This window comes from Nicotiana tabacum, chromosome 17 (genome assembly GCF_000715075.1).
Source record: "Nicotiana tabacum cultivar K326 chromosome 17, ASM71507v2, whole genome shotgun sequence".
In the NCBI taxonomy this organism is placed as follows: Eukaryota; Viridiplantae; Streptophyta; class Magnoliopsida; order Solanales; family Solanaceae; genus Nicotiana; species Nicotiana tabacum.
In genome coordinates, this window is record NC_134096.1 from 121,322,079 (window position 1) to 121,394,167 (window position 72,089).

The 72,089-nt window shown below is 35.5% G+C and overlaps 3 protein-coding genes, 1 long non-coding RNA gene and 1 other non-coding gene across 6 annotated transcripts; 2 read left to right on the top strand and 3 right to left on the bottom strand.

Moving 5' to 3' along the window:
* The first annotated feature begins 1,977 nt into the window (after window positions 1-1,977).
* LOC107786039 (uncharacterized) lies at window positions 1,978-2,986 on the top strand. The gene is made up of 2 exons (XR_001648043.2): window positions 1,978-2,529; window positions 2,738-2,986. It is a non-coding gene; the product is annotated as an uncharacterized LOC107786039 (long non-coding RNA).
* Window positions 2,987-13,842: 10,856 nt separating this feature from the next.
* LOC107815232 (uncharacterized) lies at window positions 13,843-14,907 on the bottom strand. The gene has a single exon (XM_016640786.2). It carries the CDS (start codon window positions 14,628-14,630, stop codon window positions 14,082-14,084), a length of 549 nt encoding a protein of 182 aa, XP_016496272.1. The 5' UTR covers window positions 14,631-14,907; the 3' UTR covers window positions 13,843-14,081.
* Window positions 14,908-18,632: 3,725 nt separating this feature from the next.
* Window positions 18,633-36,592, bottom strand: LOC107815239 (uncharacterized). Of its 2 annotated transcripts, none has more exons than XM_016640808.2 (15): window positions 36,308-36,592; window positions 33,237-33,601; window positions 32,762-32,965; window positions 31,575-31,766; window positions 31,100-31,353; window positions 29,570-29,665; window positions 27,232-27,318; window positions 26,437-26,542; window positions 22,725-23,013; window positions 21,423-21,546; window positions 21,256-21,275; window positions 20,870-21,026; window positions 19,269-19,557; window positions 19,084-19,156; window positions 18,633-18,882 (listed from the first exon to the last, which is right to left on the bottom strand). In XM_016640808.2, the coding sequence occupies exons 2-15, from the start codon at window positions 33,483-33,485 to the stop codon at window positions 18,800-18,802; spliced, it is 2,223 nt and encodes a 740-aa protein (XP_016496294.1). In that variant the 5' UTR covers window positions 33,486-33,601; window positions 36,308-36,592; the 3' UTR covers window positions 18,633-18,799. The 2 variants fall into 2 exon arrangements, with proteins under 2 accessions (XP_016496294.1, XP_016496285.1); XM_016640799.2 differs by having other exon boundaries at window positions 29,570-29,680.
* A 4,769-nt stretch (window positions 36,593-41,361) lies between these two features.
* LOC142172218 (small nucleolar RNA R71) lies at window positions 41,362-41,468 on the bottom strand. The gene has a single exon (XR_012701593.1). It is a non-coding gene; the product is annotated as a small nucleolar RNA R71 (small nucleolar RNA).
* A 28,355-nt stretch (window positions 41,469-69,823) lies between these two features.
* Window positions 69,824-70,387, top strand: LOC107815226 (abscisic acid receptor PYL11-like). Its single transcript, XM_016640773.1, has one exon. The coding sequence runs from the start codon at window positions 69,824-69,826 to the stop codon at window positions 70,385-70,387; it is 564 nt and encodes a 187-aa protein (XP_016496259.1).
* The last annotated feature ends 1,702 nt before the right edge of the window (window positions 70,388-72,089 follow it).

Genomic DNA, 72,089 nt, shown 5'->3' on the forward strand with positions numbered 1-72,089 from the left:
ACTCCCCAAAGCACCGAGGCATATTCCTCGGTTGGTGTAACTAACTCAACAAGATTGAGTAGTCTGTTGAGTTGAGGAAGGTCGTCATTTTTTATGTAGAAAACCTCCTTCCTCGCTAGCTTCTCTGTCATCATCAATCATCACGTTATCTATGGCCAGCCCGGGCGGAGGCTCATCACCACGACTTCTGGAGACAACTCGAGGGAAGCATCCTTCGCCCTCTTATTGTTTCCCCCGGACGCAGAGGAACGCCTTCTTTTTTGTTTCTTGTTCTCCGGATGGGGACTCTGAGAAGAAACACTCGCACCAGAAGCAGGTCCGAAGACGCCTGTCTGTGAAAAAGCCTTCTGCAGTAGCCTCGCTACATTATCAAGATCAACCAAAATGTCCTCCTCGGGGATGACAACCGAACTCGGGGGTAGACCTATATTCGACAAGAGAGAAGAATCATATAACTTTCTTATAAGAAAAGGTAAAAACAATATGAGTTCAACTTACCATGATTTTTGGTCTTCCACCCATATTTCAGGGACAGCTCTTTCCACGTGCAGGTTTCGGGCGTACCAACGTCCATAATTTTCTTAACCCATTGGTCCAAACCCTCAACCCTAGGGGGAACTCACAGAGTCGCTAAGACATGTAAAGGAGGAAAAGTCAATAATGACGAGAAATGATCTTTAGCAGAAGCAGAAGCAAACTATATACTTACGAGTACGGTTCCATAATTCCGGGAAAGACGGAACCGAGGCCGGGATGATGTCACTGGAGGCAACTAAAACAAATTATTTCATCCACCCACGGTCATTATCATAGTCCATGCTAGATATCCGTGCATGGTGGCCTTGCTTGATGAAGTTAATCATCCCCCCCACGGAAGATCTTGCGGGAATAAATATTCATCACGTGAGCTAAGGTTAGTTCCTCCCCCTTTTCTTGGCACAGGCGCCGAAGACAAGCAATCGTCCTCCACAAGGAGGGACTCACCTGTGCCAAACATACCTGATAGCAGAGGCAGAGCTCCACAATAATGGAGTCAAGTTCTCCGCTTAGAGAAAACGTCCCCAAAGTGAAGGAATACGTATAAAGTATGTAAAATCCTTCTTGAGTAGGGTTATTCGCTCCGCCAGATCAGGAGCGATAATGTCTAAGTCCTGGCAATGACAATCTTCCTTCACAACAGGAATACTGGAAGGACGAATAAAAAAAGGATATTTGCCAACGGCCCATGTACGATAGTTAGCATAAGAAAATTTCTCTTCAAAGTCTTTAGTTGTAACAAGACTTCTAGGGATGATGGTACTCATGGTAGGAGGAGTGGCTTCATCGGATTTACTTTTGTTCTTTGAGGAACTTAGATTTTTGGAAAAAGAAGCCATTATTTGTTAGAGAAGAAGGAAAAACTTTTTGGTTATGAAGAGAATTAAAGAAAGGTTGAAGAACAAAGTACAAGTTGCATGAAGAGAGTTTGAGAGAGTTTGGACAATTATGGGGTATGAATAAATGATGTTGATGCGTATAAGTAAAGGTTTAGGCTGTGAGCACCGAATTTTTGCCCTAATATAAAATTACTCCTAAAAAAATCCAAAATATATATATATATATAGCTTTAAATTATTTTTCTATATTTTTATTTAGTTTGCTTTGTACGTATTCATATTTGATGCATTTTTAAGTTGCATTTTAAATCCTAAAGAAAATACAAAAATATATTTTATTTTTATATTTTTTAAATTTTAATTGCATAATCAATTGCATTTGTAAAACACTAAAATATCAAAAAAATACATTAGTAACTCTACATGCATTCTTAGGTTAGTTAATTAATTAGGTCATTAGTCAATTAGTGAGTAAAATATATATAATAGTTTAGCCACACAAATTGGTTTTAATTAAAATTTGAGTCCGAAGTGACTAATTTTGTAATTGTTTCAAGCCCATACCTGTAGAAGCTCAATCCACCCCATCGTCTAGCCCATACTCTTCTCCCCCACTCTATTAGAGGAGACCCTAATTTCACTCTCTGCTTAGAGGCAAAAAACCACAACAGAGACGGACGAAAACTCTCCCCCATTTTCTAAAAACCTAGCGTTGCCAATCTTTTTCTTCACTCCCGGATATTGCAGCTACCCCCATCTCTGATTTCAGAGCCCTCACTCTAACAACGAAGAACAGATCTCCCCCTCTCTTAGAAAACCTATCTTCCCCTTTACAAAAAAAAAGGACTTAGCAGCCACCCCCACCTCTCGGATTCTCACGCAATAGGAGGGACCTCACTCTCATTTGGATTCATGGATACACACACATAGATACACATAGAAAACTGCGATTTCGAACAAGATTTGGGAAGTAATTGATTGCTGAATTTTCAAAGTTCTAATTCCTTTTCCTTGGATCTATAAAAGATTCACTTTCGTCTTAAGCTAGTGTAAGCTGTGATTTTGCTGTTTCTGCCGTAATAAGTTGCTCAGCTTCATCTTCATTTTTCTGGCCTTTATTTGATCCAAATCGCTTATCCTTGTCCTTTTTGAGGTAATCCATTTACTTCTTCGATAATCCCTTAATGTATTTGAGTTTATGATGGTGTAGCTTATTTTAATGAGGAAATTGAAATGCCTTCTTTGAATTCTGTTGATGAGACTTAATTAGTTTTATGATTTTGTGTTATAATTAGATCCAGGAGAATTATTGATGTTTTTTTTAATGATTTGGAAACCAAATGATGTGTTCCTCTGTAAAGATGATCGCGGAACAGGAATGCAGACCAACTGTTTGATCATGTCTAGGCAAGCTTATATTTAGGAGCAGTAGTAAATAGGGAGTATTGTTAGTATCCAAGTTGCTCGTGCTTAATATTGAAATGAGTGGCAATGTTACATTTGTATATACAGATCCTTCCTTATATATCCACTATGTGATATGATTGAGTGTCCTCAAGTTTCTCTGAAATTGAAATGTATCCTTGAATGCGTTGATTCGCTTTGTTATACCTGTGCTTGTTCACATTGCTGTAGATTAATATAGAAAATATGGATAAATGGGATGATTTATTAGTGAATATGAGGTTGGTGTTATCTTGTGCAATGTAATCTCAACTGATGTGATATTAATGTCATTTCTACCTTAATTCAGATGCATCCATAATAAAGTTTTTCCTGAACACTTAATCTCCTCAATAATTAAAATTGAGTATCCTCGAATATAGTAGCTTGCATTAGGCGCGATTTATAATAAATTATCGTGACTATGGGTACGGTTTCCGTGACATGGTCACGATACATAATCCCAATTCGAGTGTGCGTTTCACGTGACTCTATCATAACTTCAAATATTAATTAAAATAAACATGTTGTGAGTCGCGGGTGCGTTTCACGTGACGCGATTCACAATGTGTACAAAAATAATAAGTGCACGACATCGCGACTTATTTAAATAATTTTCATAAACATTAAAAGCGGTTAAAAAGTAAAATGCACAATAGGTTTAAAAGAGGTAATAAATCAGATAATTAAGCCAAATATTAATAGTTAAGCAACCGTGCTAAAACCACGGAACTCGGGAGTGCTTCACACCTTCTCCCGGGTTAACAGAATTCCTTACCCGGTCTTCTGTGTTCGCAGACCATAAATAAGAGTCAATTTCCTCGATTTGGGATTTAAAATAAACCGGTGACTTGGGACACCATAAATTATTCCAAGTGGCGACTCTGAAATAAATAAACAATCCCATTTCGATTAATGTCACTTTAATTGGAAAAACTCCATATCCTTCCATCGGGAAAAAGGAGGTGTGACATAGGCGGCTAAATTCGTGGCCATAATTACCTCGATAGCCGGCGAAAGTTATGCTAAATTGTGGGATGACGCGTGTTTGGGGCATTAAATACAGAGAGACGTGCGTCTAATCAACCGTCAGAAGCTTTTCAGAGGGGGTTAGTGAAATTCCCGCCAAAAGAATATTTCTACCAACTTCCCGATGACACAAAGTTATGTCACCGAAAAGCAGAGGGATTATCTGTATAGGATAAAATATGCTATGTTAAGTGATTACATGAGGGAGCGACACGCGGAGCCAAAGATAGCGGATAGCTAAAATCGAAGACAGTTGTTCTATCTGTTACCGGAAAGAATGATGCTCATAAAGATGCTATAAATTTCTACCACCCGGTAGCATTTAATGGATAATATTCTACATCGTTTAGTACATTGCCCGTTATAAAGAATTTGTTATTCATGCCCATCGTTACACATTCTTCAATGACCCTCATAATTGAAATTAAAGAAGGGCATGATCCTATGACCTTGTTCCCTAGGTGCAACTATAAATAGTGAGCTTCGTTATCATTGTAAAGGACACGAATTTTCTGGTAAACTCACGCTATAATCTATTCAAAGTTTTATACAATTTTAACTTCTTACTTTTTGATTTCACTATTGTTGTGCCCGGAAGCCCTGCTCCCGGAACTACTGTTTCTGCTATTTCATCTTCATCTCAAGGCTAAATATTGCATATTTATTCAATTCTCCTATTATTTCAGGATCAAATTAATTCACTTGTCTAAAAATCACGTATAAATTCAACTGTACCGTTTTACGGGTAAACAATTTGTTAAGCTTTTCTTTGGCAGATAAAACATTTGTCTCTACATGTTACTTAAAACTGCTGAGTAGTACTTTCCAATTGTACTGTTTATTGGAATTTTTTTCAAATATCAACTAGAAAGTGAAATAATAGCTTGTGGATCTCAACCCTTTAAGGTATTTCGTGAAGCCTATTATGTCCTTGTTTTAAACCTTTTGTTATTTGTTATTTGTTATAGACACTGTTTACTGTAATTTAAAACATTATGGATTTAGATTCTTCAAACAGATATTTAGCTAATAACCTCTCCGTCAGTTTTGAAACTAGTAAAGGTCATATGACTCCAGAAAAGAGAAAAAAAGGTTATATGGTGGGCATACCACCCCCACTATTTTCATATTCCTCGAACCCAAACAGAACTCTTAAAGACTTTGTGGGCTAGACCCCAACCAAAGCCCACTTTCCATTGGGCGTCACATGTTTTCAAAAAGGGGAGAAAAATCAGAAATAGCCAGATTTACAACTGGTAACTAAAAAATAGTTACAATTTCAAAAGTATTCGAAATTTAGCCACTTTTTCATTTAAAGATAAAATCTGAACAAAAACACCCTTAAAATCCAAAAATATTCCAGCATAATATCAGTGTTTTAAAAGGCGTGGGCGTAAAGCGAGGCGTTTTACATGTGCCTCAGCGGGGCGTAAGCCCCGAGGCACGAGACGTAAGCTCCATAGGTATTTAATTTTTAATATTTTATAAAATAATATAATGACAGTAAATATTTATAAACAGGTAAAATTGCATAAAAATTGAAGAAAACTATATATATGTGTGCTCCATCCCCACAAAAAACTAATCAAAACAATCTATTATACGTTACTTACAAGCACAAGTAATTTGAGTCTAAAAGAATAAAATTTTCTATATGGAGGAACAAAAAGGATGATTAACCTGTAATTTGAACTTTGAATTTGTTGCTATGAAGAAGAATGTAGTTCTTTTTGTATTTGTAAAAAAAAAAAATATTCGTTGCTTTTGGGAGATATTAGCAGACTAGCGGACAAGTGGGAGATATTAGCAGACTAGCGGACAAGTTAAAAATTTGAAAAAATCAAGAATTAGGGCTTAAATCAATAAAAAAGGTCTTTACTTTTAAATTTAATACTTTTGAGTTCCTTTTTAAACCTTTTGAGTAATTACCAAACTGACTTTTGAGAATTTGGGTATTATATGAAGGACTAATTCAACAAATTTTGTTTTAATTTGAAAAAGTCTCTGGGCGTACACCCCGAACGCTCGGGCGTACGCCCCAAATTGCGGGGAGTACGCCTCTTGAGACTTTCGCCCCACACCATCGCCCCGGGGCATTTTTGGTACGCCTCGCCCCGGGGCTCGCCCCAAAAACGTCTTTTAAAACAGAGATGTTGAAGTTTGAATTTTTTTATATATAACATTCTAGTACAATGTGCTGGATTTTCATAATGTGTTGCAGTTCCAATATAATATGCTGGAAGTATATACAGGAGCTCCACAATCCAACATATTATACTAGAACTTTCCTTGTGCTGGAGTTCTAACATATATACTATACTGGAAGTTTATACGCTTGAGCTTTATAATCCAGCATATTATGCTGGAACTTTTCATGTTTCAGCAAAATAGTGGCTATTTTTCAATGACTTTATAAACGCTGGTTATTTTTCTATTACCGGTCCTAAAACTGGCTAACCTATTTTCACCGCAAAAACAAGTTTTACTTTCAAAAGTTACACGAGCTAATTCTCACTGGCAAATTGAACGTTAAATTGCAAAGTGTGAAACATTGGTTATGATGGAATAGTAAATACATGTTCCGACACAATTGGCCATTCGGCACTAACTTAAACAACCGCTAGCCCATTATATTTGATTACAAATTATAGCAAAAACTTATTGCATTGGCTATAACAAATATTCACTAACCCACCTTATCTTTTTCATTCTGCCTCTTTGCTACGCCCAGCTGTACCATCCAAACAATTATCATAACCCATCATAAATATCAGTCTTTACTTTATCAATTTGATAGTTCCTGTAGTAAGATTGATATTACATGCACTTAATAGATTTTATTTTTAGTCAAGATATGGTTACACAGAAAAAAATGCTATACATGGTGTGGCGGGGGTATTGAAGTCTTTTCGGGTTAAGACTAAACATGTATTGCAATCGATTTTATTTTTAATCAAGATATGGTTACACAGGGAAAAAAATGCTATACATGGTGGGGCGGGGGTATTGAAGTCTTTTCGGGTTAAGACTAAACATGTATTGCAATCGCGTCGCTGCCATCTCTAAATTAGTTATCAAGTTTGAGAAAATTCTGTCTTCAGTTCGCCCTCTTTCTTTTAGTCCCATGACGTTGGTGCGAAGGGATGCTCGAGTTGCCATCTCGTGACTATTTTAGAGGTAAAGTAATTGCTATATAACTAAAGTTCTCTTTAATGATAAATTTGAATTAATTTATTCTAATTGGAATTATCTTTTTGAATTATCGGAGTTTTATGATTGTTCTTTTTCAGATAACTATGCATAAAGTTGAAATATATGCTAAATAGACTGTCACTATACAAAATATATACAAAAAGACTGTCATTATACAAAAAAAATATACTAAATAGACTGTCACTATACAAAATATATACAAAATAGATTGTCATTATACAAAAACAATATACTAAATAGACTGTCACTATACAAAATATATACAGAATAGACTGTTACTATACAAAATATATACAAAATTGATTGTCACTATATAAAAAATATACTAAATAGACTGTCACTATACAATTTATATACAAAATAGACTGCCACTGTGCAATTTATATACAATAACTGTCACTATACAAAAAATATACTAAATAAACTGTCACTATACAAAATAGATATTTCGGGCTATTAGATGTAATATATTTGGGCCGAAGAGACATTTCGGGTTAATGGAGGAAAAACATGAACTATTAAAATTTTGAGGGGTCATAGAGAATTATTTTCTCTTCTTAATAGCGTGCAGTTGGTTTGTGACTTTGGTTAGTAACTATCTATTGCATTATTTGCATCCATCAATGAACTATATGTTCCCATAGAGGAGAAAATGTGATTTTGAAGTACAGCCTCAAATAAACAATTAAAGCCAAAATAAATGAATAAAAACCTCTTTATATTTTGATAGTATAAAAAAGAAAAAGGAAACTGTTTAGTGGGAAAATATGTGTAAAAGGATCATACCAAAGAGAAAAATAAATTGAGGGGAAGTATTTGGTCTGTTTCATGGGAGAACGTGGAGAAGGTGCCATACACTCTTCAACTTTTATCCCACCAAGAGAACATACTAACTAAATTATAATAAAAAGAAAAAGTAAGGCATTTTTAGTAGTTAGAGGAATTTTTTTCCCGAGGTAGTTAGAAGAATTCAATGAAGCTCAAAACAATTAAATTAGTCATTCTTGTATAGCACCTATGCTTTTCCTTTCTGAATAAAGGTCAATTATCCAATATGTTTCGTTTTTTCTTCCAAGTTCATTGCCTGTGGCTGCGGTATGTTGGAGCTATACCTGGAACTAACTCAAGTTTTGTCTTCTCAAAAAGAATATTTCAAGTTATGATATGTAAATTACTCCTTAATTAGGAGTCCAATATATGGTGGAGTAGGTGAAGGATTCAAAATTCGTATTCCAAATTAAATAAGCCCGTCATCGTATAGTCATATTGCAGCTAAATATGTTGACAAGTTTTTAAATATGCATCTTTTGGCACTTAATTTAGTCGTGTACCCTGTCTTTTGATGTCTTTTGATTCAATACCTTAAATCCTTAACCCTATAATCCTAAATCAGTGTCTTTATGGGGGCATATCATTAAATTTTTAGGTATTTACCGACAAACTAACGAAAGAAGTACTATTAGAATTATTCAAGGGGGAACAAAGGGGAAAATTAGAAGGAAAAAGAAAAACAAAAGAGGCCGGAAGTTGAAGGAAGAAAATGCATTCCATAAAATTCTATACATAAAATCATAAAGTTCAGAAAGAAAAAAATCATACTTAAAAGAAGAATAAAGTTAGAATTTCTCGAGCCCGTTTATGAGCTGCCGCGTTTTATAAGTACCAGTGTTTTAAAAGGCGGGAGCGTGAGGCGGGGCGTTTTACTTAATACGGGGCGAGGCGAAAGTCTCGAGACACGGGGCGTAAGCCCCACGGATCTTTAATTTTTTTAAATTTATGAATTAATAATATAGCATTATAATAAAATAAAAATATAAAAGATACATTAAAAGTTCAAAAAACTAAAAACAATTAAAGAAACTCATATAAAATAAAATATTTAGCATATTTTACAAGTATAATTAATATAATATTGTTAAAGTTACTATGAAATATGAATTAACTATAACCTCTTAACTTTCAAACAATTAAAAATTATAATTTCTTAAAAAATATTATCAAACTGCATATTTTACCTCTTTAAAAGTAAATTCTCAATAAATTTTATCAACACTGTAATTTAAAATATTACTCCTTCTTGCGTAAATATAAAATTATTTTTAAATATTTAGTAAAAGAAGAAATGTATGATAATTTTGAGAGACATAAAACTAAGACATGAAGATTTGTTAAGTAAAGATATAAATTTTAGTCATCTATTTTTAAAAGAAATATTTAAATGATATTCACCCTCACGATATTTTCAATTAGTAAATATGCAATACACTATGGTTTGTTATTTGAGTTATTTACAATTTTTATATTCCTATAGATAAAAAGAACTTTAATCATTCATTTGTTAAAGAATTTAAGAGTCAACGGTGCAAATTAATGAATTCAACACATGATTTGCATAGGAACTATAGGGCGAGTCCCGAGCGTTGAGCGTTAGGTGTGTTTAGGGCGTACAGTCGGACACTTGGGGGCGTAAGCCTCACAGAACTAAACCCCACACATGAATTTCAAGGCGTTTTGATAGTGCCCGTCCCGGGACGGATCTCAAAAAAGCCTTTTAAAACACTCATAAGTATTGATGACAACATGACAAATTTATCTTCGAAAATAAAATCATTACTAAACCACCATTATAGTAAAAGGTGTAGAGACACCGACTTCCTCACAGCCTACGCAGTAACGCAGCAGGTAGAGGCTCTGATTTAATTTCTTATTATTAAATTATCTTCTTGTCCTTTGTTCTTACTTTTTGTTTTGTACTTCTCTTCTCTATATGCCGTATAGAAAAAGAGAAAAATAGATAGACTTATTACTAGAGCCGAAAAGACAGAAGAGAAGATGGGCAAGTTGATACTTTGATCCATGATACTTGTCTTAGTGGACATATCTTGTGATTTTCTTCTTTATTGTTTTTTCATCGCGTTCCGTATTTGTTTTAGGGTCCGGATAATTCATATTCGCATCGAAAATTTCAATTTGATGTAATGTTCTCCCTATCAAAGATGACTCTAATTTTAAGGTTCAAATTCGAAATCTCTGATTAAAAAATATATACGTACCTATCACCCACCCACTGCAACCTTCAGTAGTATATATGTAGTTAAGATTTTCATTGTTGTTATACTATTTCCAAAAAAAAAAAAAAGGAGTTTTCAAGAGATTTCGTTATATAATTCGTCATATTCTACCTTGACGAGTTGACCATATCCAATTGGAGATCGCATGACATAATATCCATGTTATTGTCGCAGGGATTAATATAAACAATGAACATGGAAAATTTACGAGTGTTAGACCAAAAGGTCTTTTCACATAGCTACATAAAATGAATGTATTTTTTGTTGAACTCGAGCCACTTCATAAAACATTTTTTTTGATAAGAAAAATAAAGAAATGATAACAATTTTCATTGTTCGAGAAATATCACACAATGAACTTATAGTTTGAATCACGATACACATAGTTATTGGCTAATTCAATCGCATTTCCCCCTTGCTTATTATATATCAACTAATTAATCACCATTCAATATTAAGTTAGTCGGGGTCAATAATAAGAATCATCTACACTTATCTAATATTTTCATGGATCATTAAGTTATGTAACTTTTTTATTTTATCCAGATTTGAAACCAACACTCTTGAATTTTTTGTTGGCGGGTTCCAAACCTTTAAAAGAGGAAAACCTGAAAACTGGATGGGAATTGACAAAATTCGGCATTCTGATATTCTTTCTTCTCTCACAAGATATCTAATCAATGAATCCAATGGATTAAATTCCAAATAATTATCATGCCAGCTTTTTGCTGGCCCCCAATTTAGTGGAAGAGAGTTTCAGAAACTGAAACGAATCCGAATATATTGGGATCACGAACCATTTTCATAACCCCCCCCCCCCTCCCCCAAAGAACAATAATTAAGTGAATAATTAAAGAGTTCAATTAACTTTATGTAATTGTGTATAGAAAGTACTAGTTTCTCGGCACGTGCGTTGGATGTGTATGCCGAATCATGTAGTTAATATTAACTAAATAATCATACTTGAAGAAATAAAGTACATGTGAAGATTAATATGAATTGTCTCATCGTGACTAGTCTATTGAGGGTCAAAGTGACTGTATATCGTTTGAATCTACAAAAATGAACAATCAAAATATAATTAGATAAAAAAATTACTTATTTTTTAATTTTATGAGGTATAAAATTGTAATAAAGCGTGTTTCACCTAATAGTTCCTTATAGTTGATATTCCGAGGACATAGAGTTAAAATTATTGATGTTCGTAGCTCGATAGCATTAATTTGACACATATATTTTTAACCAACATAAATGATAAAATTGTAACGACATGCTATTTATTTATTTTAAACTCACATTAGGAGTGTACATAAGTCGGGTGGGTTCGAATTTTTCAATTATCAAACCAAACCAATGGTGTCAGGTTTTTAAATTTATAAACCAAACCAAACCAACAAAGTTGGGTTTTTCAATCTCGATTTTTCTTAGGTTTTTCGGATTTTCGGAATTTTTTTTCCGGTAAAGTTTTCATAGCATAAAATATGTAACTTGTGCTCCAACTATATAATGTATTTTCCAAGAAAATAACACAATAATATGAGATAAGTCATAGCATTATACTAAAATATTCAATAACAATGATAAAATAATAAAATTACATAAAATAAATATTGCTAATTAATAAGCCATAATAAAAATTAACATAATCTAAAAATACTATATAGGTCATGCTAAAATAAGTATAGCTAATAAGTACTAATATTAATTACATAACTAAACACTAAAGAAAAAGATAAACTAAGTTATGCATTTTCATTATAAACCAATGTAAAACTAAAATAATTATCCAACACTATCGTCATTCCTAGTATTGAATTGAACTTTTGTTAGCATTAGTATTGATTTGAACTTTGTTTGAGTTACTATATTTATGGGCTTTAAAATTTATTTACCATTCAAGAATGTTAAATCTAAACTTGAAATAATACGTTAAAAGATAAAAATGTGAAAAAGTTTAAGAAATATTTATAAATTACATTACAATAAATATTTATATGTATAAAATATTTTTAAAAATTATATAAATGTACTATCGGGTTGGTTTGGTTTCGGTTTGACTTTTTTTAGTTAAAACCAAACCAAACCAATTATGGTCGGGTTTTATTTTCTAATACCAAACCACATCGGATTTTTTTTTCGGTTTGACTCGATTTATCGGTTTGGTACGATTTATCGAATTTTTTGTACACCCCTAACTCATTATTTACAGTACTATTATAATGGTTAGTTATTCCTAGTTGACGTTCCTTGAGCTTTCCTTTCACACGTTTAGTAATTGAATTAGGTCTACATTTATTATCTAATGCAACTCTTCATAATTTTATGATAGTTAATAGCAACGAGGAAGCTGTCTAATGTAAGCCAGGTTCTTGTATTGATTTAAGGAGGAATTTATTAATTTTCTTAAGGGTATTATAGTCTCTTAGTTTTATAGGGTCATTTAGGTCTTTTAACTTTCACTTTAGGCCTTCACACTTATAATATAGTATGATATGATGATATGATATGATGATTTATATAATTAAATTAATTATAAGTTAAATACACATAAATTTTGTGATAACATTGTTGAGTGTCACATCAGTTGGAAATTAACTGATGTGTTTACTTATGTGATCTTTTTAAAGTTGAGTTTGACTAAGGTCCATTTTTTTTTAATCAAACACTAATTGTTGACGTATTAAAATGATAATTAATATGCCATACAAGCTAAATTCACTGATACTGCAAATAATCATTATGTCAATACATATAATAAGAATGGATGAATCTGACCCTGCAGGAAATGAAAGGGTCTAAGCATTGGTAAGGAAGCTTTTTAAGGATGCCAGCTTAGCTATTGGCATAAAATAGATTTAATTATAGTCTCATCACTCTAGTTTTTCACTTAGGCATAATGCAAACTAAAAGTGCATTATTCTATGCTTGGGGAAAAGCAGTGTGGGAACAATTGTTTCGTCAAACTTAACTTAAAGCACCCTCTGATTATCTTAATATATATAGTTTATTGTCAAACATTTGTATAAAGAATAGAAAGTATATTTTTCTTAGAGGGAAAAGTTCATGATAGTCTAGCTCATAATCTAGTTGTTGATAGGCTTTTGGACCATATGCAAATCTTCGTCTCAAGCAATGATCCAAAGAAGAATCCCTTTCTCTTTTAGTTTCAAATTCCAAATCTATATTTAGTCCCACATGAGTCATGATTTTATTTCTTTTAACTACTTTAATTAGATCTAATGATGCGCTGATCCTCAAATTAAATTTCATAACATGGCCTACTATGTTTAAGAACGTAATTTAAGTAAATATTTAATTGGATGATGAATAATTTAGTCACGGAGCGGCTTGTGTATTTTGTATAATTAAGGTGGGTGATATTTTTATTTTAAAAATGCACTTAGAAATCTTCTTTCTTAATTGCATAAATTAGTATAAGTTTCTTTTTTTTCCTGATAAAAATTACAGTATAAATTACTCTGCAAAATAAGAAGAAAAAAAAAATAGTAATGCCAACCGTCTCTTAATTTTTTAGAAGAAATTCACTCGGACATTTAACATGAGCTTTGCGTCAATGCCGACACATGAGGGGAACCAAAACCAGGAAACAAGCAGAACGATATAGCTGATATTAATGTGTTCTTAAAAGAAACGAAATTCCAAATAAATTACACCTTAGGACAAATCTAGTTTGCTCTGATCGCCGTAGATTTTCTGATAAAACAGGTAGTAAATGATTTAATACAAAATTCAAACATTAATACAATTTTTTTTTTTTGGGGGGGGGGGGGGAGGGATATTATTGTTTTCTTTCTTCTATACTTATTTACAAAAAAAAAAAAAAAAAAACTAAAAGAAAGGGTTCAAACTTTCCTTGAGAAACCTTAGTGAAGAAATTCTTGAAAAATGAATATCAAGAAAAAATAGTAGTAATAACCTTGCATTTAATTTATGGTTGATCACTTGAAGTCTCAGAAATGCTCTCTAAATGAGGTCTCCATACACCAACTCTTCCTCTTCTTCTATCTCTTTGTGTTGAGATTTTCTCCGACAAAATTTCACTCAAATATTGATCATTAGAAACCATCAAATTATTGCTATTACTATTACTATTACCATTATTTCGGCCAATATTCCCATGATCATGAGCTTGTGGTAATGAAGATCTTGTCTTCTTTTTCTTTGTTGTAGTTGATGATCTTGAACGAGTTTTCTCAGTTGAAGAAGGGATTGGCATAAGGAAATAAATCTTGCCACGTTGAAGTTCAGCATCAGGAGGAACTACAACGATCTTGGGACAAATTACCCCTTCTTCTGAGGAATAAGATGTTGATGGCTTCTTTAGTACATGTTTAGGGTAAAGCTTCATAATCTCAGCTGCTTTTACATGAGTTTCACTTATCTCTTCAACTTTTCCATTAGCATGAACTATTCTAATCACATCAAGTGCCCCACACGGTAGTATGCAAGATATGCAACATCTTATTGCGTTTTTCATTGCTATTTTTATCTTGCTCTCTCACAGAGGGATTTTCCAAAAGAAGAAGAAGAAGAAAGAAAGAAGAGAAGAAGGGGGAGATATAGAGGGAGAGATGAGTAAAAAGGAAATAGAAAGAGAAGTATTCTCTTTTCCTTTGTTTATGTCAATGAAAGTAGCAAAATAAAAAGTGAAGAGGGGGAGGGATATAAGATATTGGTATCAATATCAATCAACTTGGTATAGTTTTTGTTACTAGAAATGATAGAGTTTATTATATGCTTTTGGGGCTTACTTTTTTTTTTTCCTTTTCTTTTTGTGTATACTTTTTCTTTTTCCTCTTTTCCTTACTTTTTAAAAATTTAAAATACTTGTTTGGGGGAGTTGAATTCTATGGCATGAATAATTGCACCTCATTTTTGTACTTTGGTTTTTGGATCCATCATTCAGGGCCCTTTGCCATTCAATTCCATTCCCCCATAGCCCTTAATTTTCTGAGTTCAATAATGGGAGTTTGGCTGCGTATGCATGAAAGCTTAGGGTCTTGGATGACCCCCATGTTTGTCCATGATTGGAATTGCCAAGTCAGCACAAGTGGGGGCCAGCATTTGCTTGAAGCTCAGACACGTGTCAGGATTAGAATTTGACACCTGTCAACATTTGGTTGAATTCTCCTGGTTTAGAGAGTAGGTGAAGAGGCTAATTAGTGTAGGGTCCTTGTTCAAGATAGAGCCAAATAGAAATATGAGAAGAGAATAGTGTTTTAGAATAGACAGGGTATTAGAGGATGGAGAAGGTTTCATTTGGTCCGTAGCTCATTAGGTTTAATTAAGAGTGAAAAGGAAATGGGGTTTTAATTTTTGCTATTTGTTGGAGTGGGTGGAGGGAGAAGGAGATATGGGGGCATAAAGAGATATTCTTTTGAGAGGAGTTTTTTGTGATCTTTCAATATCCCAAAACAAATCATGTGGGTTTGTGGTTTTCATTGGGAAAGTGAGGTGTTGATAGACTCCTTTTACTCATCTTAAGTATAGAATGGATTTTGGTTTTGGATAGTGCTTTGACTAATGTGGAGTTGCTTGTCCTATTTACCCTAGAAAACATGAACTTCTAGCCACAAATTAAATTAAACTGTGCTTTTTTTTCTTCTTTTATCATTACCCAATATCAATATTCAAGAGATAAAAAATATACACTATCAATCTCTAATAATTTAGTTGGACTTTCAAGATTTCCTTTTTGAATTTGAAGAGGTGGGATTCCAATTCCAAGTACTCTTCTTTCCCTTAAATAAGTAGTAGTAGTATTCAAATCCAACATCATAACACAAAAGAAAATGGTTCATTCTGATCTGCATATCACAAAGTAAAAAAGTTGTAACATGATTGATTTGATGTGCATTACATTGTTATAGAATAATGCACCATACATTTACTTAGCGGGCCAACAAATGAAGCTTTGCTTAGAGCAGCAAGGTAAAAAAATACAAAGAAAGTTTAAAACTGTAGGTATAGTTAAACCTTATAAAGACATTGAGTTTTGCTTGGTTAATTTTGGTTGTCCCATCCAAGCTGTGGCCCAGTCATTAAATGGTTCAGATATGGATGATAGTGGGCAACATGTGAGGGCATGGAGAGAAGGGTCCATATGGGTTTGGAGAATGCAAGGGGGTTGAGAGGGGGGGGGGGAGGGGTTCTTATTTTAAGACAGATACAAACCTTATGATAAAATCTAGGATTGATTAGTTGGATTTATGGTTGATTAAGTGACTAAAAGTTTGAGATTAACCTTTATATATAGTTTATACATTTTATATCTACGAATATAATTTACCTATTATAACATATCAATTTTTATGTTTGTTTTATAGGTTATCAATTCATGATTGTCATAAAAGTTCCCTTTTTACATGATTTGATAGTGTAAATAAATTTATAGTGTTAGTGTATACTAATTAAACTCGTAATCTATTATGAGAGGTCAATTTGGAGTGATAAAAAGAAGAAAAGGGAAAATATGAGATGGATCATGGGCTGTCGGATAGCTTTAAATAATTGACAATAGGACAGTAGTGATAGGAACTCTTCTCTACCATAATTCTTTTGCCAATCATCTTCTTTGAAGAAGTTACAAAAAGAGAATTTTATTACCTTCTGACATATTTATCAATATATATATATATATATATATATATATATATATATATATATATATATATATATATATATATATATATATATATATATATATATATATATATATATATATATATATATATATATATATATATATATATATATATATATATATATATATATATATATATATATATATATATATATATATATATATATATATATATATATATATATATATATATATATATATATATATGTAAGAAGATCAAAGGTTTGGCTTCATCTTAGAATTGTTTTCTATATTAACCATGATGCAATTTCCTATATATTGTTCCAGCTCATGACTAGCTAGCATTTTGAGACTTCCTCTTTCTGGAACTGCTAGATAAAAGAAAGACTTTATGTTTTGTACGCGCTGATAATGTCAAGAATTTTAATATTATCGGATTAAGTTGACTTATGAAACTCTCGATCTCAACTATCAATTCTAACATGGTAATTTGAAAAATATAGTAGTAACATGTGGTACTTGAACATATTAAGGTTGGTACAACTTTGTATTTCGTTAGGTGACAGAGAGAAGAAAGAATGAAAAATGCCACATGTAAACAAACTTGATAATAGAGTCAATCAAGAAGAAATACTGCCTATACTCGAATTAAGAAGGAAAAAGTACATATAGCATGTGAAAAACATAGATGATAATCTGAATTGATTTGTACTTCAACAACTCTTGATGCTATTGATGAAGAGGACTGATCCTCAACTTGTGTGTAGTACCTATCAAACATATCTCTTTAATTAATGGGTGAAGAATGAAGGAGAACTTTTTGAGAATTTTGAGACTCAAAATACCTTTTTAAGGCCGACCAACGCTCATTACGATATACATTTGATAATGAAGTTTCATAATGAAAAGGAATGCAACATACTGCAACTGGTTAAAATTACGGTAATCGTATATATATATTTTTTTTACATTACCAACGTATTTAAGTTAAGCCCTTGAATATTTTACTACTATAGAATCAGATATAACATACTGAAACACTTTTTATGACATTGATACCAGTTTTTGGTTGATATAGTTTTGGTAAAAATAAGAACCGATTTTTCTTTGATCTGATCCTTCATGGAAAAATGAGGGAGACTTTTAATTGGGGAAAGAGCAAATTTTGTGTTTATATCAACACAATCTTCCTCGTGTCCCTGACTTCCACTGGACATCAAAGTATGTGCATTTTCAAGCCATAACACAATCAAATGCATGTCCCATGTGTTTATCACATTGAGGCCATTCATAACAACTTATAAACACAACTGATTATTCTATTAGTAATTAAAAGAATATAATATTGACTAGGAATTTCTTATACATATTGACTTGGGAATCAATTGATTTCCATCCAATTATCCAGTAAATTAGGCGTACACAACAACAACCCAGTAAAATCCCATAAGTGGTTTGGGAAGGGTAATATGTACGCAGACCTTACCCCTACCCGAGAGGTAGAGAGACTATTTCCGAAAGACCCTCAGTTCAAGACGACGAAAAGAAACACTATATCAGTACTATCAAAAGAAAAATCAAGAAATAGAGTGTTGCAAAAAGTTGTTTACAACTGTTTCCTCTAGATAGGTAAGTGAATTATACATTTAAAGACCTCCTAATTGGTCCTAACCTTTTTTGTTCATTATTTTGGGGAGAAAAAAAACATGTACCTAATATTGCCGAACCCCTTGATTTTATTCACCCGTTTATTCTTTAAACTCAATAATAGTGGAAATTGCAGTTTTGGTACCTTCAGTGCAGGGTGTTAGTTGTTTGCAAAAATAGACATGGTTATTCAAAGAAATGAATGAAGAAAATAACACGGCAATTCCGCAAAAAATATTTTGTTAAAATGAGAAAAGGAATAAGAAGTAGAACTATAAGAGAGAAGTTTAGTCAAAATTTATGAACATTACTTTTACAGAAAGAAATTGATTATATATACAGTCTTTATTGAAAAATTAATCCTCGTTCTAGCATTCCACCAAGAATGCAAAGAATCAACTAGCAGAAGACCTACATTCTTGTAGCCGTAATAAGATTTCCTCACAACTAGGCCGTTCATCTGGTTCTGCCCAGCAATCTAAAACACGATTAGGAAAAAAAGTAATTAATAGGGAGAGATTCTCTCATTATATCAGAATAGAGTTAAACTACTATACGCTGTAAAGAATTTTTACCCTATAACAGGTTAAATTATGCTGATGCATATGAAATACATTAAATCCTATGAAATATAATAGCGTGTCCGTAATGTAGAGTAAGATATTGTAATGCAAAATACCTGAAATTAGCTTTCCTAGAGGACCTTCAGGAATTTCTAGCCGTTTTCCATCATTAGCAACAGCGTACACGACCTGAAGTTGTGAATTTCCACTTTATCAAGATTGCACTTGAAGATGAAAGGAAATGTTGTTCTCTTCTGTTTCCTTCACTAGGGGCAGGCAAGAAAGATCATTTAGAAATTACCTGGATAGATGGAACACCTTCCCATGGTTTTTTGAGTGTGAATAGTTCCCATATTATGACCCCAAGACTAAAAATGTCGCATTTTTCGGTGAAAGGTTCATTACGAATAAGCTCTGGGGCCATCCATTCCGGTGTACCTGCTGAGGAAGAATCTTGCATGGGCGTTGAAATCAGTAACCGCGACAGTCCAAAATCACAGATCTTGACTTTGTAGTGTTTATTTACAAGGCAGTTTCCACTCTTTAGATCACGATGCACAATTTTCATCCTATGTATACACAGCAGCCCCCTAAATGATCACAGAGAAGCAGATGTAAAGATAACTGCAAAGCAGAAAATAGACTTACCATAACTATAGCGCAAACCCAAAAAAAAAACACCTCAGAGTCCCCAAGCTACTAAATCCTACTGATTCTTCTCTCTTTTCAGGGAAATATGCAATATATGATATAAGAGTACAATTTCAGTTATGTACTACAATCAGTTAACGACGTGGGTTTGTCCCGATTGACTGTTTACTGTCCTTTTGGTCGATGAGACATGATAAGTAAACTGACTGGACATAAGTCTTGAAACTTGTGTGTGTGTATATCTTTTCCCTTTATGCTTAATGCCTATTGAATGCTCCTGTCTGCGTCCATTAAAAAATCCATGAGAATAGCTTTCATTTTCATATTTTTTTAAACCGTGGTGTCCCAGCCAGCTTGCGTGCACCTCGACTAATTCCACGGGTGGTAGTCAGTTTCCACTCCATTTCTTGTTATACTAGATAATCATGAACTTATATAGCTATCTTTACTACTTCAATATTAACAACCACTATAAGATTCATGAAGTTTTAAAAAATTTTAAGCATAGAGTTTCTCCAAGGCACGGAGTTTACAGTAGACAATGGAAGTTGGATTTAGGAAAAAAATACACGACAGGCTTGACAACTGGGATGACTCCAATACCATTGAAGGTCCTGTTACTCCCTTCTTCATTCAGCGGTACAAATTGGAACTATCAACCTTGTATTCAAGGGGAGTATTTTATTAGATAAAACTAGACTACAACTATTTCTTTCATCAATTAGATAAATGATAACAACATGAGTAGATTCACTAAACATTCATTGGTAGAATGATTTTGCTTATGTAACCCACAGGATCTGGTATAAGCTATGAAGAAAATTCATGCAGTGGTACACAATGGCACACAAGTTTCCCAAGCTAATACAGGTTATGATTTTACTAATTCTAAGAATAATATATAGCTCTAAACTGAGGTTTAAAAATAAAAATGGAAAGTCTTAGGATCTTAACTGAACTCATTTACAACTTCTCAAAAGCCACATGAAATTCCAAAGAGCATCTAACTGGAGGAAGTTATTGGAATGATCTTCCATATTTCAACAAAAAAGTGCAATGGCATGTACCCAGTCGTATGGACAGTAGCCTTTATCAGACAAAATGTATAACATTTCTAGGCTTTATGCCAAAAAACTTGCGAACCCCTCAAAAAGATATTCAAAGAACAAGTAGTTGAAAAGAAAAAAAGTTAACTTGCAAAAGAAGAATTATGAAACAGAACCTAAGTAATAGAGTTGATGTTGGAAATACCTGCATATATCGCAAAGCATTTTCAATCTCCTTTGCCAGCTGAGGCTATTCTTCTGTCCACTTACATGGATCAGATGATACAGGGATCCCATCTCCATGAATTCGGTAATCACGGATAAACGAGGGGGAGTAGTGCAAGCACCGAGGAACAAGATTACTGAAAGGAAAAATGTGTTCGAGCAAACAACAAGAGCACTGTTTCTCCATCAAAAGTGTATTTTTGGGAATTTTGGAAACATAGGATAAAAACTGAAAACGTATTTCATATATCCCGTAGAATCTCAAGGATCAAGTGCCTTCTACAGCTTTTACTAGCATATTCAATGAAGTAGATACAAGCAGTATGCCACAACAAATATAGATTTAGGGAAAAGCAGGAAAATTACCATTTGGGTGGCGAATGCGGCTGCATAAAGAGAAAAGAGAAAAGAGAAACAGGGTTAAGCTAAGCAAAATAAGTATGTTTGATTTGGTTTCGGTTTGATTTTGTTTCTACTTTATAGGAGGATCCTGAGGTATAAAGAACAAAAATGATTTTCTAAATACAACTTACCTCAGGATGGATATTTCATTGGCAAAATCTTCAATGTTTTCTTCGTTCAAGTCTTGTTCTAGGAAAACCTTAACTGCAACCTCTGTTCCATTCCAAATACAGCGAAAGACTTCTCCAAAAAACCCTTCAGACCATAACAATCAGTCAGCTGGATTTAGACATGAGATCAACAAAAAATGAATAAACATTCATTACACTGTACAGCTAAACATGGGCAGTAGTCATTATCCATATTTTGTGCTAATATCCTTACTAACTCCTTCTGTGTGAGCTTGCTCATATTACGGGTCTCAAGCCTGGATAAACGAGGAGGGTTGCGGTAGGTTGACAACCGCCGTAAGCTAGTCAATTCATAATGAATCTTCACCTCAACTTGTTGGGGTTGAGGCATAGTTGTTGTATACCTTACTGAAAGTCTGAACTAGGGTTATATGCTATCAGAAGTAAATGAGAAAAAGGAAAGAGAACACATCAAAGATGTTATTCTGTATAGATTATGACTTTCAGGACATGATGTGAAAGGTTTGACAGTCCAAATAAAACTAAGTTGCACATAGGTAGAAAAATATGCTTCCAAATGAAACTAGTATGGGGAAGACTCATGAGAATGAATTAACGATTAAGATTCCGCACTATTGATAAATCAGCACACATAACCATGGTTTCTTGAAAAGGGAATATGTCAAACTATCAAAGATAGAAACATCCATAACTGTATGAGATAATTCTTTTCTTTTTTTGGCATTAAATGGTTCAATCACTATCAATGACTAGCATGTGTTATCAACCCTAACGAAACAGTAAGTCATGCAGTTATAGCATATTAAGTAGATGGCAGCAAGGCATACAGGTGATGTTCACATATTAAATGGTGCATTTTCCTTTTAAGAATCACCTTCATTTCATGTTTTCTATTCCTCAGAGACGTTACTGGCAAGTTAAACTATCTTTTTGAACCTACTATTAGCATAATAGTTAATAGTACACCACAACCCACACCGGTTAAAAATGTAACTATGTCACTTGATGAAGAATGACAACGTTATAGATCTTTGGAGGTGACTAGGTACCCTATTGGTAAATCATAGATGTCTGTGTTAAAAGAAAAGAGAACAGCATGAGAAAAAAAAATGTCCATAACATGCGAAACCAGCAATCCACTGATCAAACTACCTGTTTGCCGACCCATAGGAAAGCATTTAGTTAAGTCCTAGTGAATGTGCAACTCAATAAGCATGTGGAGCATCAAACTTCATATGTTTATTTAGTTGTCATATTGTAGTGTATAAGAATAACGTATACCAATTCCAACACGTGCTCCAATGGTGATTTCAGAGAAATCAATGTTCCATTCATCAAATGGTAACAATGGTTTGTTGAGGATCCTTGAAGATTCTATCACTTTTTCCAATCTTGACATCATATCAGGACTGCCAAAAATTCCTGCTGCATTGCCTCTACCATAGGTCCGGTGCGGGGATGAAGGCAGGGAGATTGCTTTGTCAGATGCCAAACACTTTCCATGAAAATGCTGTGCTTGACCTTTTTCACCATTTCCTGTATTTGGGTCATCTGGATGGAAATTCAGCACCTGGAAAGTAGTGAATATGATTAATGTCATCATTGAGTTAAGCATATTCTGTGGCTCTGATTCTATCATTTAATCCAACTGAGTCACAAACTTTTAAGTTAACAAGCCTAGAAAACACGGTCTACAAAGTTAGAAAACCAGTTGAAAGTAGCTATAAGAGCATAAAGCAAAATGTATGAAGCATAAATTATTGTAAGCAATATCCCCAATTAAACACACTTAGGACAAATATTTAACATGCACGGCTTTGCTTCCTGGAAGTTGGAGTGGATATGCTGAAGCATGTTAGAAATAAAAACTAAAGAAATACATAAGCACATTTCCTCAGCATGTTTAAGCTTTTTCTTTTTCCTTTTATGGTGATGGCGTCTGGGTCAGTTTCAGCGCAACTCAACTAATCTACCAAGCTACCGACTACACCAAGCAAACACAAGCGCTGGGTAATCCTACCCATCAAGGTTAGAGCAGATGAGCGCACACTTAATGTTCTAGTCGGGATTCGAACCTGGGATATCCAAGTTATTACTACTATGCCTCAACCTCCCAGTCACCCTTTGGGGGCCATATCTAACCTCATATAAGAAGCATAGACGCATTTTGTCCTTGATGACAAATTAATACCTCTCAAAGGTAAAACTGATAAGTAACTTCAGTTGCAATCAGAAAATTGGATATAGTAAGAAGTTCTGTTTATTATGAAATAATTGTGAGAATGCACGGGAGAAAAATCTTATTGTTAATGTATTGACAATGATACAATGAGTCCTATATATATAAAATACATGTTCTACTCCTACTACATATGGGATTAGGGTTATTTACATGTAACTATTTTTTTGATTTGCACCGGGTGTCCAAGTCTCTTTGAGTCCCGACTAATCCCGGGGGTGCACAGGCCCTCGGCAAGGAGTTTTTCGCAAGTGCGCCACGGTTAATTCAGGTTTTACCCAGTCCGATGGCCCTCAGAAATTGTTTGCACCCAGTGGGTTTCGAACTTGAGACCTTGAAAGGGAGCAAACCCCAAGGCTCAAGTCAATTGCCACCAGGCCAAACACTCCCCCTCAAGCCGGTGCATATAAATCATATGTACCGAGCTTGTTACATATATCACTAATACGAGGACCAGTGAGGGATTTGGTGAAAATATCAGCAAGCTGATCATTCGACTTCACAAATTTTGTAGCAATATCTCCTGAGAGTATCTTTTCTCTGACGAAGTGACAATCAATCTCAATGTGTTTAGTCCTCTCATGGAACACCGGATTTGACGCAATATGAAGGGCAGCTTGATTATCGCATACAAGTTCCATCTGGCTGATGTCACCAAATTTCAACTCCTTGAGCAATTGTTTGATCCAAATTAGCTCACATGTTGCCATAGCCATTGCTCGATATTCTGCTTCTGCACTAGACCGAGCAACTACATTCTGTTTCTTACTCTTCCAAGACACCAAATTGCCTCCTACTAAAACACAATATCCAGACGTAGAACGTCTATCGGAAGGTGATCCTGCCCAATCAGCATCTGAGTATCCAACGATCTGCCCATAGCCTCGATCCTCAAACAATAACCCTTTGCCTGGAGCCGATTTTATATACTGAAGAATGCGGACAACTGCATCCCAATGACTATCACATGGAGAATCCATAAACTGACTTACAACGCTCACAGGAAAGGAAATGTCATGTCTAGTCACTGTGAGATAATTTAATTTACCAACCAGCCGCTTATATCTTGTAGGATCGCTAAGCAACTCCCCCTGTCCTGGCAAAACTTTAGAATTCGGATCCATCGGAGTGTCACTCAGTCTATAACCTGTCATTCCTGTCTCCTCAAGAATGTCTAAGGCATACTTCCGCTGTGAGATTACAATACCTGAGCTAAACTGAGCGACCTCAATACCCAGAAAATACTTTAGTCTCCCCAGATCCTTAGTCTGAAAGTGTTGAAAGAGATGTTGTTTCAATTTAGTAATACCATCCTGATCATTGCCGGTAATAACAATGTCGTCAACATAGACCACCTGATAAATACAGAGACTTGGAAGCAGAATGCCGATAAAGCACAGAGTGATCAGCTTCACTACGAGTCATGCCAAACTCCTGGATAACTGTGCTGAACTTACCAAACCAGGCTCGAGGAGACTGCTTTAGACCATAAAGTGACCGGCCCAAGCAACATACAAGGCCACGAGACTCCCCCTGAGCAACAAACCCAGGTGGTTGCTCCATATAAACTTCATCCTCAAGGTCACCGTGTAGAAAAGCATTCTTAATGTCCAGCTGATAGAGAGGCCAATGGCGAACAACAACCATGGATAGAAAAAGGCGGACTGATACTATCTTAGCCATGGGAGAGAAGGTATCACTATAATCGGGCCCAAATGCATCAACTCCCAAAGACATTGTTGAATTGAAAAAAAAAGAGGTCTAGCAAATTAGCACCAAATAAAACAAAGAATCAACTGTAGTTGCCGGAAAATTTTCAAAGTGCTCGGAATCAAAAAAGAAAATTACGGGTAGGCTCGGAATTATAGCGCGATCCAACTGTTCTAAAGAAGGTTTTTGAAAAAATGGCCGAAAAGGGCTCGTGGAGCATATCTCGCCGGAAAAACTCTTTCCGGTCGGCGCGTGGCGATGCGTGGGTCGTCGACTGACGGAGGTGTTTGCTGGGATTTGGTCGCCGGGGGTTGGGGACCTTGTGGTGGTGTTGGTTTTTGCACAACACCGATGGAATTGGTTTTGACGAAAAAACAGCCCTAAAAGGTCACCGGAATTGAAGCACGACGACTGTTGCGGCTGGGTTTTCTTTCCCGGATGTTTTCTCACTGCCGCTCTGATACCATGTGAGGAATAATACACGAAAAATTATATTATTGATGTTAATTGTAATACAATGAACCATATTTATAAGTACACATAATATATAACCTACTCCTATTACTTATGGGACTAGGACTAATTACATATATATTCACATAGCTATTCTAACAGAAACTTTGATCATTTAAAATTGGATTCTTGGGACCAGATTAGACCCAGTTTAAGCTTAATGTAGATTGGACTTCATCCAAGGGGAGGTTGATTGTACTAGCTCTCATTTATCTATACCATCTTTTCAACAAATTAGAGATCAGAACTAATCCTATTAGTAACGGATAAGCATCTGGCTCAGATCCACCCAAACAAAGAAACAGTCCAATCAGATTTTGCTCTCCTTTTGCTAATTATTGAAAATGTGTTCAATCAAAAACATATCATACCTAATTAAAATTCTGAATATGTCTGGATAACCACTTCCAACTTTTAGAGTTGCCAAACAAAAGGTTCTTGGTACCAACTTTTGGCAAATAAGGTTAAAAAAGAAGCTAGATACCTACGTATCCTCTCTTAAACAAAGAGTTCAAGAAAAAATACACTTACTTGACGACCAGAATTATCTTCCTTTTTCCTTGTAGACAAATCAAATGTTGCTTGTCCCCCTGATAGATGATTTTTCTTCATAGATGCATTCATTTCCCGAACAACCCTACATTCAAGGTCAGACAGATGTTTACAAAAATATTCAGAAAATTGGTGTAACCAATAAATATATATATATATATATATATATATATATATATATATATATATATATATATATATATATATATATATATATATATATATATATATATATATATATATATATATATATATATATATATATATATATATATCAGCCAAATGAGAGCTGCCTCTGTTCTTCTTCACCTATAAATTTTGCTAGAAGATTCTACGATCTTGTAAGCATTTACCGGTGGTGCCAAAACTAACTAATAAAGCAGCGATTAAGGTGGTTGTCAGTTTTTTAAGGCAATTGTCAGTTTGTAACCTTGTCATCTCTCAAGTTATTCAAATTGAGTGTATAGTCATGTCTTTCCATGAGTTTTCGAGAATACTTGTACAGATCACGTTGGAAATACAAGATGTTAAAACAATTCGATCTAGTGACAACCTAATTTTGAAAAATTAAGCACTTTACTATTAATCCGCATAAGTTGTGTAGCAACATATATTAGCTACTGAATACTCATTTGAAGTTAAGAAGTATTAAAATTTGTAATTTCTTTTAAGAAAGTGAACTAAAACTAAACAATTTGCTGGAAAGGAAAAAGAAAAAGAGAATGAAAGAAGGAAGATGAATGGAGATGATTGAGGAGAAGGCGCATGGTCAACCTTACAATGTCATCACCAATCTCCGGAATCATGCTAATGGATCTTCGTCTTCTTCTACGAGTGTGTAAAGGTGATGCACCAGCAGACCTGCAGTCAGTTGAATTCATGCGTCATGTCGTGATGCTAAGCCGTGACATGCAGACAACATTTCCAGAGAGCTTCTGCTACTCCTCCCGGGAGAGACAGGAGAAAACATAATGGCAAAGAAAGCATAAAGTAAACAACTTATCCTCTGTGGAATAAGAACATCGGATTACTTTTTAAGAAGGAATAATAACATTGGATCGTCTGTGTACTTCCCCAAGAAAGAACAGAGAAAGTATTTCAGAGATCAGGGATGATGGATGAGAAGCAAAATCTTTATGCTCTTCACACAGTTCAAGAGTAAGAACCTCAAGTGTATAAGGTAACCATTCAATGTAGCAAAAAATAAGGTAACCTTTCATAAACATTGATGCAGCCAATTAACTACAACACACTCAAATACATATGAACCTGTCAATGGGTCATACCTACATATCAATTCTAGTTTCAAGCATGATCTGTCTGGTGGAATACATTATGCAACCAGGCAAATAAAAACCTGAAAATAAGAACCTGTATCTTTTTCCTTGATCACTAAAATACAAACCTCTATCACGGATCCTGAAGTGCTTAAGGCACCTTTTAGATACATAATGCAGCCAATTCACCATAACACACCTCAAGAACATATGAGACCTCAAGGGAAATCTAAAACAGCTATGCCTGTCGATACAACAATTCACAAATCATGTATGCATATTACTTCTCGGTTCAAGTATGATTTGTTTGGTTGAAGATATTACGCTACCAAGGAAGCTACCTTATAATCATGACCAATTTGACTCAATAGAAAATCACAGATAAAAAAGGACTACTCTTCAGCTGGATCATACGACTTAGAAAGGAAAATCCTATTTTTGATATATTTGATAGTTAATAGCTTATTAGATGTTTGATCTTCAAAGTGGAGAAAGGATAACGAAAGGGATAAATAACGGATAGACAAACACAAGATTAATACCATTACTGACTAATAGAGTAGTACCAAAAAGGAAAGGAAGGCTTTGATACTAAATTGATGTAGCACCGAAGTGAATCATAGAGATCCAAAGAAGAAGAAATCAAGTAGAAAAAAGAAAAGAGAGAGAGAGAGAGAGAGAGAGAGAGAGAGAGAGAGAGAGAGAAGTAAGATAAAGAGGGAAATAATAGAGAAGGAAGAAGGGATAGAGAGAGAAAATTCAACCAAATCAATTCAAAAAAACAAAGTACATAAGGGTGTAGGATAAAGAGTTTAGAACAAATTAGAGCTCTTGAAATTACTAAAACTCTATCTTTAACTAGTAAAATAAGACCTTATATTTAACTAAAAAATAAAATTATCTGTAATATAAATAAGACTTTATTTTCAACCAAAACATAAAGACACTTAGAAATCAAAGATACAGATAGTGCAATCTTTCATTTGTTAAGCTACATAATTCTCCACAAATTAAAGTAAGCTCGACCTTGACAAGTGAAACTGCTGGTGCAACTCCCAAAGGATGTTTTTAAAACACAACTGAAGAGGAAGAACATAGCCATCAACTAATGGTTATAATGATGGGCGCTAAAGAGTACAGCCGTTTGATGAATCAAACCTTAGTTCTGATATCAAACTGATGTATTACCAAAAAACAGAAAAAGGGAAGGCCCTGAAACAAAATCAATGTAGCGCCAACAAGGAAGAGAGAGAAAGGCAAGAGAAAGAAATGAGAAATGGGAGAAAGAGAGACAGAAAGAAAGGGAGAAAGATTGAATGAAAGGAGAAATAGAAAGATAGACAGAAAAGAGAGAAGGAAAGAAGAAAGAAGTGAGCAGGAAGAAAGGAATAGAGTGAGAAATTGTAATACCAAATCAATTTATCAAATATAATTGGAGTCTCCAAACAAATTAATAAGGGTTGTAGTTATAGGTTAAGAATTTAGAAAAAATTAGACCTTTTGAAACTAAAAGAACTCTATATCTAGCTTAAAAAGTAAGATAACATAAAACCGTATCTCCAACTAAAAGATAAGATCTAACTAAAACATAAAGATAAATGAAGTGAAAGCTAATTTTAGTGCAATTGTTTCTTGAGCTACTTCACTAATTATTCCAACCATTTAGATTGAAACAGAGCTGGATACTGATAATTTCATCAGGTCCAGATCTGTAAGACCAACTAGCAGACTCCAGCGCGAACCCGTTGAATGGCAAAGGAAATATATGTTCCCTTCAAACATGACAACTACAGATAACCTTTAATCTAAAGATACAAGAAATGTAGAGTTTGAACCTTGAAGAAGTAACATCATAGGTGCAGTCCTTGAAAGAAAGTGCGCGACCACCAAGAATGGATCTCCCAGGTCCTCGGAAGAAAGGATGCTCTGGACTGGAATAAGAATTACTAATACCAATGTAAAATTATGAAATTGCTAAGCAACAAAGATTGCCTTAAAACAAAATTTGAAAATGCTTAGATAGCCTGAGATAAGAAATAAACATATCTGTTTTTTTACCAATTTGCAACAGACGTACGATAAGATTAGAGAAGACGTTGACACTAGCAAACAAAAAATTAACAGCAATTCTGACAAATCACAGAGTATGAAACAGAACTATGTTTGTACGATAGATATATTTAGTGGTAAATAACTTAGACATGAAAGCCAACTTAGGGCAGTCAAGTGATTCTGATGGTAATAAATGGTACCACAAGATCTCAAATTGAGTATTGTTGTAGATTCTCTTTTTATCCATTAAAAATCAAGATAATCCTTAAAGCGAATTGAATAATATATTCTAATGATTATGTTATAGTAATTTGAAATCACAAGAATTAGGATTCTCTCCTTATTTCAGTAGCTCAAACTTCTAGATAAAAGCTCTCTTATATGTTTTTAACCACTAATCTTAAGAAATCTCATTTCTCCTTCACGTGTTTCAGTGCCTCTACGATCTTGGTGGGGATTAAGTATCTTTTACTTACCAGTAGGAGGCATGACGTCTAACCATGCAAAATTTTATGCCTTTCCATTGTTTAATATTCTTGCCTCTTAGGTCATTATTTCGATAGCACTGGGCCTCTCTAAGTGATTGTTCTAGCGATACAACACCTATTTCTGGTGACTGACTCGGTGTCTGCGCCCATCTTTCCGATGACTGCTCTGGAGGAATCGTGCCTATTCAGACAACATTTTGGTTGTTCTTCTGGAAAGTTGTCGCTCCAATGCATGTACCGGCAACGGAGAGACAAATGTGGTGCGTAGGGAGCACAGGCACCCACCTTTTCCAGGACGAGCATCTGCCGTTAAGGTCACTGGAGATGGAGCTCCTTGACCATTTGAGATTTGGAGACGAGCCAGCAGTGACAAATTGAGAAGTCAGACTATCTTCATACGTAAAATTACAACCCTATAACTCTCTTAATTATATAATTATTTGGGAGCCTTTCCACACTTCCAACATCAATATCATTTCCATACTATAAATTCGTAACAGCTCGTGGATAATATAATAGAGAAAAAAATAGTATCAAAAACTTACTTTAACCAGAAGTGGACAACTGAGATAGCCCTATAACTATCTTTCTGGACTGAGGAATAACAAAAAAATTTAGACAGTGCCCATATAACACTTCTTTAATTTTCACCACCATCAGAAAAAACATCTAACTTTTAGTCCCCAGTCTTTCCAACTCATATAAAATAATGTAACTATCATGCCAGGTCACCCAGAACAATTAGTTTGAAAGGATAGGATAAAAAATAACAAATTCTAAACAAACATCATGCCAATTTACCTCCCCACAGCTTTATATCCTTACCTTCCAGTGCCACTATAGTCGGAACTGAAACAGGTAGGGCTAATGGGATCCATCGGTGAGTTATATGAATCAGTTTCTATAGAATCACTCTCACCAAAGAAATGAGAGCGACTTCGCTGCTTTGTTGAACAGGGAAACAGCTTTCCGGGATAATGCATAAGGTCAACCAGTAGTTCCACCGAATCCAGAATGACTGTCACACAGATGTGCTTAGACGAGTCTGTGCGCTCCAGCGCTCCTCCTCTTGGGAAACCCTAATAGTAAGATGAAGATAAAACCGAGGGAGTTGAAAGAGAAAAAAGGGGGGTGGGGAAGAAGAAGAGAAAACTCCAGAATGATTAAGCATTAACTGGAAGCTTGATAAGCCAACTCAATATGCAATTTACTTAGACACAAAAGATGGAAATGAATATCTTTTCCAAATACTGAAAGCAGACTAACATCAAATCCTGTTGAAAAGAAATAAGGAGCTCACCACAATCAGCTTGCACTCCAGGCCCACAGTGTCAGCAAGAACTTTGAATAAGATTGCTCGAGAATGGCAGGAACCATCCTTTATTTGGCAGAGCATATGGATTCCTTGACTGCCCAAAGCATGTGAGACCTCCTCAAGTGTACCACTCACATGAGTTGACTTGTACTTTGGATGCTTATAAAAATCACAAACCTACCAATAGTGATATGTTGTCAGACTCAAAAACTACACAATCTTGGGAAAACAAAGATTTTTTGGCTAACTAAAGCCTGCAGTTAAGTCAAGAAAAGAATTGAAAACTTTTCAAAAGATTCAAGAAGACATGGAAATTATATACTTTCTTAGAAAAACTTTATTGAGAACTTTTAAATTTGTTAATCTCTTCCACTTGAGAAACTTTTATTTGTATCTGAGAGAAAATGGTCATGTAATTTCAGATTCTTTTTCAACCCTGCAAAATATATTAGATATTATACATCCATTCTGGTTACAGCTTAATCTTATTTATGCATTATGTTTTCTGAAGCTACTGGAAAATGAAAGAAGAAGTTACCATTGCCTTCTCCTAAATCTAAGAATATTAGGCATTAGGTTTTCATTAGACTTCTGGTTATTTTGGTCAATGAAAAGGTGAAGTAATCCTTCCTTTCTCAGCAGAAGTATAATAATGATGCAAAAGGGAGGGAAGAAGAGGAATCTTCTCCCATGTCTTGTCGGTGATCCAAAGAGAGATATTTCTGGCCTTGTTAAGCTGAAGACAGAAGCCTTTTGTAGAGGGGAGCAAAAACCTGTTGAGGCTATGCTGGATTTGGTTTACTGTATCATTCAGCACTGATATACCTTTTGACCGGGAGCCGGGGTTACCTCACTAGCGTATTTCAGAGGTTGGAGAACAAGAAAATTACTTATGTGATAAGATCAAGAGAAAACGACCTATGTGGATCATGTTCTAAGAGGAGCAATCTAGGCTACACATTAGTATCCCTCAACCACGAGTATATAGAATATCAGGCCAAAAAGCACTATGTACTGTGTCCGATATATTAAATATGCATAGACTCCAGCATTAACATAACACACTACATGTAAACCGAGAAGCAAAAGATGATGTAAAAAAAAAAGAACCGAAATAACAATCCGTCTGAAACTAAATGCCAGCACAGACAGCACGATAATAGATGACGCACCAACCCTGCAATCTTCTTCACCACTACAGCTGGAGTAGAATGCAATCCTTTCACTAAAGTGAGGGTCAGCTGTTTTAACATGGAAAGCTTCTTATCTTTATGCAGATTGACAAGAATAACATTAGGCCGAAGACCCTCTGCGTCCAAAGCATAAAGGTCATCCAAAGATGGAATAGTATCAAAATGTTCCTTGAATCTTCTTTCCTACAAAAATTCAAGAGAACAATATTGAGTCGACACAATTCCATCCAGAAAAGAAGCAAAGCAAAGAAAAGGTACATATTCAGAATGTCATATTAGCAACAGACTAGACAAAAGAAGAAAAAGGAAAAACTAGTGTGCTGCACTAAAAACACATCATTCAATTCCTCCCCTTTCCATATTCCAATATTACGAGTATAATGACCTCTCTTCTGGAGAGAAATCATCCAAGTGGAGGATTACCCAAGTCCACACAAAATTATGTTATACTCACTGGAATAACAAAGTAGAAACCATCAGGAATAAGTTCTGCAAGTTCCCCCGTGTCCCACAGAATCTGAGACGCTCTCTTTGATGCTAAACCCTCTGGCTCCTGCTTGCCGCTCAATACAGTAGAGTTTGTTTTATCTTCTGAAGATTCCAGAGTGATCAACTGTAGTTTGTCAGAAATATCTGCTGGCCACCAAGGAGCATCGGAAGGCAGAACCTCTGCTGACCGCGTATCATTTCCTCTCTTCTCCATCTCCTCAAAGATTCAAAATTCTATATCATGTTCAGCAGATTGTGAACCCATAAATAATAACTGTACATGAAGCCAATATCTCCAAGCAAAATTTCAGACGAGCTCCATGAGATCTCCTGGAAAAAAGGATGACCCACAACATGTAATTAATTTCATACTTAATGGAATGCACACCTTGTTTTTTCGAGAAGATCCCGTACTAGAACTTGATTTGGTGTCTATTGCTCTCACATTTAATAAAACTTACTAGTCACTAAGAAGAGGCTGAATCAAAGGGGTGGAATTTGTTTCAGAGTCTAGTTTTCGTAATCCAATATCATACCTATTTTAGCGGCAAATAAGTGAATCATTGACAATATCTTCTAATGCAAGAAAAACCTAATCAAGAAAAACATAAGATAGAGACATCCAAAATCATAGCCTGATACTGGGGATAAACTAATAGAAAACATGGCCCAAGAGGCACTAATCAAAGCAGTTAATAAACTGAATGTGTTGGGTAGGTTTTTTGTTTCCTCTTTCACGTTGACTCTGGCTTTCCAGACTACATAAGATACCAGTAGAGATATCAAAATAGCGAGCGTGAGCCACATTGCCGATCCCAACTTGTTTGGGGTTGAGGCATAGTTGTTGTTGTTGTTCATATTTGGATAACCTCCAGATTCTGGCTAATTGGGCATAGCACTTGCAAGCCTCTGTTGAACGAGATCAACATCCAAAACCAGATATTGGACTAAAAGGGCATCAACATTTGCTTACAGATTCCAGCAACTGAAATGTGATTTATTTAGAGTGTGCGCTTTCTGTCCCCACAACTTCATGTTACCTAGAGTTCTATTAAAACTGAAGCAATTGATGCAGTCATTCCAATGGAAGGGTCCCTGATATTAGCACATGGAAAGAAAACTGGACTGGGAGCATGCATGTCCATGACAAGGCAGGTTAAGCTCTTTAAATTATTATGACGAATTATGGACATTTTGAGTGAAAGCTACTTTCACTTGTTAATGAAATTCTCTGATCAATAACCATCTCTAAACTGCTGGATTTGGAAAAAAGTATTGGAGATCATTTCTGCAACAAAGAATTTGATAAAAACAAGAAATGAAAATGGTTATCGACTTACCTTTCATTTAAGCCCAATTATCCCTAAGCCCCACATATGTGAATTTCTCGGGTAAGTGCTTGAGTTCAACTAGGAAATTTACAACAACAACAACAACCCAGTAAAATCCCAAAAGTAAGGGATCTGGGGAGGGTAGTGTGTACGCAGACCTTACCCCTACCCCCATGGAGTAGAGAGGTTGTTTCCGATAGACCCTCGGCTTAAGAAAACGAAAAAGACAAAAGAGACAATATATCAGTACCATCAACAGAAACCATAGAAATAATAAAGCGCATTATAAGAAATTTACCAGTGATATAATTGACATTGTTATTTTTAAGAGGTAAAATGCTGCAGCCTCGGAGAAGAACATTTGTGCAGCAACTTTAAGCTGATGTACCTACTTCCTATGTGCCAAAATCCTAGTAAGATTCTATCAAAAGGATCATGAGCAGAAGCTTCTCATTACAAGACAAGCCCCTTAATTGCCTAAGCTTTCGCCTCCTGGATGTGTATAAGTATTATGTAAAAGGGTGCATAAGTTTAATTTTCTTTATTCTGGAACAAACTGTCAACCTTGATTTATATGACCGAGAGAACTATTAACTTCCTTAGAGTTCCACTGTCTTTCTACTCATGCTACCATCTCAAGTAGCACCTGTGTCTATCAATCCTAAAGCAAGAATGCCCCGCTACTTTAATCTTTCTATAAGCTGACTACTCATAATTCAGTCTCTCAATGTCCTAACAAGTTGTATGCAAAAATCATTTTTTTTTTTTTACATCACCGGATTAACCACATCTCTAATTTGCTTTGACCGTTAAATTTCACCTTATATAGTAATAACATCAGAACCCCATAATTCCAAGATCTATCATGGTTTCCCCTACAGAAAATCAATGTTTTCAGCCCCAAAGTCAACCTTAGATCAGCCTGAGCAATTTGTGTTTTTTCCACTGCCTTAATGAGTGATTCCATTGCCTACTATGGGAAGGCTCTGTACTTTACAGGTGCAACAAGACACCCTTTACTTCCTCTCATTCCACAAGACGAACTTCAGCAAAAAACCACCCTAAATTCATAATCTGTAAGGATAAGCCAAGCAATATACTAAAAGGTTTTGACTCTAATACTACATTTCCTGAATAGAAAAATGACTCCGACCCATCCCTCACCCAGAACGGCCATCAAGAGAAACTCAGAACTGCTCCATCCAAATATTGGCAATATAAAATAAAATATGCAATACATCTATAAAATAAAATGACTTGTGCAATATATCCAATAACAAAAAACAAATTCTCCTCTGATACAACTAATACAATAGAAAAGAACTCAGCTTTGGAAAGATTTGGAGGACATGCCAAATTACAGTATCACCCTTTTTACAAAATAAAAAAAGAATTGCAGAATCACCCTTCTCTTCCTAAATCACCAATCCATCTAAATCTATAACCTCAACAATGGTGTCACTAATTAGCCCACAGTTACAGAAACATTAACTATGAATCTCACCAAATAGCTTAAACTTGATCAGATAAGTATTTGACAATGACAGTCATACTAATTCCCATTACTAAAATCTACATAACATTATACTCAATTTCACTAATCCAAAAACCAGTAGAATCTAAATAAAATAAATAAAGAACGGTAATGCAAAATAAATAAACTAAGAAAATTATTTATATGAAAACACTGCACGATTTTTATTACCTAAGATTGAAGGAAGAGAACTGTTGAATGGTTCTTGAAATCATACCATCTGAATCTGAATGACACTTTGACTTTGCTTTTGTATTCGTTTGTTTATTTATTTATTTATTTATTTTTCTGAATCTGAATCTACAGAATTATAAAAATAGTACTTATATGTGATTTGAGAGAAGGGATTCGGGGAGATCGAGGATTTGGCAATGGCAACTTCCGCTACTCTTCTTCTACTTCACTTCTTCCCCTTTTTGGGTCTCGTTATAACGGTCAGGGATTCAATCTCATTATTTCTTTGTTATTGTTATTCGGGTCCCATTTTTAATTTTACTCCCATTGTCCCAAGCGAATTTTTATATTTTTTTAAATAAAATTTATAAAATTACTATAAGTCACAATAATTAACAATTTATACTAATATTTAAAAGTTATATATATGAAAGAATCATGGACAAAAAAGAATTCATTTTACTCTCAAAATTCGAACATGCCACATAGAAAAATGACACCAAGTAGCCACTTTTAGGACCACAGTTTAAGTTTTATCCGGTGATTGTAAATTATTTTGGTGTTTAGCCGTAACTTTAAAAAAAAAAAAAGCAGGCAAATATTGCTTCTTCTTTGCTTCCTCGAACTACAGGGACAATGAATCCTGAAATTTATTTTTTTATATATCCTAAAATTTATTTTTTAGTTCAGGATGTCCACAAGTTCAGTTTTTTAGTTCAGTAACTTAGTACAATGTGTCATAAAATTCAGTTTTCAGTTCAAAACTTCAAGACATTGTGATCGTAAGTTCAATTATTGTTTAGTTCTTTAAGACAATCTTTCCCTTAGTTCAAAACTTCTAAAACTGTGTCAATAAGTTCACTTTTCAATTCAAAATTTTTAACTTTAGTGTCTTGAAGTTTAGTCTTTTCAATGTAAACTTTAGGGACACACGATATTGTTCTATGGAAGCGGGCGGTTTAGAAGTTCAGCCCAGTTTTTTTGGTGTTGTAGGGGAGGTTTTGATATCCGGTAGGAATAATAAAATAAAAAAAGTCCAGGTTGGTTGGTGAGCCTAGTGATAGGAGACTATCTAGCTTGGTTCGGAGAGCACTTGTTGGGTTAAATATTTATTTGTTGCTAAATATTACGGCCTAAATGCTAAACTATTGACCCTACTTGAGAGACGATTGGAGGCTGGGGAAAGGGCACTCTTGAAGAAGGGCCTGCCATACGTAGGGGTGAAAAAAGCTCCTTCTCTTATATGAGAGGCGCTATTGAATGAAAAAGAAAGTCTTCAAGAAGTGAGAGAAGGAATCATAAAAGAAATAGTTTCGTTTGTCATCATCTAAAAGGAAAATCATTTTCCACGTTAGACCGTGCTTGAGGGCCGTGTGTAGGGTTTGGCTTGGGAAAAACCCGTGGATGAGCGAGAATATACGAATATTTTTGTTAGATGGTTTCCCCTTACAGTCTTTAAGTTTAATTTTTCAATCTACAACTTTAGGATATTGTATCATGAATTTCAGTTTTTAGTTCAAAACTTCAAGACACTATGTCATGAATTTTAGTTTTTCAGTTCATACTTATATATCAAATTTCTGGCTTGTATATCTCGTTTATGCAGAATTATAAAAGCAACAATCTGAAAATGAAAGCTTTGTTGTTGGTTGTGATGAAAGGGGGACAACTTTCATCTATGAAAGTATATACTACTGAAAATGTGTCAATTTGTGAATCACTAATGGAAGGGAATGAATTATTTGGCAGAAAATATTATGTGTAATGGAAAAGAAGTAAGAGATTTTCAGAAGATGGAGGACCATTTGGTCACGTTCCGGAGCGCGGTGGCCAAGACTCAGATTGATTACTTACTCTTGGTTATGGACTTGGAGATTAAGAGGGAGAAGAAGAAAAGAGTGGTGTTTGGTCAACCTAAAATCAAGTGGGGAGCCTTGAGTGAGGACAAAGCTTAGGAATTGGGAGAGACGTTGTTAGATATGGGGCTTGGAGGAGTTGTAGGGACGCGAGTAGTATGTGGATCTCGACAGCGAACTGCATTAGGGAAGTTGCTAGAGCGGTGTTAGGGGTCACGAAGGGTTTCTCCAGAGGCCACAAAGGTGACTAGTGGTGGAATGGAGAGGTCCAGGGTAAAGTAGAAGCCAAGAAGGCGGCGTATATAAAGCTAGTGGAGAACGCTGACGAGGAGAGATGAGGACGCTTAGGGAGTGTTACAAGAAGGCTAAGAAAGAGGCGAAGTGCTAGGTCATGGCGGCTAAGAACGCAGCATTTGAACGCCTGTATGCGGAACTTGGGGGCAGAGGCGGTGACAAGAGACTATTCAGGTTAGCCAAGGTTTGGGAAAGGAAGGTTCGGGATATAGACCAAGTGAGGTGCATCAAAGATGAGGATGGAAAGGTATTGGTGGAAGAGGCGTGCATTAGGCGCAAGTGGCAGTCATACTTCCACAAACTCTAGAAAGAGGATGGGGACAGGAACATTGTGCTTGGCGAGTTGGGAAACTCAGAGAACCGACATAATTTTAGGTTTTGTAAGCGTATTAAGGTTGAGGAGGTAATGCGGAAGATGAGTAGAGGCAGGGCGACTTGGCCAGACGAGATCCCGGTAGAATTATGGAAGGTTGTGGGACGGGTAGGCTTGGAGTAGCTTACTGGACTGTTTAATATCATTTTTAGGACTAAAAAGATGCTTGAAGAATGGAGGTGGAGTTTGATGGTCCCGTTGTACAAGAACAAGGGTGATAACCTAAATGGTAACAACTACAGGGGTGATGATAGGCTATAATCCCATATTTTAGTCGCTTATTGCACTCTAATTTACTGCACTTTAATTGAGTTGGAGCTTTAATCGCTGGTGTTTTGTACTAATTATGTATTTTATGCCTTGTAGGAGTGATTTCGATCTATGTAGATATTGTGGAATGAATTCATGCTATTTTGGAGTTTTAAAGTCTAAGTAAAAGTCCAAGGATTAAGTTGGGATCGTGTTTGGGGATCAACGGATGATAGTAAACTTTAAGAATGAAACGAAGAATCGAACAGGCATATTGCGCCTTGTCCGGTAAAATGCATATAACCTTTAGCTCAAAAATTCGTTTAGGCTCCACAATATATCGTTGGAAATCTATTTAAAAGGGCTACAACTTTCATGTTTAACACTTTCCCAAATTCCCGACTTATACTACCCATGTGCGCGACCAAATGTGCGATCGCGCATTGGGCGCGCACTTGGGGCAGAATAGTGTGCAAAATGCGCGACCAAGTCCCTAGGTGCGCGACCGCATATGTCCTATCCGGGAAGAGTCCTATTTCGCTAAGAAAAGAGTAGTTTCATCCGTTTTTGTTTTGGGGGCAGATTAAATACCCCAAAACACCATTTTAGAACTACTTTTGATATACTTTAGACCTAAGGAAGCTAAGGAGAAGAGGGAGAAGCAAGAGCACAAGGATTTCATCCTTGCTTCCTCACTCAAGATTCGGTTTTGGATTGTATTTATATTTTTCTCTACTTTTATTTCATTTGCGAAGAACTTCTCCATGTTTATGGAGTAAAACCTTTTGAGTTTTGATGGATTTGGTGTATTGATGGTTGTTTGTGGATTATAACTCTTGTTTTATGTATTTGAATCATTTTTGGAAGATTTAATTGTATATCTATGTTCACTTGTTCTTGTAATCGAGAGAGGCATAACTTGTGATATATTTATACTATATTGTTGGTTGAGTTCATAGATTCTTCTAAGTAATCGAAAGAGGCTAGTTGAATCCTTGAATAAACCTAGTTAGGAGGATAATCGAAAGAGGTTCTCCTAAAGACCAATCCATTACGAATTCTTGCATATCTTCACCGAGCTTAAATTGGTTCATATTGTAAGGTTGAGACTTAATCGAGAGAGGAGTTTCTACTAAATATTTGTGCTGATAATTAAGTGGATTCGAGAGACTCACTTGAACATTAAAAGTGAATTATCTAGAGTTAGGTCCCGAACAATTATCTTGCACTTATCCTATCAACCCATATTTTCTCCCATTGATAACTTCCTTACTTACCTTTGTTGCGATTATCATTAGTCAATAGTTGTAGATTTTAGATTATTAATTATATAAATCTCAATTGTTGATCCTCCTGGATAGAAATCTAGCTACAAACTATGATAATACTGTTTAAATCCAATCCATGTGGATACAATATTTTACTATACTATCTTTGACTAGCGAGCACATTTTGAGTGTGTGTTTTGAGCTCGTCAAATTTTGGCGCCGTTGCCGGGGATTGACAATTAATAGTGTTGGAAATAGTTTATGATACTAATTCAGGATTTTTTTTTTTACTTTTATTTTTGTTCTTCACGGGTTTCTCCTCCGTGTGGAGGCAACATGTTAAGTTTGTGGTGTATGGCACTATCTTCTTGTTGAGAAGTAATACCCTACAAATCGGAATTGGAAAAACACCCGCGACAACTGAGGAAGGAGAAAGAGTTTATCGTAAGGTTCTTGGAGCAACATTCAACCCAAGAACACATGGCTAATAACAATAACAATAAGGTAGAGGCAACTGCAACGATAGCTGTTGAGGCAGCCCATAGAGCTGCTGAGGAAACTGTCGAAGACAATAGGAGTCGAAGATTCAATCTAAATCGACCCTTGATTGAAGACCAGTTCGAGAATGCCCTACCAAGGCCTGGTAAAGCATTGGGTGACTATGACAGACCACTCTACAATCAAGGATTGTCAAGTGTTAGACCACCTCCAATTGCAGCCAATAATTTCAAGTTGAAGCAAGGTTTGCTTTAAACCATTCAAAGCAGCTGCGTTTTCCGAGGGAAGATGAACGAAGATCCAAACACGCATCTGATGGACTTTGAGGAGATTATGAACACTTTTCAATATAATGGGGTGTCACAAGATGCAATGTATTTAAGGGCATTCTCCTTTTCACTTAAAGATGATACAGAGCAGTGGCTTCGAAGCTTGCCAAATGGATCAATTAGAACATGGGAGGAAATGACCAAAAATATTCTTGATAAATATTTCTCCTCAGCCATGACGGGCAAGTTTAGAAGAGAAATCCATAACTTCTGCCAGAAAGAGAATGAAACTGTTTTTGAAGCATGTGAGAGGTTTAAGGAGATAGTTAGAAGGTGTCAACATAGCGGAATTGAACTTTGAATGCAACTCCAGGATTTTTGGGATGGATTGACACCGGCCTCACGTAAAACTTTGAGTAATGCAGTTAGAGGCCCTTTTTATGGAGAAGACTCCAGATGAGATAGTTACAATTCTTGAGGAATTATCCGAAAATGCTAATCAGTGGCCCTCTGAGAGTATGGAAAGAAGAAAAATAACTGGTGTTCACCAAGTTGATGTTACTACATCTGCACAAGTACAACTTGATGCTATGGATAAAGAAATACGGAAGATACGGTAGCTTCGATGCAAAATATACACCACGCAGCTTGTGATATATGTGGAAGGGGACACCCCACCCATGAGTGTCAAGCCTCAACTGAAGAAGTGAATGTTGTAGGAAACTATAATGCATTGGGTCAGAGGCACCCCGACTTTTCATGGAGTTCACCTGGGGGATACTGTAAATGCATGGCAACAAAACAACCCTATATTCCAAGAGCAAGGAGCTACAACTTTTCTAAATCAGCAGAGGCAGCAGTATTACTCTCCACAGTCGAATTAATCTAGCATGGAAGATCTTATGAAGACCTTCATTATCAAGACAGATGAGAGGCTTGATGCCCATGATGCAACTATCAAAGAATTGAGTACATCTTTTCGAAGACTGGAAAACAGGTTGGGCACTTAGCTACTCTAATGTTGGAGAGAGCCCCAGGAACACTTCCAACTGATACTGAGATAAATCCAAAAGGAACAGTGATGGCTGTAACTCTGAGAAGTGGGCAAGTGTTGAAAGATCCCACCCCAATCCAAAATGAGGTAAACTTTGAAAAAGAAAGCGAGAAGCAGTTGAAGGGTGATGTTGATAAAAAGAATAAAGGCCCGATGAAAACTGAGAAAAAGAAGGAAGAAAAATCAAGAAGGGCAGAACATGATGAGAGCAAGCATATGTCTGCGCTGCCTTTTCCCCAAAAGCTGAGTCGAGAAAAGCTGGACAAGCAGTTTGAGAGATTTCTAAATGTGCTGAAACAGGTTCATGTAAACCTACCATTCACAGAAGTGCTCTCACAAATGTCGGCTTATGCCAAGTTCTTGAAGGAAATTCTGACAAAGAAGAGGAAAATAGAAGAGACCTCAGTGGTCAAGCTCACAGAGAATTGCAGTGGAATATTGCAAAACAAACTCCCACAAAAAGTGTGGAGATCCAAGGAGTTTTACCATACCTTACTCTTTAGGCACTACTAATTTTGATAAGTCTCTATGTAATTCTGGTGTCTCAATTAATTTAATACCTCTACCTATTTACAGGAAGCTGGATAAGGATATTGGAGAGATAAGGTCTACACCAATATCTTTGCAGCTGGCAGACCAAACGACTCTAATACCCGAGGGAATAGTTGAAGATATCTTAGTTCGAGTAGATAAGTTTGTATTTCCTGTGGATTTCATAATGGTTAATATGGAAGAGAATAAGGAGGTCCCCCTCATCCTAGGAAGATCATTCCTAGCAACGGGTAGAGCAATATTAGATATACATGAAAGAAAACGCATGCTTAGAGTGGGCGAGGAGACTGTAATTTTTGAGATGGATGTAGAAACGGGGGTAAAAAGAGATAAGCTAGCTGCTAGTGTTGTGTGGGAAGTGAAGGGCGAGAAAGAGTAGACTGCAGCGAGCGAAAAAGATAAGTGTGGGGTGTATCCAAGGAAGGACGAGAAGAAGTTGTCTGCATGGATGTGTGCATTAGTTCGTGCGCGAGGAATGGGGCCCAACTTCGATTCAAACCCCGACTAGATGTTCAGGGAAGTTGTCCTTACCTCTTTCTTTTTATTTGTGTGTCATAGGGATATGACACAATTTAAAGTGTGGGGTAGGGATGTATATATGTATAGAATGTATAAATGTTTATGTGTGTTTTTGTAATTCATTTGATTGAAAATTTTAAAATTTTTTATTTTTCCCGACGATGGATGTCATTCAACAGGTATATATATATATATATATATATATATATATATATATATATATATATATATATATATATATATATATATATATATTATTTAAAATAATTTATTTTTTTTTTGTGACGCGGTTCTTTTTCAAGGTTTTTTTGAACTGAGTGTAGTTAGTTTTATTTTAGGAGTAGGAAACCTTGTGCTGTGATTTTAAATTAAAGCAATGTCTCTTGACTTTATTATGCCTTGAGAATAATTAGTGCTTTAGTTGTGACGTTTAGGCTTAGTTTTTTTTACTCTTGTATAAGCACCTTAAACTGTTCGATCTTAACTTTGCTTAACTACTTTGATTAGAGTGTCTTTATGAATCCGATCCTGAGTGAGTTATGTGCCATGTGTGTGTGAGGTTTCGTATATTCTGTGCATTGCATTTGATGTCTAGAACTTGCCCCGTGTGTCTGCAAAATCAAATAGTAGTTTGTTCAGTCTTGGAAGTGATATAGGCATTTCTTTGTTGAGCCAGCTATATAGTTTACCCACCAAATTGTTATGTATCGTAGTTAACCCCGTTGAGCCTGTAATCCTGTTTCTTTGGCAACCACATTATAAGCCTTATCCTTTTGTTTGAATTGACCATCTATTTGAACCATTTACCTCTCGTGAGCACTTGAAATTGGTATGAACTTTGTAAAAGTTGAAGTGTGGGGTGGTTGGTTTGGCTTTTGAGTGGAACTATTGAAATAAGGAGAAAGGTGCATTGTTGTAAAAAAGTATGAGCCACTTGAATTGAAAAAGAAAACGAAGAAAAAAATAGTTTATATTCATTGATAGTGGTAAATCTTGATGTATTTGTGCTTAAAGAAGTTGGGAGTTGACATATACGGATGTGAAGGTGGATTCATGGTTTGACATAAGTGTGGGGGTTTAAAGGTCAAGTATATGTATTAAAAGTACTTAGGGAGGTGTAGTTACTCTTATATCTAAATATATCCTACCTGTCCCACAACCTACATTACAACCAATTAAAGTTCTACTTGATCCTTGACTGAATAAGCTCGATTAGTAGAGTAGTACACTATGGGCAAGCCTGTGGTGCATCTTTTGGGGCATATGAATATTGTTTCTGAGAGTGAGTGAATTCTTTCTATATTGAGTTCCTAATTATTTTTAACTTTTATTGTGTGTGGAACTACTCTCTATTGTTGGGTGAGGGCACTTGATTCATGAAGGAAAGGTATTGTCATTAACCTCTGTGTTAGAGTAAGTGAGCGAGTTGTGAAAAATACGTGGTGTTGTTGTGTCACATCTTGAGGCTAGAATGTTACACTATTGTGCTTAGTCTATTTTAAATATTCTTGATATGATGAGTTATGAGAGTTGTTTAAAAATGACATGTCTATGTGAAGTGTAGTTTGATTGCTCAAGGACGAGCAATGGTTTAAGTGTAGGGTGTTGATAGTAGGCTATAATTCCGTATTTTAGTCGCTTATTGCACTCTAATTTACTGCACTTTAATTGAGTTGGAGTTTTAATCGCTAGTGTTTTGCACAAATTGTGTATTTTATGCCTTGTAGGAGTGATTTCGATCTATGTAAATGTTATGGAATGAATTTATGCTATTTTGGAGCTTTGAAGTCTAAGTAAAAGCCCAAGGATTAAGTTGGGATCGTGTTCGAGGATCAACAGATGATAGTGCACTTTAAGAACGAAACGAAGAATCGAGCGAGCATATTGCGCTTTGTCCATTAAAATGCACATAACTTTTAGCTCAAAAATCCGTTTGGGCTCCACAATATAACGTTGGAAATCTATTTAAAAGAGCTACAATTTTCATGTTTTACACTTTCCCAAATTCCTAACTTATACCACCCATGTATGCGACCAAATACGCGATCGCGCATTGGGCGCGCACTTGGGGCAGAACGGTGTGCAAAATGAGCGACCAAGTCCCCAGGTGCGCGACCGCACATGTCCTGTCCGAGAAGAGTCCTATTTTACTAAGAAAAGAGTAGTTTCATCCGTTTTTGTTTTGGGGGCGGATTAAATACCCCAAAACACCATTTTAGAACTACTTTTGATATACTTTAGACCTAAGGAAGCTAAGGAGAAGAGGGAGAAGAAAGAGCACAAGGATTTCACCCTTTCTTCCTCACTCAAGATCCGGTTTTGGATTGTATTTATGTTTTCCTCTACTTTTATTTCATTTGTGAAGAACTTTTTCATGTTTATGGGGTAGAACCTTTTGGTTTTTGATGGATTTGGTGTATTGATGGTTGTTTGTGGATTATAACTCTTGTTTTATGTATTTGAATCATTTTCGGAAGATTTAATTGTGCATCTATGTTCACTTGTTCTTGTAATCGAGAGAGGCATAACTTGTGATATATTTGCACTATATTGTTGGTTGAGTTCATAGACTCTTCTAAGTAATCGAAAGATGCTAGTTGAATCCTTGATTAAACCTAGTTAGGAGGATAATCGAAAGAGGTTCTCCTAAAGACCAATCCATTATGAATTCTTGCATATCTTCACCGAGCTTAAATTGGTTCATATTGTGAGGTTGAGACTTAATCGAGAGAGGAGTTTCTACTAAACATTTGTGCTGATAATTAAGTGAATTCGAGAGACTCACTTGAATATTAGAAGTGAATTATCTAGAGTTAGATCCCGAACAATTATCTTGCACCTATCTTATCAACCCATATTTTCTCCCATTGATAAACTTCCTTTCTTACCTTTGTTGAGATTGTCATTAGTCAATAGTTGTAGATTTTAGATTATTAATTATATAAATCTCAACTGTTGATCCTCATGGATAGCAATCTAGCAACAAACTACGATAATACTATTTAAATTCAATCCATGTGGACACGATATTTTACTATACTATCTTTGACTAGCAAACTGAATTTAAGTGTGTTTTGCGCTCGTCAAGGGGTATTAAGCTATTAAGTCACACTATGAAAGTGTGGGAGAGGGTGGTGGAGAGGAGGGTGAGGAGGACTGGAGGAGTGTGTCTATTTCGGAGAATCAGTTCGGTTTCATGTATGGGTGTTCGACCACATAAGCCATTCATCTTGTGAGGAGGTTGTGGAGCATTACCGGGAGAGGAAGAGGGACCTGCATATAGTGTTCATCGATTTAGAAAAAAATTACGATAAAGTCCCAAGGGAGGTTCTATGGAGATGTCTGGAAGTTAGTGGTGTTCTGATAGCATACATTAGGGTGATTAAAGATATGCACGATGGAGCGAAGACTCGGGTGAGGACTATGGGAGGAGACTCTGACTATTTTTCTGTGATGATGGGGTTACATTAGGGTTCGACTCTTATCCCATTTTTATTTGCACTGGCGATGGACGTGCTAACGCGCCACATTCAGGGGGAGGTTTCATGGTATATGTTATTTGCAGATAACATAGTGCTAATCGATGAGATGCGTTGCGGGGTTAACGATCGACTGGAGATGTGGAGAAGGACCCTGGAGTCTAAAGGTTTCAAGTTGAGTAGGACAAAAAATGAATACTTGGAGTGCAAGTTCAGTGTGGGGATGCAGGAAATAGAAGTAGAGGTAAAGTTTGATACACAAGTCATCTCCAAGAGAGAGAGTTTTAAATATCTTGGGTCTGTTATTCAGGGGAAATGGGAGATTGACGAGGATGTTACGCTCGTATTGAAGCGGGATGAATGAAATAGAGGCTTACGTCTGGTGTTTTGTGTGATAGGAATATGTCACAAAGACTTAAGGGCAAGTTCTACAAAGTGGTAGTGAGACCGACTATGTTGTATGGAGCCGAGTGTTGGCCAGTCAAGAAAGCTCATGTCCAAAAGATGAAAGTAGTAGAGATGAGGATGTTGAGATGGATGTTTGGGCATACCGGAAAAGACCAGATTAAGAATGAAGTTATTATGGACAAGGTGAGTGTGGCCCCAGTGGAAGATAAGCTGTGGGAATCGAGGCTGAGATGGTTCGGACATATGAAGAGGAGAGACACCGATGCTCCGGTGAGGAGATGCGAGAGGTTGACCATATCGGGGTATATGAGAGGTAGATGGATGCCTAGAAAGTACTGGGGAGAGGTGATAAGGCAGGACATAGCACTACTTCAGCTTACCGAGGCATGACCCTCTATAGAGAGGTATGGAAGTCGAGGATTAGGGTTGTGGGTTGATAGGTAGTCGAGAGTCTCTTCTAGTCGTACTAGTAGTACTAGTCTTGTATTCTCTTATTCCGAGTTCCTTGTTGTTAGACGATGTGAAATTATTGCCGGTAGTTTTCCCACTTCTCTTGTAGCTTCGTATTCCTAGTTCTTTTGCTATTACAGGTTGTGCTATTTGTTCCTGTTATCTTATTTCCTTGTCATTGTTACTATTTGTTTATTGTGTCTTTTTCACTGTTCTTGAGCCGATGATCTATCAGAAATAGCCTCTCTTCCTTCATAAGGTAGGGGTAAGATTTGCGTATACATTACCCTCCCTGGACCTCACTGTGTGGGATTACACTTAGTTTGTTGTCGTTGTTGTTGTTGTTGGAAAAGAAGTAAGAGATGTGAAATAAGAAGAAGACATAGAGCTCGTTTGAACTGGCTTAAAATAAGTGGCTTTTAAGTTAATTGCTTAAAAGCACTTTATAAGTGCTGGAACTTATTTTATAAATAAGGAGTTACGTGTTTGGATAAAAGTGCTGAAACTGAAAAAAGGCTGATGAAGTGTTTGGTAAAGAAGTGCTCGTAAGCACTTTTTCTTGTTAAAATGACTGAAATATCCTTAAAGTTGTTAACATTATAAAGAATATGATTACTATAATATTATATTTTCCGTTCATAACTTCAAACAGATGATTATTTCATTTTTGTCTTGTGTGTTTGCTATTTTTTTCTGGATTGGTAAATGGGAAGACAAATGAACTATTGAGCCAATTATTTGTAAAAAGTTTCCTCTTTCTCATTCCAATAAATCGACCCTTTATTTAAACTAATAAATCGACCACCCAAAAGTAAAAAATTTAAAAACAGTTCGCAACTAATTCATCTGCCCTTTAATTTTTTTCCCACTTAGATTGATAAAAGTTGTTCGAATATGTAAAAGTGTTTTACTGAAAAATATGAGGGGTGCGTAAAGAAAGAAATGAAAGGAAAAGAAAAAGAGGGGAAAATAATGAATGAAAGTGTAAAGAAAGAAATGAAAGGAAAAGAGAGGAAAGTTATGGAAGAAGATGAAGAAGAAAGCAGAGGCTGCTGCAACAAGAATTGAGAAAAGAAAAAGATAGTATGTTGTAGGGTTTTCTACTGAGGATTAATTTCGGGATTAAGAAAAATTATAAGGAATAAGAATGTAATATATTTGGTCGAAGCAATATGGTTTTAAGCCAATTTCGAAATTCCAACTTACTGGTTTTGACTTTTTTTTAAGCAGATTTTAACTTTTTTAAGCCCTTTTTTGGTTGCCAGACACTTCCACAAATTAAAAAATGCTTAAACGAGATACGGCCTTCTTAAGTGGCTGGCGAAACTTTAAATAATTTGAATCCTAGTTGGCTAAACTCCCTCCGTGCACTTCGGCGGGAGGTCTAATACTTTACGTTTGTATAAAAGGCTATGATAAATGTTCACTTTTATCCTATGAAATTATTTTCGAAAAATAGTCATTTCTCGCTGAGAATATGTAAATTTACTCACATCTTTATGTTAAAAAGATTATATCGTTCTTGCAATAAATTGGGTTGCATAGTGTAGACAATAAATTGTGTCGAGAAAATAAAATCAAGATCGAAAAATATTGCAACTATCGTAGTATTTTATTTCAAATATTTGAGTGTTACAATCTCTATGAATCCTCTGATTGTTCTTTTCAATAGTAAATAAAAGAGCCTCCGACCTTAGTCTTGAATTTTATTTTATTTTAATCCAAGTGCTTGAAGCTTGATCTTGATCTTGACGTACTTTTAATCCAAGGGCTTGCAGCTTGATCTTGAATCTTCGTCTTGATCTTTTAATCCTTAGAATACTTGAATGCTTGTAGCTTTTAGAGAAATCTGCGGCATTTGATCCACGAGCTCTCTCTTGCTTTTTGTTATAACTTCTAATTTTTTCTGGGTTATGAAGACCCCTATTTATAGTTATGGGAGGGAAGAGTTATGATAAGAACAAACTCTTTCCGACAATCAAATTGAAGTGTGACAAGGCCACATTTGATTGGCCAGAACATGTCACTTGCACTTGTGGCGCGATTTCATTGGCCTTTTATTGTGACTTGGCATGCCTTATCATTTTGACACGTGTCATGATCCTATTGGCTCTTCCGCTTGACTTGGCGTGCCATGTCATATGACACGTGGCACCGAACTAGGCCTCTAAGAAGATGACATCTTGGACTTAATGAAGTGGGCTCATCACTTTAGCCCAATGAATTAAGACTTATTTATTTAATCTATATATATTAGACTTATATAATTAATTCAATTATATTAGCCCATAATATTTATTTGGACCAATATATCATGAATTTAAAATATAATCCAAACTATTTTATGAATTTAATTTTAATAAAATTTATATCCCTACAAATAAACCATACTTTAAAACTTGTCGGGCTGTAGATTTGTTGCATTTCCAAGACGAGGCTTGAAGTATAATATCTTTCTTTCCAAGATCCCTTTTTTTTTGGTCCATGCACTACTTCAGAGTAATTATTCCCAAGAGTATTGTGACATAACTTTGTCAAGTAAGCTTGCACGAGTATCCTTGCTTATTCATGGGGATATACTGTCAAAAGAACCATTTAAGAGTTTCTTGGACCTCCTTAGCTATATTTTTTTTAACCAAGAAGAGATCTTCTTTCTCAAATGTCTGACATTTTTCATTCAAAAAAAAATGACATACAATATTAAGTACTCCATTCGTGTGAATACCATGAGGTATTTAATCATGGAGTGATTTTTCATGTGAAAAATTTAATGACCACAAACAAACTGGAGTACTACTTTCCATGTAGTCACGTAGGCCTCCACAAATTCTTTGACCATTTTGACTTAAATAAGGACTTGTGACACCTTTTCATCCTTTCAATTGAACTAGGATACCGAATCCTTCTTGGACTCCTATAACTGACACAATTTGTATCACATTAGGACTTAAAGTACCTCCACTATTTATTTATAAATAGGGATCCGGTAGAAGACTTAGAGCCCAGAAACGGTGTTACAAGAGGGTTTGAATCTGCCTTTGACGCTTGGAAGAGTTGAAGGCAATTCCATAAAATTGATATCTTGCTGTAGAAAAGTCCAAATCACGGTCTGTTTGATTCTATAGAAGCTAGACTTTTAGTTCTAGAACATATCCGAAATTTAGAATTAGAATCTTTGCGGATCATCCTAGGTGAGTTTTCGAATTAGCCTTAATTTCTGTCATGCTGGTATTTTCAGATTTGTGTGACTTTACCAAAAGTGTATGTCTTGATGTAGGAACCTCAGAATTGCAAACCGTTTAATTTATCAGAAATTAGACTTCAAGATCTACAATATATCCTAAATTCTGAATTAAAAACTTTCAGGATCATTCTAGATGATTTTTTAAAGTCGTCTCTATATTCTAAAGCACTAACAATTTCAGATTATCACGGCTTCACCGAAACCTTTGTATCTCGATGTTGGAATGTCGAAATTGAAAACCGTTTTAATTGCTAGAATCTAGACTCAGAGTGCTTCGTTCTCACCAAAAATCATGGCCTGAATCATGCCCGATTATTCTAGGAAATACTTTGAACTCAATTTTTAAATCTGGCACGCCTTGGTAGGTAACTATCTTTCTTGTACTTGTATATTTTTTTTTTGCTGCCTTCTTTTTTGTTATTGTAGGCAATGGATATATCTTCGTCAATAAGGTTAGATGCACATAGAAGGAAAGATTAGTGGCGAAAAAATAGAAGGATAAATCTCCAATATCATATGGGAGGACAAGTCCATGACGGTATATGGAAGGACAAATCCATTACAACATATAGAAGCATCAAATTTATGACAACCTATAGAAGTATCAAATTCATGACAACATATAGAAGGATCAAATCCATGAAGAGGCCAACTTAAGGTGCAAAGAGACTTAAACATCCACCTTAAGATTAAAATATTATAGTTTCTTTTAAGGACAAATCCGCGAAGAAAACAACTTAAGGTGCAAAGGGACTAACATGTCCACCTTAATATTGAAAAATTAAAAAAAAAACTTCAACTTAAAGACTTGGCGGACTTTGCAAATTTCAACTTGAAAATTTGGTGGACTTTTAAACTTCAAATTGAAAAAGTAGAAGGCTTAAAGACTTCAACTTGAAGATTTGAAGGATTTAAATAATTCAACTTGAAGACCGACGGACTTAAAGACTTCAACTTAAAGACCGACGGACTTGAAGACTTCAACTTGGAGACTTGGAGGATTTAAAAGTTTTAACTTGAAGAGCGGCGAAGACCCATAAAAGTTCACAAAGAAGACTTTAAAATTTGTGGAGAAGACCCATAAAAATTCACGCAAAGATCCTTAAAAGCTCACGGTCATGATCTTTAAAAGTTCACAGTGAAGACCTTTAAAAGTTTGCGGTGCAGACTTTTAAAAGCGAGTGATGAAGACTTTTAATAATTTGTGGAGAAGACCCTTAAACGTTCGCGGTCATTATCTTAAAAGTTCACAGTGAAGACCTTTAAAAGTTCGCAGTGAAGACTTTTAAAAGCACGCGATGAAGACTTTTAAAAATTCGTGGCGAAGATCCTTAAAAGTTTGCGGTCATTATCATTAAAAGTTCACAGTGAAGACCTTTAAAAGTTTGTGTAGAAGACCCCTAAAAGCACGCGATGAAGACCTTTAAAAGTTTGTGGCGAAGACCCTTAAAAGCTCGTGGTAGAAATCTTTATAAGTCGACAGTGAGGACCCTTTAAAACATGCCACGAGCACCTTTAAAAGTTCGAAAGATACGCCTTTAAAAGTTCGGAATAAAAACCTTAAAAACTTCGAATGTCTTTAAAAGTTCAAGATGAACACCTTTAAAGGTTCGCAACAAAAACCTTAATATTCGAATGCCTTTAAAATTTCGAGACGAACACCTATAAAAGTTTGCAACGAGACCTTTAAAAAAAACACCTTCAGAATTGTCCCGGACGACATTCTAAAACTAACTTTATATTGCACCACGCTGACAATTTTAGATTTGCGCAGTCTCATCAAAATATTCGTATCTTGGTGTAGAAACATCGAAATTACGAACCGTTTGATTTTTTGGAAACTAGAATTTAAAATCTAAAAATGTCCAAAACGTGGGATTTAATACCTTAAGGATAGTTTCAGATAATATTTCGAAATCAACATCAGATTTTGATATACCGACAGTTCCGAATTGGCGCGACTTCTTCAAAACTTTTATGTTTTGGTATGGAAGCCTCGAGATCACATGACATTTTTCTTGCTATCAATAGAATTCAAGAGCTCCATTCTCACAAATATCTTGGGTTCAAGTCTCACTAAATTTGGGACGTTGTGTCAAGTAATCTTTCTTCTTATACTTGTGTTCCCTTTTGACGCCTCTCTTCTTTTTCCCCCCTTTTTATGGCAATGAGCGGATATGAAGACCAACAAACTTGAAGGTTATGCGAAAATGAAGACATAGTGAATCCCCAGAATTCAATGCAAAGACTTTGTAGCCTCATAAAAAACTGTCATCATTTCATTGAAGACACCAATTTACCATAGCAGCTTGCCTCCTTTAAATCAAACGAGATCCAAAGTTTAACAGAAGAATGGTATCTCAGCTCGATTTTCAAGTGATGATTGAATGGATTACATTCCATCGTACTTCATTCGAACAACGATTGGGGCACTATGTATATTTTGAACTCATGAGACTGAACTCAGAATGAAACTCTAAGCTGCCTACGTACCACTGTGAAGAGGATCAAGTCATACCGTAGTTCAGAATGGGTGATTTTTTTTATGTCCTAACTTTTGCCTAGGCCGCCTCTTTCGAGGTTTTCAACCTAGCGAACTCTTTTGTTTTTTTTATATGTCCTAACTTTTGCCTAAGCCGCCTCTTTCGAGGTTTTCAACCTAGCAGACTCTTTTTTTTTCTTTATATCCTAACTTTTGCCTAGGCCGCTCCTTTCGAGGTTTTAAACCTAGCAGACTTATTTTTTTTGTGGGTTGTACATAGTTTAGACTCATGCGGGCCAGGATTTGTAGAGTTTGTTAACTTCGATTTCAATCAAGGGAACCAAGTCTGGCCTAAAATGCCTCTGGGCTTGTTTAACATGGCGAACACCATTCTTGACGGCAAGGTGATGGACTGCTACTTTCGGGTCCAAGCCAGGCATCTCTTTGTAGCTCCAAGAAAAGACACCCCTGAACTCCTTGAGTAATTCAATATAAGTGCTTTCTTCATCAACATCTAGTAAAGCACTTAGGTAGGTGGATTTTGGTTCTTCATCGGTGCCAAGGTTAACTTCTTTAAAGGCATCAACTGTAGTCTTCACTCTTTCTTCAAGTTCAGGTGGAGCATCTTACACATCTTTATCTTCTTGAGAGTCCCCATTGTTGAAGGATATGTGATAACACGGTGAAACATCCTCCGATTCTGCAGTATCCTCTATTGAAGATGGAATACCATTCTCGCCTTGTACAGTAACATGATATGAAGAACCCACACTTTCTTCATCTTTGTCACATTCCTTAGTGTAGACCACAGTATATGGATTTACCTTCAATACTTCTTTGCATGAAACAACAAGTTTTGTTTGTCGCCTCATTCTAGCAGGAACTAAACTTTGAAAATCCTTAGAGATCTTCTGGATTTTGGGTGAAACGGGTATTCTTAATCTTTGAAAATTTCTCTGGAACTTGTTCCCCTTCTTTAATGGACCCAATCTCTCAAACAGGAAGTCCTCACAGTTGAATTTCCAAGTCGATCAAAGACAGAAGGCTTGTTAGAAGCGGCAGATTCATCTTCTACAGTGATATAATTGTTGCTCGCCCTTCTTATGAAGATGCGCACTGGTGACGGTTGCTTGTATCCTAAACCTTCACGCGGTTGTCTCGTCGCAACTTTTGATGGTAGTTTCCCTAACTTTGACGGCTCATTGGGATTGTACCCAGCTTTTGCAAATAGCCTGTAAGCATTAGGATCAAAACCTTCATTTGTTCGCTTTGTAGGGAGTGCCACATTCTGCAAACGATTTTGGGTTACAAACCCTGCAAATGGCTTTGAGGATAACTTTATTGTCTCAATTCGTTTTACCAGAAGAGTTAACTCATTTAGCATGTTAATTTGGAGATTAGATGATTCGCCTTCATCTTTATTTCTTTTAGGGACATATTGGAGTGCATGACTTACTTTTTTGCCATAAGACGCAATATCCCCTCTACGAGATTTATTCGCGTTGGGTTGTACCTCCTCAGTAACAGCTTTGGCTCTACGAGCAATCACCTCAAATATTTTAGCTGTGGGCTCGTCATTCTTGCTTTTCATGCCATCATCAGCTTTTAGCTCCTTCACAATGCGATTCTTCAAGTAAAACTTTGCATCGGCGAAGTGTGACCCAGCCTCGATGAATGGCACATCATCAACAACTATCTTCTTCTCGACTTTACCCTCGTAATACTTCAAATGTTGATGGTAGGTAGATGGAACCACTTTATTCTCATGTATCCAAGGCCTTCCGAGCAAGACGTTGTATGAATTCTTTGCATCGATCACATGCAGCCATGCACTTGATTGCATATCTTCAATGGTGATTCCCAACCTGATTGCACCTATGGCTCTTTGCCCCCCTGGTTGAATCTTTGGATAATCACATGACTCTTTGAGAGTTCGTTCATGGGAATACCAAGTTCTTTCACAGTGCGAATTGGCAAAATGTTCACTGAGGATCCTTTATCAACCAAAATTCGATTTACCCTTTCATCACGCATATAGCCAACCAGGTACAATGGGCGGTTATGAAGAGTGTCACCTAGCAGAAGATCGTCATTTATGAACGTGACTTTTTCCTCACAAGCATTAACTTCTTGAGGAGTGGACTCGATGAGCTTTTCTGAAGATGTTGCCAACGACAGGTCATCACTCTTTTCTTTCCCTTCGTCAGCATGGCAACAAGAGGTATCGATACCCCCATGGAAAATCTTCATGCGGAACCAACTTGGTAAAAACTCCTCCAAGGTCACTGGATTTCGTGGCTTTTGAGAGTGGTGCACCTCTACTTTTGCTTTTTTTAAGTTCTTAACCGGATTCCATCTCCTTGGTCTTTTTACCATCATTTTCCTTGTTGGTTGTTCTACTAATTCTTTTCGTGGGCTCCTTCTATGGTGCCTACGACGAGTCACCAACGTCCAACCTTCATCATCATCAGGTTGATTGACTTCAGCTTTGTCGTTCTCCAGTAATTCTTTATCTTTACTTTCTTTAAAACCACATAATTCATCCGGATTGAATGAGCCAAAGGTGATAGAGACTTGGTTTGCGCTTGCTTTCTCATCTTCAAGCACGATCTTCTTTTCGCGAGCCAAGTCCATAACTTTGTCCTTGAAGACAAAGCACTTCTCCAGAGGGTGGCTTAAAAGTCGATGGTATTTGCAGTAATTCGGGTCATTTATTTTCCCAGCTTCATTTAGTCGCTTCATCTCCGGAAGCTCAATGAGATTTAACTTAAGGAGTTCTTCAAAAATAGCTGGCACATCAGAATCCAGAAATGGGTACTCTTTTGTCATGACCCGAAATTTTTCACCGACGGGACCGTGATGGCGCCTAACATTTCACTTGCTAGGCAAGCCAACGTTAGAGAATCATTAAACCAATTCCTTATTTCCATTCAGTAAATAACAATAATTAACTAAGATAAAATATAATAAGTGCGAAATATCATAAAACTGTATTAATTACTACCACCCGGATCTAGAGTCACAATTCACGAGTATTCTAGAATTTACTACAAGTAATAGTCCAAAAAAAAATACAACTGTCTGAATGAAAGAAACAGTAGAACAGAAAAGATAGACGGGGACTTCAAGGTCTGTGAATGCCGACAGATCTACATTGAGTATCCGGACAACGGACCAATAGAAAAATCTCGATCAACCCGAGCCGGTATCAAAATCTGCACAGAAAGTGCAGAGTGCAATATCAGTACAACCGACCCCATGTACTGGTAAGTGTCGAGCCTAACCTCGATGAAGTAGTGACGAGGCTAAGGTAATGCACCTACAAATCAACCTGTACAATTTAACAATGTATATGCCAATAACAGAAATGAAGAACTAAACAGGAAATGTCGGGAGGGGAACATACTGAGGGGAATATATAATTAGTTTTGAAATCCGACCTCAAATTGAGGTCTAAATTCTCAAATTTCCAAAATCCCTAGTTTCTACCCTAACCCCTAATTCCACAATGAAAACTCTAGATATTTGGTTGAATTCTTGTAAAATGAAGTAAAAGATTGAAAGAAACGAGTTAAGGAACACTTACCTATGATTTGGGGAAGAAAATATCTTTGAAAAATCGCCTTAGGCCTCCTATCCTTTTGAAACGAGAAGAAAAATGGCTGGAGTCCGAATTAAATGAACTCAATGCCCAGCGACTTCGCACCTGCGGTGCTTTGGTCGCATCCGCACGTGCGGACAGGACGTGCGATTCTGCAAAAAAGGACTGGATCAACTGGGGCCGCACCTACGGATAGGGTTCCGCCTCTGCGGTCCCGCTCCTGCGGAGAGAAGGAAAATAACACCTAGAACTACGAATCGCCAAAATAATACCTAGAACTACGAATTTAGCACCAAATCAAATGAAATTCTCAAGAACACTTTAAAATTTCTATTTTCTCAACTGGACGTCCGAATCACGTCAAATCAACTCCGTTTCTCACCAAATTTCACAGACAGGTCTTAAATATCATAATGAACCTGTACCGGACTCCGAAACTAAAATACGGACCCGGTACTAACAACGTCAAACATCAATCAATTATTAAAAATAATTAATTTTCAGACTTTTAATTTTCATCAAAAATTTATAACTTGAGCTAGGGACCTCCGAATTCGATTTCGGGCATACGCCCAGGTCCCATAATTCGATACGAACCTACTGGGACCGTCAAAATATGGATCCGGACCCGTTTACTAAAAATATTGACCGAAGTCAACTAAAATTAACTTTTAAGATAAAAAAATCTTATTTTCATTAGTTTTCAATATAAAAACTTTCCGGAAACCTGCCGGACTACGCACGCAAAGTGAGGAGGGTAAAAATAAGATTTTTAAGTCTTAAGAATGTAGATTCGAGTTCTAAAATATAAGATGACCTTTTGGGTCATCACATCTTTCTCTTGCATTTCTTTTAGAGTCAACTTTCCACTTGGCTTATCTTGAAAAGAAGTGGATTTCATACTCTGCTTCTTGTTAACTTTCATCGTGAACTTTACAGGTGATGTATTGACATTCATAGCTTCTTTGCTTTCAGGCTTGGGTACGAACTTGCTCCATTTTCTGACTTCTTGCTTGTCGTTCGCTTTGCGAGGTTCATAGATAGACAACCTTTCATTTCCAGCGGAGGCCATACTCAATTCCATGTCATGGGCAGGAGTTGCAAGTTCTTCAAATGTGCTAGGCTTGATACCTTGCAAGATATAGCGTAATCCCCAATGCATGCCTTGGATATACATCTCTATGCCAGAAGCTTCACTAAGCATGTCTTTACAGTTGAGGCTTGCGTTCTTCCAACGATTGATAAAGTCGATAATTGGTTTACCCTTTCGTTGACGAGTATCTGTGAGTTCCACCATGCTCACAATGCGTCTTGTGCTATAAAAGCGATTAAGGAACTCTTGCTCTAGTTGATCCCAACTATCAATGGATCCCGCCTCGAGGTCTGTATACCAATCAAAAGCATTTCCTTTTAGCGAGCGGACAAACTGTTTGACAATGCAATCTCCATAAGTCCTAACATTTTTGTATGTCTCAACGAAGGGCACCACATGTTGCTTTGGATTGCCTTTACCATCAAACTGTTGAAACTTTGGAGGTTGATAGCCAGCAGGCATCTTCAACATATCAATCCTTGCAGTGTGCGACTTTGCGTATGTAAGGGAGGACTTGGCAACAACTTCATATTTATTCTTAATAGTTCCTTCAATGAACTCCTTCAGTTGATCGATGGGAATCATCCCTTCAGATGAGACAGGGATAGCCTTAGCGGATGCTACTTGTATCGGGGAAGAATCAATCTCTGGAACTTTTGGGAGCTTGCTAGGTGCATGGATGGATTCTTCTTCCATCAAGATTCCCACCATGTCTGTTAGCTTGTCAATTCTAGCATCTTGATTTTGCATGCATTTGGTCAAACCAGTGATTTCTTCCGTTAAGTTCGCCAACTGCTCTTCTACAAATAAAGTGTTTGTCACCATAGCTTGCATGATTGTTGTAGATAATGGGGAGTAGCATGGATTGTCACACAGATTGATTCTCGAATGTCTCACGCTATGCGGTGTAAGTGGGGATGATCCATCACTTGAAGCTTCATCATCTTCCTTCACAACCTAGTTCTTGGATTCGGAGAGGTCAAGCAGAGCAAGTGTTTTCTTGATCTTTTCAGCAACATCGCTTCCTTCTTTGGGTACGTTTGTGGAAGATCTTGCTTCTTTTGAGGATGAAGATCCGAAAACAGGGGTTGATGCGGACGACACTTGGGATGCTTGTTGTCCTAACGAACTTGCTTTGCTCCTCGTAACTGGTCCAAAGCTTCCAAAGGTAACATCGAGGATGCTTTCCACATCAGCATAGAACTTGGAATTAGCAGCCTTGGTGGAAGTTGAACTGGAGTTGATTTTCTTTGAAGCCATTTCAATGTTCTTGAACTTTGGTGATTGAAAATAACTAATGAAGTGGGCTTAATGAAGTGGGTTCATCACTTTAGCCCAATTAAACGGGCTAGCCCAATGGATTAAGACTTATTTATTTAATCCATATATATTAGACTTATATAACTAATTCAATTATATTAGCCCATAATATTTATTTGGACCAATATATCGTGAATTTAAAATATAATCCAAACTATTTTATGGATTTGATTTTAATAAAATTTGTATGCCTACACATAGCTTCGTATTTTAAAATCTTAAATTTAAATTATTAATTTTTTATAAAAGTACTAAAAGTTGCAATGTTTCCGATATCAACATAATACAATAATATATTTTAAAATATTAATCAAAATTTATATATTTTTAATCTCGAAAAGAGAAAAGTGTCATATAAATTCAAACAAAAAAGTAACTTTTTTTCCCTGAACAAACATATAAACTACTTAATTAGGGACATTATGGGTGTGTTTGGTATGAAGGAAAATGTTTTGATTGAAAATGAGTGGTTTTATGACTTCCATTGTTTGGTTGGTGAGTGAAAAACTTTTTTCACAAAATATTTTCTAGTGTTTCCTGTGCTCTAACCTCCCCCCCCCCCCCCAAGTCCCATGTTTCTTGTGTTCTCCCCCCTCCCCTTCCAAATACTCAACGTTTTCAGAACTCTATTTTTCTTCAAGAATTTAATTATTCTTCTAAAAAATTCACACAAACCCAAAGTCACTAATGTGTTGCATTACTTTTTTACGCAAAAAATAACATTGCAATTTGTGCTCCACGACTAAAAAGAAAATACTCTTTTTTGGGTTAAAAAAAAAGTACTCTTTCTACAACATGAAATAAAGTACTTATTTTGTTGAAATGGAAGAACTTTTTTTTCTGCATCATGAAAAGAAAATACCCATTTTGTTGAAATGAAAGAAAATATTTTTTCTACATCATGAAAAGAAAATATTTTTTTTGTTGAAATGAAAGAAAATACTTTTTCTACGTCATGAAAAGAAAATACTTTTTTTGTTGAATGAAAGAAAATACTTTTTGTACATTATTTTGTTGAAAGGAAAGAAAATACCTTTTTTACATCATGAAAAGAAAGTACTTTTTTTGTTAAAATAAAAAAAATACTTTTTTATATCATAAAAAGAAAATACTCATTTGTTGAAATGAAAAAAAATCTATCTATAACATGAAAAGAAAGTACTATTAATGGTGGGTGGGTGGGGATGATAAATAGGATAGGAAAGGTTGAAAAAGCATTTCGGAAAATGTTTTCCCTTCTCTTGATAGAGAAAATATTTTCCTTCAATTGAAGGAAAATAAGTTCATGAGGAAAGTGTTTTTCAAAACATTTAAGCCAAACAAACATGGGAAAATGAAAAATATTTTCCGAAAATTATTTTCCTACATACCAAACACACCCTTATATGTCCAAAATATTGACTCCCAATCATCGTCATTTACAATTCAACTTGGAAACGGGCTCCATGAATTACCAAATAAGAAACAGAAAATTGAGGTAAGTTAATTAGGAGTAACCGAATTAATTAAAGTTTTAAGAATTTGTACAAAATCAACATGATCAAAAGTAAAAGGCAAGTGCCACATATATAACGCTAGTATATATATAACTTCATTTGGAAAATGAAAATATATGGAAGAAATATGAGCATTTTTTATATGCTAAACCTACAAAAACTACTATGGGAAAAGCGACAAGAATATTAATATAGAGATAAAACAATATTTCTTGTAATTAATTTCTTTCAGGTGTGTAACGGAGTCGATGAAATATCTTCGACTTGCCAGTAGAAAAGGAAATGACAAGGCTAGTTTTTGTTTTATACAAATTGAAAAGGAGGCTATAGTGATATTAATTCCAAAGTTTCTTTCCAAAGGTCTTCAAGTTTCAAAAATGTGAAGGCGGCTTTCAATGGAATAAGATATATTCATATCCACGTTAAAATATTCATATAGGAGCGTTCAAGTTTCAAAACTTTGAAGGTGGCTTCTATAGAGTAAGATCCATATCCACGTGAAAGTATTCATATAAGAGTCTTTTAGTTGAGTCATTCAGTTGCAGTTTCGTCCTTATGTATGTCAGAATTCAGCTAATTAACTCCTATAGTTGCTAATTTTGTAGCCAAATAAATTAGCAAAAAAGTTAAAGTCGCTAGTGGCCTGCTCCAATGATGCGCAAACAATGCGAAAATTAGAGGTATACGAATGAAACCGATAAATCGTACCAAATTGATAATTCGAGTCAAACCGAAAAAAAATCCGACTATAGTTCGGTTTGACTTGGTTTGGTGTTGGAAAAAAAATGGTCATAATTGGTTTGGTTTGATTTTATCTAAAAAAGTCAAACCGCAACCAAACTAACTCGACATTATATATATAGAAGTCTTAAATGTGTATGATACATAAAAGTATTTATTGTAGTGTAATTTATAAATATTTCTTAAACTTTTTCATAATTTTATCTCCTTAACGTATTATTTCAAGTTTGAACTTATAATTTTTGAATGGGCAGAATAACCTAAATGGCACATATACTTATGCCACTTTGTCATCCCGGTCTCTGTATTCAATAAAATTTCATCCAGATACCTGAACTCAGTCAAAACATGTATTTAAACCCCTCTGATCGTTGACTGAGTTTATGTATCATTCATTTTGCTGAGTCAGAAAAATGAGTGGTTACACGCTCTAAAAAGGAGAGCGGATATATTTATTTTGATTTAAAAATATTAAAAATAATAAATAATAACCGTAAAAAAGAAAAAGAGTAAATTAATTTCCCAACCCAAGTATCTCTACCCGTTTCCCAACCCTTCGGCCTTATTTCCCCCGTTTCTCCCTATCTTCTTCTCCCCCTCTTTCCTATCGTAACCCCCCACCCCCTCTGCCGTTTGTGAATAGTTAGCAACAAAATCAATAGTATAAAAAGGAGAAGAATTTTCTTTTAGGGAAGCTAAATAAACAGATCTGTTAATGGGGTTAAAGTTTTTAAAGATATCAAGAATTTATGGCCAAATAATTTTCGTGTTCATTAGTCTATTATGGTCATGGGTTTTCCAAAGGAATCTAGTGAGTGGAGAAATATGTGATGGAGTCCGTTAGTGATTATTTTTCAGCGATCTGGTTTTGCTTTGTGGTGGTCGGCAGTGAAATACTTTTAGCGATATAGTCCTTTATTTTTTAGTGATGGTACGCTGCTCATTGGTTGTTGTCCCTTTTTATGTCTATGTAAATTTTAAGATTACACTGGTAATCTGAATTTTACCTAAAATAGTGAGAGTAAGGAGATGAAGCACGATAATTTTTTTTATATCAAAATTGAAGAGTTTTATGTATATGAATTGGGGTTTAAGATTGTGCTCAGAAAGGAGGAAAGAGAGCAAAACGGTGAAGGCGACTCCGATTTTCTGGTTGTTTCCCGGTGATAAGGGTCGCCGACAACATAGGAAGATGGGGATGGATTTGAAATATTATTAAAAATTAATTTTTAAATAAATAAAGATGTGGCATTGATTTATCTGATGTGGGCATGATATTTTCTCCATGTCAGACGAGTGACCAACACGTAATCCCGAAGGGGTTTAAAATACATGTTTTGACTGAGTTCAGGTGTCTGGATGAAATTTTATTGAATACAGAGACCGGGATGACAAAGTGGCATAAGTATAGGTGCCATTTAGGTTATTCTGCCTTTTGAATTCTCCAATAAGTTTTTTACTCCATAAATATTAGTAACTCAAATAAAGTCCAAACCAAAATCAAATCAATACTAATGCTAATAAAAGACACTTAATTCAATTATATTAGGAATGACCATAGTGTTGGATAACTATTTTTTTAGTTTTTTCATCGTTTAGATAAAATGCATAACTTTTTTTTTAGTGTTTAGTCATATAAATAATAGTACTTATTAGTCGTATTTATTTTAGCACTTTGTAATTTTAGATTATGTTCATTTTTATTATGGCTTAATAATAATATTTATGCGATTTATTTCCTCTATTATTGAACATTTTAGTATAATGTCATGAGTCATCTTATATTTTATGTTTTTTTTTTGAAAAATACCTTATTTAGTTTTGTCTTACTTGGAATAAAGAAATATTTGGAGCACAAATTCTATATTTTATGCTATGAAGAATTTTTTTTTGAAAAACCTGAAAACTTGAAAAATCCGATATTAAAAAATTCGACTTTTATTGGTTTGGTTTGGTCTTTAGATTTAATAACCTGACACAATTGATTTGGTCTGCTAATTGAAAAACTCGAAGCAACCCGACCTATGTACACCCCTACGAAAAACATCGAGTTGACAATAATTATATAAAACAGTTGTTCTGTCACGATCTAATTTTGAATGAATCATGATAATCACTGAGCAATTTATCTACTACTTACTAAGTGAATCTTTAAGTCATATTATTGAAGTAATATAATATGTGTATCATCTAATCATACCAGCTATTATATGAAGTAATATATAAAGTAAACATAGCACGAGCCAACCACATCTCCATAAATCGCAGAGTATATGTACATAATCTAAGTGGCCACGCAGCCCAAATATCAGGTAATTATCCTGCATGTGCCATTTAATTCTTAAAAAAAAAATATGTGAAAATTTTATTCATTGCATGCAGGGGTTGGCATTTTGTACATGCAGTGGCGGAGGCACCTAATACTAAGAGGTGTCAAATTAATATTCCTTCACCGGATAATTACTTTGTTTAAGTCGGTTATATATGTATGTATACAATATGTTGACTACTCTTATTTTCTTATATTTTGATATTCTTTAATGAAATTTTTTGCTTAATCCATAAATTTAGTGGTCAACCTCAACCATCTACCTTTATCTATACTATACTAAAAGCACGAATGTCCTTACCGAAATGTCGTTCGCCTTTTTTACCCTTTAAAATGAGAGTTCATACTGGGCAAAGTAGTCATTTAGTTATTTTTTTAATTTTAAAAATAATCATTTAATTAATTTTCTAATATTTAGGAATAGTCATTTTCCTAATATTTAGTAGTTTGAAATCAACTAAACTTTATATATCAAACCTTTCTTTATTTGAACTATTTTTCCGTATTTGAACTATGAAGGAGTTTAAATATTTAGCTCTTTTAGATTCAATTAGTTTAACTTTCTTTTTCAGGATTGTCACGACCCGAAATTTTTTACCGACGGAATCGTGATAGCGCCTAACATTTCACTTGCTAGGTAAGCCAACGTTAGAAAATCGTTAAACCAATTCCTTATTTCCATTCAGTAAATAACAATAATTAACTAAGATGAAATATAATAAGTACGGAATATTATAAAACTGTATTAATTACTACCACCCGGATCTGGAGTCACAATTCACGAGCATTCTAGAATTTACTACAAGTAATAGCCTGAAAGAAATACAACTTTCTGAATGAAAGAAAATAGTAGGACATAAAAGATAGACGGGGACTTCAAGGTCTGTGAACACCGACAGATGTACCTTGAGTCTCCGGACAGCGGACTAATAGCAAATCTCAATCAACCTGAGTCGGTATCAAAATCTGCACAGAAAGTACAGAGTGCAGCATCAGTACAACCGACCCCATGTACTGGTAAGTGTCGAGCCTAACCTCGGCGAAGTAGTGACGAGGCTAGGACAAGACACCCATATATAACCTGAACAGTATAATCATGCTAGTGGCAACAACAGTAAATAAAGAAATAACGCAGAAATAATGGGAAGGGAACATACATTGGGGGAATACAACATAAAGAATAAGAATAATGTAAAGACAGAATTAAACTGGAAATCCTTAAACTAATTGAGCAATTAAGACAGCAAGAAAAACTGCACGGCATCACCCTTCGTGCTTTTACTCTCAACCTCACCAAATAATAAATAAGACTGCACGGCATCACCCTTCATGCTTTTACTCTCTTCCTCACCATATAAATAAATCATACACGACATCACCCTTCGTGCTTTACACTCTTCCTCACAATATAAATACTTCCTCACAATATAAATAAATCATGCACGGCATCACCCTTCGTGCTTTACACTCTTCCTCACAATATAAATAAATTATGTACGGCATCACCCTTCGTGCTTTACACTCTTACTCACAATTCACAGAATCGTTAACAACGGATAGAGAGAAGCTTCATAAAGAAATCAATATTTCATCAATGATTACTTTCACAAGTTAACATCTCAACCTCGAATCAATATTCATAATTTTATCGACCTTGGTGGAACCGGATACAAGTCTCCCAACATTTCAACAACAACAATAAGCATGGATAGCAAGATTTAAGACTACAAATTTGCAAGAATGGAATTTCACTCGCATGTTATGACTCGGCCACAACGTATAGATGCTCGTCACCTCAACTATACATCGTATTCAACAACAAAACACGTAGCAAATGCTCACACAATACCTATTCCCTCAAGCCAAAGTTAGACACAACACTTACCTTGCTCCGAAGACCACTAAATTCTCAATCACAGCTTTTCCTTTGGAATTCACTTCCAAACCACTCGTATCTATTCAACAATGACTCAATGACATCAAATATTGCTAAAGGAATCAATTATATTTCATAAATTAAATTTCCCAAATTTTCCTCCAAATGGTTGAAAAATCGACCCCGGGCCCGCTTGATCAAAACCCAGGGTTCGGACCAAAATTCCTTTACCATTCACTCTCGAGCCCGAATATATAATTAGTTTTGAAATCCGACCTCAAATTGAGGTCTAAATTCCCAAATTTTCGAAATCTCTAGTTTCTACCCAAAACCCCTAATTCTACCATGAAAACCTTAGATTTTAGGTTGAAATCTTATAAAATGTAGTGAAAGATTGAAAGAAACCAGTTTAGAATCACTTACTTATGATTTGGGGAAGAAATGGTCTTTGAAAAAATCGCCTCTTGCGTTTTAGGTCTTGAAATTTTGGGAGATGAATGAAAACTCCCGTCCAAAAGTCATTTTGATCAGCTGCAGATGTCGCATTTGCGACCTGGGCTTCGCAAATACGAATGAGTCATCGCAAATGCAAAGCCCTTCACACTTCTGCTGCCTTCGCAAATGCGAAGATAAGTTCGCAAATGCGACCTTGATATTTGCAAATGCGACTAAATGATCGTATTTGCGATCACTGCCCTTCCTCGACTCCCTTCGCAAATGCGAAAGAAAACTCGCAAATACGAAAACTATTGGCCCAGCCTCTTCGCATTTGCGATGAGAAGCTCGTAAATGCGAACCTCTCAGAGGTCGCAAATTGCGATGCCTGATCTCGCAAATGCGAGATCAGAGGCCTGTAACAATATCAGATGCTCAGCAGTGTTTTCCAAGCCAAATCTCACTCCGTAGCCTATCCGAAACTCACCCGAGCCCTCGGGGCTCCAAACCAAATATGCACACAAGTCTAAAAACATCATACGAACTTGCTCGCGTGATCAAATCGCCAAAATAACACCTAGAATTACGAATTTAGTACCAAATCAAATGAAATTCTCAAGAACACTTTAAAGTTTCTATTTTCTCAACTGGACGTCCGAATCACGTCAAATCAACTCCGTTTCTCACCAAATTTCACAGACATATCTTAAATATCATAATGAACCTGTACCGGACTCCGGAACTAAAATACGGATCCGATACTAACAATGCCAACTATCAATCAACTCTTAAAAATAAATAATTTTCAAACTTTTAATTTTCATCAAAAATTCATAACTCAAGCTAGGGACCTCCGAATTCGATTTCGGGCATACGCCCAGGTCCTATAATTCGATACGGACCTACCGGGGCCGTCAACGCATGGATCCGGGCCCGTTTACCAAAAATGTTGATCGAAGTCAACTAAAATCAATTTTTAAGGCAAGAATTCTTATTTTTATTAGTTTTCAACATAAAAGCTTTTCGGATACCTGTCCGGACTGCGCACGCAAATCGAGGAGGATAAAAATAAGATTTTAAGGCTTAAGAGCGCAGATTCGAGTTCTAAAATATAAGATGACCTTTTGGGTCATCACAAGGATTCACAAGGAAAGAAAAAATAATACATTTTCATCTTTTCTGTAGAAGATTTTCGAACGCACACCTTCGAAAGGTTAGTCTATTTCACAAAATAATTCTGGAGAAAATAAAATTTTATTAGTGTTCGGCTTGACTTGTGATTATATAATATTTATAGTTATTTATTTATCACGAAAGTCCTTAGTGAAATGTCGTTCGCCTTTTTTACTCTTTAAAAATAAAGTTAACACTAGATATAATGTTCATTTAATTATTTTTTCTAATTTTTAGGTATTGAAAATCTACTAAATTTTATTTACCAAATCCTTCTTTATTTACACTATGTACAAAATCCTAATATTTAAAACTTTAAAATCTATTCAGATTTCATTCAATTAAACACAAACATAGAATAAACACATAAAATTGAACACTATCCTAAAAATCTCAACTTTTATGCAAATTACCTTACACATATAAACTAATGGACGGTGGAATAATCACAAAAAAATAATAAATACTTATGTAGGCCTACTTATATAATTAAATAAGGAAACATATATAAATATTCTAGCTATATATGTCATATATGAGTGCTAAAATAAAAATACACTCATGTACAAATTGAAAATAGAAAAATATCGCATATGCATAGAAAAATATCAGACTTCAGTGTCGTAATTAAATTATTAAGACACGTAATCATTATATTATTATACTTATTAAGCGGAAGTATACAGGGCAACTTGAGTGCCCTATAAACTAGTGTCTCAAAAAACGGAGGCATAACGTTCCAGATGACATACCTTGCCTAGGCCTACCGGCTCTACCCACACATATATGTTTTCTTTTTCTTAGGTGTTGCCAAAAAGATAGGCAATATAATGCGACGAGCGGCCGTGTATGATTATGCTTCTTTAGTTTAATTTAATTTTTTTTGCGTTTAACTTAAATGACATATTTCTTTATTAGTCAGTTTAAAAAATAATAACACGTTTTTATATGTAGAAATAATTAACTTTAAATTTTTTATTTATCAAGTTTATCCTTGTGAGAAGTTTTTGTAGACACACAAATAGTATGGTTTCACAAAGCTTTTGCCCTTAAGCTTTTAGGCTCACATACTTCAAAAATCTTTTTTTTCTCTTAAATTTTATATCAAGTCAAACTATACCATCTAAATTAATACGAATCGGAGGGAGTACTTTTTACTTTCAATCTCTTAATAATGGTTTCGTTAAGTAAGTAACTTAAATTAGTACTTGACCTAATTCATATATACTCCATATGTTTATAATGAAAAGTTGAATTTATTTAGTTGAATAATACATGAACCAAAACTGGAATATTACTTTAACTAATTAAAGGAATAGGAAACCGGGAAATTACTTCAACTAATTAAAGGACTAGGATCGTTGTTTTTCCTTTCATCTAACTCGATGATTTAGAGTTTCAAAATATGTGAATGAAAGATAATTAGGGTTAAAAAAAATTTTGCATCCTAACTTTTTGGTTAAATTTGAGCAACTTATCAAACTTCTTCTCCGGAAAGCAAAACGCATATGATATTGACATCATAATCTCATTTGTTTAATTTGGACTTCATCATATAACATTATAAAGTGCCAATTAGACCTAATTTTAGAGATATAGCTCAATTAAAGTAGACAAATGACAATCGCTTTCTGAAATAAATAAAATTTCGAGAAGTTGGAGATCATGACTTAGTTGAATGGTGCTGGAGAGTACACGTAATATCCCAGCTTTATTACAAAATATACCAAGTACTATTAGTTATCTTTAGTGAAGGAATGAGATAACTATAAGAATGCATTTTTAAGAGGAGAAAATGACAAATGGGAAAAGGTGCAGTGGGAAAATCTCCAAGTACTTCAAGTTCCAAGTTCCAAACAAACAGGAGCTAGCTTCCAACGACGAGTTTGCTTTTAGTGCGAGATTTATGCAATAGATAGAAAGAATAGGGAAATATAAAAATTAAGAAGACGACACTGTTTGTGACCAAGACGCTCTCATAAAGCGTGACATCTAATTTTCTGGACATTTTCAGTTCTAAAAGAGACAAGCTACATACAACTCACTTGCGTGAGCGTACCAGAATTTTGATAATGGAGCTTCAAATATATTTACTACTGCCGTTATGTAGGAATAAATTAAACTTCTCTTATCTCTTACCAATATATATATAACCAATAATAGTTCAAACTCTAGAACTCTCTGCTTCTTAATAAGATTATAAAATAAGAAGCTTAAATTTTTCAATCATGATAACATCAATCCTTGTCGCAACTCGGGAAAATCGTTTCTACGAGAAAATAGAAAAAGAAAAGAAATTTTAAACTCTAATATTTGGTCTAATTAAAGGATTAAATTTGTATGCATTATATATAAGAGCGAAATGCCCCTCTTTCCCTTTGCCGAAGCAACGAGAGACCCAAGCTCCACATAATGTTATTGACAAATCCAAAAAACTCAAAAGCTGTGGATAAAATGGTCAAACTTTACCACACTCATGAACTCTCACCAAAACAATGTTCTTCAATGCTAGTCCAAACCATAGATGCACCTCTTCCCTTGGTATGGTCTTTGGTCAAAAAATTCGACAAGCCACAATGCTATAAGAACTTCATCAGCAGCTGCACTTTACTTTCTGGTGATGGTGGTGTTGGGAGTATAAGGGAAGTCACGTTAGTTTCTGGATTTCCTGGTAAAAAAAGCATAGAAAGGTTCGATTTTCTTGATGATGAAATGCATGTTTGTGTGTTCAGTGTTGTTAATGCCGATCACAGTTTCTTGAACTTCAAATCTACTATCACTTTGCATGAAGAAGAAGAAGAAGAAGAAGATGATGATGGCGGCAAAGTATTGAGCAGTACTGGGAAGAGTACAGTGGCTATTGAGTCTTATGTTGTGGATTTTCCTGAAAATAGTTGTAAAGATGATACATGTGAGGTGACTGATAATATCTTGAGATGGCAACTTAGATCTTTAGCCTGGGTAGCTGAAAATATGGCTATTTCTGGAGTTTCTTCTTTGGATTTGAAGAAAACATGACGAATACCTTGTTAGATATATATTTATATCATATACTAATTACTCCTACTTCTTTTAATTAATCTTTCCTCTTGCGTTTTTGAGTTGATTATTGTGTTAGTTATCCACATAATGAATACCAATAATTGGACTAAATGTCTAGTCTTTTCTTCTTCCGCCAACTTCTTAGTTCATGAAACGAAAAAACTCTAAATTTCTTGCATAAAAAGTTACTCCAATAATTGTCGCGGTAAAGCGACTATGAGATAAACACTGTGTACATTCACTCTGTTCCGACCCCTTACATTAAAAGTAAGTTACATAAATCTAGAACCATATCATTATTGCTGCACATGTACAGCTGGAGAAACTTATTTGCACATAATATTTATGCGATATTAGTGATAACATAACATTTATTGTAAAGTTATGTGACTCGATATAATTAAATATCGATTGAATTTGCAACGCTGAACTTTACTCTTGGTACGAACCTGCTGTGGCACTCATGAAAAGTGATTTCATAAGAAGGGATAGAGTTGAAGGATGCACAAATTGTGTGTTCAAAGAATGGCACACAAAGATGTCAGCAAATTAAATCGTGGCAAACTGGTAAGCTGCACACGTATATGATTGTTACCACTTGTCCATTCTCTCATCATGGGCGTGGCAAAAATGATTGTCAAGACAACAATGCGATGATAATTATAGTAGCCATTTCTTTTCGTTTTATCTCTTTTTCCTTGCATAAGTATTGATACAATAGTAATGGTCTATAAGAGTACTTCTCTGCTAGTTTTATAACGACTACTGCTTCGAAAAATATTGTTGCTGAGCTCAATAAAGGGTTGAAATTCAATGACGATAACTATAAATTTTGGAGCTTGGAAGTCCAACATGTGTTAGAGGAGCAAGAGGCTCTGAAAGTCATTAACAATGTCATGAATGAGCCTGAGGAAGGCAACACTGCTCAGCATAGGTGTGAGCGTGAAGCCTATGACAGTTGGAAGAAAAAGAACTCCATTGCTCGCATTACGTTGTTGAACACTTTGGATGATGACATCCTAAGGGATCTTAAGGATCACAAAAAAATTATGGATCTTTGGAATGCCTTGAGGAAAAGGTTTGGTACCTGTTCCACTGTAAGGCCGCGATCCTTAACGAACAAATTTGATTCATATTAGAAACGCCCAGAACATTCAATGAAAACACATCTGAGGCAACTGACAAATATGATTGGGGAGTTGAAAGATGCTAGTCCTGTGTTGACTCACGAACAACAAATCCAAGCTGTTATACGCTCTTTACCTAATTCTTGGGATCATATGGAAAATGCATTTGACCCATAATGAGCGCATCACAACTCTGGAAGATGTCCGGAGGCATCTGAGTTAGAGGAGGAACGACTTGAGAATGCAAAGCCAATAGTGGAGTTGCACATGGCAACAACCTCCAAAATCAAGAGTGATTCAAATAAAAGGAACTGGGGAAAGAGGAGAGAGCCACATCAAACTTAGCAAGCTCAGCCTGCTAAAAGAGAATAGACTGAAAAAGGCAAGAACAAACGTCCTAAATGTGTCAAAATTGCTAAAGTGAAATGCTAAAATTGTGAAAAAAAGGGTCACTATGCCAGAGATTGCTCTTAGCCTCCTAGAAAGACTCAGGAGCAACGGACCACATAGCCTGGGAACGCAGTACCTTTGTTGAATTTCGGCGAGTTCCA

Excerpts from the sequence above, each read along its gene's own strand:
- LOC107815232 (XM_016640786.2), bottom strand. The coding sequence starts at position 14,630 with ATGAAAAACGCAATAAGATGTTGCATATCTTGCATACTACCGTGTGGG.
- LOC107815239 (XM_016640799.2), bottom strand. The coding sequence starts at position 33,485 with ATGGAGAAGAGAGGAAATGATACGCGGTCAGCAGAGGTTCTGCCTTCC. Across the intron at positions 32,966-33,236 it reads GTTTCTACTTTGTTATTCCA|GAAAGAAGATTCAAGGAACA; the intron begins GTGAGTATAACA and ends GAATTTTTGTAG. Across the intron at positions 26,543-27,231 it reads ATTGGTGATGACATTGTAAG|GGTTGTTCGGGAAATGAATG; the intron begins GTTGACCATGCG and ends CCTTGAATGTAG.
- LOC107815226 (XM_016640773.1), top strand. The coding sequence starts at position 69,824 with ATGGTCAAACTTTACCACACTCATGAACTCTCACCAAAACAATGTTCT.